The following is a 72,089-nucleotide window of genomic DNA, read 5'->3' as shown; positions in this document are numbered from 1 at the left end:
ATTTTATAAAAATTTTGACAGAGTTCCGTTTGAAACTGGAGAAAACAGTTCTTCAAATACCTAAAAAAAACACTTTCAAAAATATTTCACAACTCCCAACCTTCAATAACTCAATCATCTCAATTCAATGCACTTCAAAATAATTTCACAATACAATTCAAGATTTCTCATCTCAAAATATTTAATATCTCCATTCACAAAGCATAAAGCGGAAAATTCATATGTACAAATATTAAATTTACAGAAGAAAATCCAAAATAATATTATTACAATTTATTTACAACTGCTCAACTACATTGATACATACAACACTTTTATATTTACATCAAGATTATCTACAAGGGTATAAAATAATACCCGTACAAAATGGTCAAAGTAGTCCTCGATTTAACAGCAGCTCACTCTGCTGCTTTCTCCTTGCTCTTATCTGCGACAGCAAAATAAGCTATCGCTGAGTATAAAAATACTCAGTGGTGCACAATAAAAATTTAAAATACAATAAATAAATTATTCATTGCCAAACACAATTTAATTATTTCTCAGTCACATTTTGCAAATATCAAAGTCCATAATGACACCATTTTGTCAAATAATCCATTAAACACAGTTTAGTCAAACAATTTCATAATCACAGTGTTGCCAAAGTCATACACAACTTAAGTCATGATACAAAATTTCCGATCAATGTCGTGTTGTACACCACGACAAAGCAATCTACAACCCCATTAATCGAAATAAATGAGGGAGGTGGCTAGCTAGCTAATGAGTACTCATCCGATCTACAACCTCAACTAGCAAGCCAGAGAGGGAGGAAAATAAACGATCTCAACCCCATAATTGGAGGAGGAATAATGTGGGACTGTCATGCTAAGTGTGAACATAAAATCCATTCAAAACAATTTATGCAAACAATTTATGAGAAATCTGATCACTTTCCAAAGTCACATTTACGATTATAAAATGGCAACACAATACATAATTAATCAAAGAAGTCAAATTTTTGAGATTAAAATATTTAAACAATTATTATTATGCACAAACCTGACTAGAGTCGCCTTGAAGCCTTGACTCAGTCTCTTTGAGTTTCCAAGTCTTTTTCAGCTGAAACACACAGTTTCATAGTGTTTCAGTACCATAACTTAGCATAAATCCAAAAATAAATTTCACTTCATTTTCACCTAGCTTTAATATACTAATTTCGATGTTCTCGAAGTTTTTGTATTTCGGGTTACTATTCATTACACTATTCAAGTCAAATTGTTGACTTTTTAAGGCTTAATAGGTATGGGAACTCCAACTTCACCAACATACCACATTTTGGTCACCAAACTTGTTGGTTTTGGTCATTTTCTCAAAGCTTAAGTCATTTTGGCCAAATTGTCAAATTTTCGATTTTTGTGCTCCTAGTTGCACTGTTCCATTGGTCAATCTACTGTTGGAATTTGATAAAACTTCCTTCATAAAAAATGTTCCTTATTGTCTTAAGTGTATTCTCATTTTTGGATCACCTCAATCGGAGTTTTGTAGCTCAAGTTATGGCCAAAATATAATTACTGTTCATGTGCACTGTTCATACTGGTATTCTGGTTCTGGCAGATTTTTGATCCAACTTTGTTTAGTAATTTGATCAAGTTAAGTTCATAATTTGGTCTAACTTTCTTCATATGAAATGTTCTACTATGTCTTAGGTTTCCATCGGTTCAAGAATCGCCTAAATCCGAGTTTTCTAGAGAGAGTTATAGCCATTCAAACATTACTGCTCAAATGGTAATTCTGCAGTTTTGCAGGTTTGGTAACTCAACTTTGCTCAATAATTTGAATGGGTTAATGGCCTAATTTGGGTTTGTGTTCTTCATGAAAGTTTTAGGTCTATATCCTATCTAATTGCTGGAAAAATTTCAGGTCAATTTGACCTGTTTAGCTCGAGTTATGACCAAATGAACAATTACTGTTCATTTGGTCAATTTGTGCAGTGGTAGCCTGCTCTCATTTCACTTTAGTCAATTGGTTCACTAAGTTTTAGTCAGTTTTTGGCCATGGTTCCTTGATGAAAATTGTGTTATTTTATATCTATTTTCATCCCCAATTGGTGGCATATCAATTGGACTTGTAAAATTTTCATTTTGGTCCTTCAAAGTTGGTTTGGTCATGCTACTCAACCTGCGAATTTGTCTTCCATTCTAATAATTTCCACACATCTCTTTTGGTCATTATTGACCATTTTTCAGCTCACAATAGGTCAAAGTCATCATTTAAGCATTTCTCCAAAATTTGGTTCACAAACCCTAATATTCAAACCCTAACCTCACTACTTTGTTGCAATTAATCACATTTAAGAATTTCAACTTAACCATTCAACTAATTAAGGCTTCTAAACTCATTCTAATGTATCAAATTCATGCAAACCATACTCCTCTCAAGCTGCCCAAAAATTCAATTTGGTTCTTCCCCCATATTTGTTTCATTTAATCAAGTTCTAAGCTCACTTTCACAACTAATTATGCATTTAAAATGGAAAGTTACAAGTTAGCATACTAACCTCTCTCAAAGCTTCAAATCACTATCTCTAACTCTTCTTTCTCCTTGTAATCTTCTTCTCTAGTTGCAAGAACAAGCTCTAGTAAGGTATTTAGGGAATTTATGAGGATTGAGTGGAGAAAATTAAGCTTAAATGTAAGCTTAAATGGAGGAAATTCATGGAAGAAATTGGGAGAGGATGGGGCGGCACAAAGAAGAAGAAAATGAGGTTTTTAATTTTTTTTTTCTTTTCTTTTCTTTTATAAATTTGGTTTATGGAAGACCACAAAAAGCCTATTTAATTATTTTATTAATTATTCCTTTTATGACATCATGCATGATGTCATCACCTTTTTACTTTTCCATTTTTCTCTTTTTTTTTTTTCTATTTTTCTATTAGTTCTTTAATTTAATTCTCGATCCCGAAATTTTCTTTTCTCCGATTTTATTTGACAGTTAGGTCAGGAGTCAGCTCTCGGGGTCAATTGACCAAATTGCCCCTTGCCGGTTCATCCCGGTTTGCAAATAATTCCATATTTCTTCTGGCTCCCTGACCTAATTATTTGACTGGCTTAATAATTCTTTTTCGTGATTTTCTCTTTTCCACTGTGTTCATAAGGGTCCTAAGGATCGCAGTGTCACATTTTACGGTTCGAAATTTGAGTTTAAAACGACTTCGCAGTCGTTCCCGAGGAGGTCACCCATCGCTGTGACTTTCGGCTCGTTTAACTTCTTATGTTCTGTTTTTCTTATTTATACTTAACTAATTGGACATTACTAATTATTTGTATTTATGGTTTCTCTAGTTGTCTTAAGTGTGGTTCTAATCCCCTTAATTGTCCAGACCGACACCGGTCACCGGAACAGTAAAATTTACCAGGCTATGCAAACGGGGGTGTTACAATTCTCCTCCCCTTAAAATAAATTTCGTCTCGAAATTTTTACCTGGTATCAATCTCTGAACAGCTGTGGGTGTTGTCTCCTCATGTCTTCCTCTCGTTCCTAAGTAGCTTCTTGGCCTGAATGATGGTTCCACAGCACTTTTACCAATGGTATCTGCTTGTTCCGTAGCTGCTTCACCTCATAAGCCAGAATCTTTATGGGTTCTTCTTCATATGTGAGGTTTGGATTCACTTCTATTTCTTCTACTGGTAGTGCATGAGATGGGTCTGATCGATACCTCCTCAACATAGACACATGGAAGACATTATGTATCTTCTCCAACTCTGGAGGTAGTGCCAACCGATATGCCAAAGGACCCACTCTTTCCAATACCTCATATGGCCCAATGAAACGAGGACTTAGTTTTCCCTTTCTGCCGAATCTCATAATCCTCTTCCAAGGAGAAACCTTGAGGAAAACTTTTTCACCCACTGCATACTCAATATCCCTTCTTTTCAAATCAACATAGGACTTTTGTGATCGATGCGCTTTAAGTCGACCCTTGATCACCCCGATTTTCTCTTGATCATTGAACAATTTCGGGTCCAATCATTTTTCTTTCACCCACGTCATCCCAACACAACGGGGTTCTACATTTTCTGCCATACAAAGCTTCATATGGAGGCATCCCAATGCTTGATTGATAGCTGTTGTTATAAGCAAACTCAATCAAAGGCAAGTGTGTATCCCAACTATCCTCAAACTCAATCACACAAGCCCGTAGCATGTCCTCCAAGATCTGAATTACCCTCTCGGGTGGCCATGCATGCGTGGGTGGAATGCGATCTTGAAGTTCAATCTAGTTCCTAGGGCTCTCTGAAGACTACCCCAGAATCTAGAAGTGAACCTAGGATCTCTGTCTGATACGATGGATACTGGCACTCCATGCAGTCTCACAATCTCATCGATGTACAATCTGGCCAATCTGTCCAAACTGTAGTCCATTCGGACTGGCAGAAAATGAGCAGACTTAGTCAGTTTGTCGACAATGACCCATACTGCATCATGACTCTTCTGTGTTCTCGGAAGTCCCATTACAAAATCCATCGTTATCCTTTCCCATTTCCATTCTGGCACTAGTAGTGGATGTAACAACCCAGTGGGTACTTGATGCTCTGCCTTTACTTGCTGACAAGTTAGGCATTTTGATACAAACTCTGCCACATCTCTCTTCATACCCATCCACCAGTAATGCTCCTTTAGCCCTCTATACATTTTTGTACCACCAGGTTGCATGGCAAAAGGAGACTCATGTGCTTCCTTCAAAATGATCTGCCTCAAATCAACATCATTAGGAACACACATTCTGCCCTGGTGTAGCAGTAAACCATCATGTCTGATTGAGAACTCTGGTTTCTTGCCCTGTCTAACTTCTTCCAATAGTTTCTGATACTTTTCATCATTCTGAGCAGCCATTCTGATCTGATCAATTAACACTGGCTGTACATGCCATGCAACTGATGTCTGCCCCTCATCATTAATCTCTAAACTGGCATGTAATGATCTCAACTCATGTACCGAAGACAAAGGAGTAACTTGTAGACTTGCCATAGTCTTGCGACTTAAGGCGTCAGCCACAACATTAGCTTTCCCTGGCTGATAGTCTATCAGACAATCATAGTCTTTTATCAACTCTAACCATCTCCTATGTCTCAAATTCAACTCTTTCTGGGTGCCCAAATACTTCAAACTCTTATGATCGGTGTAGATGTAACATTTCTCCCCATACAAATAATGTCTCCAGATCTTAAGAGCAAACACAATGGCTGCAAGCTCCAAATCATGTGTCGGATAATTCCTCTCATGCGGTTTCAGCTGGCGTGATGCATAGGCAATGACATTTCGATCTTGCATCAACACACAACCTAACCCATTATGAGAAGCATCGCCAGAATCGTATATTCTTTACCCGGTGTAGGTAAAGTCAGGACTGGAGCCTCAGTCAAACATCTTTTCAATTCATCAAAACTTTGCTGGCATTTGTCCGTCCACTGAAATGTCACATCCTTTCTAAGTAGCTTGGTCAACAGAGATGCCAACATGGAGAATCCCTTCACAAATCGATGGTAGTATCCAGCTAATCCCAGAAAACTGCGAATCTCCGTGACATTTCTGGGTGGCTTCCAATTAAGGACAGCTTCAATCTTGCTAGGATCTACCTTAATACCCTCTGCTGATACTATGTGCCCCAAAAAGGATATCTCCTTCAGCCAAAATTCACATTTCGAAAATTTGGCGTATAGCTGTTTCTCCCTCAAAGTCTGCAATACAATCCGCAGATGTCTATCATGCTCTTCTGCATTCCTCGAATAGACCAATATATCATCAATAAATACCACAACAAACTGGTCGAGGCATGGTCTGAAGATAGTGTTCATCAGATCCATGAAAGCAGCCGGAGCATTAGTTAACCCGAATGGCATGACCAAGAACTCATAATGGCCATAGCGGGTCCTGAAAGCAGTTTTAGAAATACTCTGCCCTTATACTTTCAGCTGATAATAACCTGATCTCAGGTCAATTTTGGAGAACACAGCTGCACCCCTCAACTGATCAAACAAGTCATCAATGCGGGGCAATGGGTATCTGTTCTTTATTGTCACCTTATTCAACTGCCGATAGTCAATGCATAACCGGAGAGTGCCATCCTTCTTCTTAACAAACAATACTGGCGCTCCCCAAGGTGACACACTAGGGCGGATAAAGCCCTTATCAAGCAATTCTTGCAATTGCACTTTCAACTCCTTCAATTCTGCAGGTGCCATTCTGTATGGTGTTATGGAGATTGGGTCCACACCAGGCATAACATCAATTTCAAACTGCACCTCTCTTTCTGGAGGTAATCCTGGCAATTCATTAGGAAACACATCCGGAAAGTCACATGCAGTAGGAATGTCCCTCAGTGCTGGACTCCCCACTTGGGTGTCTATCACATGTGCCAAGTACGCCTCACACCCTTTTCTAATCATTTTTCTGGCCAGTGCAGCTGAAATGATGTTTGAAGGCAATAACTGCCTCTCCCCATGTATTACTACATCACCATACTGAGGGAGACCAAAAGTAATCATCTTGATCCTACGATCTCTGATCAATCATGGCGTGATGCCTAGCTAACCAATCCATGCCCAAGATAATGTCATAATCTCTGAAGGGCATTTCAATTAAGTCTGACAGGAAAATATATCCTTGGATCACCAAAGGACAATCTCTATATAGCCTATTTACCCTGACCTCCTGGCCTAATGGACTAGTTACTAACACATCATAGTCCATTGGTACACACTGAATAGCAGTAGAACACATCACACTAGCACTAACATACGAATGTGTGGAGCCAGGATCAAATAACACATGCACATCTTGGTCAAGGATGGAGAAATTACCAGCTACAACATCTAATGTTTTAGCTTCTTCCTTCTGAAGCATGGTATACACTCTGACTGGTGCGCCACTGGATACTAACTGGTTAACAGTGCTTTGACTTCCAGGAGTGTTACCAGGGCCTCTACCTCTGCCTCTACCTCTAGCAGCTGACTGTGACCCTCTAGGTGCAGAGACTTGGGCTGATCCCTCAGATGTAGCAGGAGGTCCAGACCGGCGCGGACTAGTGCAATCCTTAGCGAAATGTCCGCTCCCTCCACAGTTAAAACATGCACCAGTAGCCTTGAAACAAACCCCACCATGAGTTCTCCCACAAGTTTCACACTGTCGTACTGATAGAGATCCTCAAGAAGCTTGTTGAGTCGGCTGACCAGACCGAGGTGGTCTTTGGCCAGAAAATCTGCCTCTGCCTCTACGGGAGCTGAATCCCCCAAACTGTTTCCTCTTGCCAGAACCACTTTCAGATGCTTGTCCAGTAGTCTTTTCAGCCTTCTCTTTCTCTTGTGAACCCTTCTTCACTGCCCCTTCGGATTCTATCCTTTATAATTCCAAGGCTTGTGAGATCAATTCAGCAAAATTCTGATGTCTGAAACCCACAACTTGCATTCTCAAATTCTGCCTTAACCCGGACTCAAATCTCTTACATCTGTCTCTGGGGGTGGAGACTAAGCTTCCAGCATAGTGGCTTAGCCTTGAGAAGTCTCTTTCATACTCTGCTATGGTTCGGTTCCCTTGTTTCAAACTAAAAAATTCTTGCAACTTCATATCCACATATGCATCGGGAACCCATTTCTGTCGAAACTCCCTCAAGAAGTCTGTCCATGTAAGGACAGGTGGCTCAACCAGGCTGTGGGGGATGGTGTTCCACCATTCATATGCATCCCCTTGGAGAAGAGATACTGAATACTCGAACTTCAGCTCTTCCGTACACTGCAGCTTTCTAAAATCTCATTCCATTCTTTCCAACCACTGTTCTGCCTCCAGTGGATCCACAGTGCCTTTAAACTCGGTGGCCCCAAATTTCATCAATTTTTCATACTGCCAAGCTGAGGACTGTGGTTGTGTTACAGGTACTGGCATTTGAGCTTGGGGTGACACATTACCCGCCATTTGCTGGAAGAATGCAGCCATCTGCTGTACAAATTGAGCAGGGAACTGCGGTGTTGGAGCAGGAGCTGGAGTGGCTGACCCACTCACGTTCTGGAGTGCTGGGACTTCCCCTTGAACCTCAGCCTCAACAGATTGTTCTTCGGAATGATCTCCCCCTTCCATTCCGTTTTTCACAATTTTCTACTTCCTGAGATCAAACACAAGGAGGTTGATCTCCATCAGTGCATATTCATGATGTAAATATGTCATATGTATCAATTAAGGACACTTGAGCAGTTGTATTTGTCAATAAAATGTTCATACACATTGTCAAAATTTATTGAAAAACCATGCTCTGATACCACTAAAACATGTCACACCTTACCCCTCCGTAAAGCATAACATGATCCCGTAGAATACTTAATGAACTACAGAACTTCACCTACCGATAACTCATTAAGTACCCTACAAGGGATTTTAAAACGATTTTCTTACATTTTGGAAGTGGTGAGCATTTTAGTGAGAATTAAAAACCATTTATTCAAAGCTTAAAGACAAGTAAAAATTTTTGTCTATTTAAATTTTGCCGCAAATTTTATAAAAATTTTGACAGAGTTCCGTTTGAAAATGGAGAAAACAGTTCTTCAAATACCTAAAAAAAAAACTTTCAAAAATATTTCACAACTCCCAACCTTCAATAACTCAATCATCTCAATTCAATGCACTTCAAAATAATTTCACAATACAATTCAAGATTTCTCATCTCAAAATATTTAATATCTCCATTCACAAAGCATGAAGCAGAAAATTCATATGTACAAATATTAAATTTACAAAAGAAAATCCAAAATAATATTATTACAATTTATTTACAACTGCTCAACTACATTGATACATACAACACTTTTATATTTACATCAAGATTATCTACAAGGGTATAAAATAATACCCGTACAAAATGGTCAAAGTAGTCCTCGATTTAACAGCAGCTCACTCTGCTGCTTTCTCCTTGCTCTTATCTCATGATGAAAATAAGCTATCGCTAAGTATAAAAATACTCAGTGGTGCACAATAAAAATTTAAAATACAATAAATAAATTATTCATTGCCAAACACAATTTAATTATTTCTCAGTCACATTTTGCAAATATCAAAGTCCATAATGACACCATTTTGTCAAATAATCCATTAAACACAGTTTAGTCAAACAATTTCATAATCACAGTGTTGTCAAAGTCATACACAACTTAAGTCATGACACAAAATTTCTGATCAATGCCGTGTTGTACACCACGACAAAGCAATCTACAACCCCATTAATCGAAATCAATGAGGGAGGTGGCTAGCTAGCTAATGAGTACTCATCCGATCTACAACCTCAACTAGCAAGCCAGAGAGGGAGGAAAATAAACGATCTCAACCCCATAATTGGTGGAGGAATAATGTGGGACTGTCATGCTAAGTGTGAACATAAAATCCATTCAAAACAATTTATGCAAACAATTTATGAGAAATCTGATCACTTTCCAAAGTCACATTTACGATTATAAAATGGCAACACAATACATAATTAATCAAAGAAGTCAAATTTTTGAGATTAAAATATTTAAAAAATTATTATTATGCACAAACCTGACTGGAGTCGCCTTGAAGCCTTGACTTAGTCTCTTTGAGTTTCCAAGTCTTTTTCAGCTGAAACATACAGTTTCACAGTGTTTCAGTACCATAACTTAGCATAAATCCAAAAATAAATTTCACTTCATTTTCACCTAGCTTTAATATACTAATTTCGATGTTCTCGAAGTTTTTGTGTTTCAGGTTACTATTCATTACACTATTCAAATCAAATTGTTGACTTTTTAAGGCTTAATAGGTATGGGAACTCCAACTTCACCCACATACCACATTTTGGTCACCAAACTTGTTGGTTTTGGTCATTTTCTCAAAGCTTAAGTCATTTTGGCCAAATTGTCAAATTTTCGGTTTTGGTGCTCCTAGTTGCACTGTTCCATTGGTCGATCTACTGTTGGAATTTGACAAAACTTCCTTCATAGAAAATGTTCCTTATTGTCTTAAGTGTATTCTCATTTTTGGATCACCTCAATCGGAGTTTTGTAGCTCAAGTTATGGCCAAAATACAATTACTGTTCACGTGCACTGTTCATACTGGTATTCTGGTTCTGGCAGATTTTTGATCCAACTTTGTTCAGTAATTTGATCAAGTTAAGTTCATAATTTGGTCTAACTTTCTTCATATAAAATGTTCTACTATGTCTTAGGTTTCCATTGGTTCAAGAATCGCCTAAATCCGAGTTTTCTAGAGAGAGTTATAGCCATTCAAACATCACTGCTCAAATGGCAATTCAACAGTTTTGCAGGTTTGGTAACTCAAATTTGCTCAATAATTTGAATGGGTTAATGGCCTAATTTGGGTTTGTGTTCTTCATGAAAGTTTTAGGTCTATATCCTATCTAATTGCTGGAAAACTTTCAGGTCAATTTGACCTGTTTAGCTCTAGTTATGATCAAATGAACAATTACTGTTCATTTGGTCAATTTGTGTAGTGGCAGCCTTCTCTCATTTCACTTTAGTCAATTGGTTCACTAAGTTTTAGTCAGTTTTTGGCCATGGTTCCTTGATGAAAATTGTGCTATTTTATGTCTATTTTCATCTCCAATTGGTGGCATATCAATTGGACTTGTAAAATTTCCGTTTTGGTCCTTCAAAGTTGGTTTGGTCATGCTGCTCAACCTACGAATTTGTCTTCCATTCTAATAATTCCCACACATCTCCTTTGGTCATTATTGACCATTTTTCAGCTCACAATAGGTCAAAGTCATCATTTAAGCATTTCTCCAAAATTTGGTTCACAAACCCTAACATTCAAACCCTAACCTCACTACTTTGTTGCAATTAATCACATTTAAGAATTTCAACTTAACCATTCAACTAATTAAGGCTTCTAAACTCATTCTAATGCATCAAATTCATGCAAACCATACTCCTCTCAAGATGCCCGAAAATTCAGTTTGGTTCTTCCCCCATGTTTGTTTCATTTAATCAAGTTCTAAGCTCACTTTCACAACTAATTATGCATTTAAAATGGAAAGTTACAAGTTAGCATACTAACCTCTCTCAAAGCTTCAAATCACTATCTCTAACTCTTCTTTCTCCTTGTAATCTTCTTCTCTAGTTGCAAGAACAAGCTCTAGTAAGGTATTTAGGGAATTTATGAGGATTGAGTGGAGAAAATTAAGCTTAAATGTAAGCTTAAATGGAGGAAATTCATGGAGGAAATTGGGAGAGGATGGGGCGGCACAAAGAAGAAGAAAATGAGGTTTTTAATTTTTTTTTCTTTTCTTTTCTTTTATAAATTTTGGTTTATGGAAGACCACAAAAAGCCTATTTAATTATTTTATTAATTATTCCTTTTATGACATCATGCATGATGTCATCACCTTTTTACTTTTCTATTTTTCTCTTTTTTTTTTCTATTTTTCTATTAGTTCTTTAATTTAATTCTCGATCCCGAAATTTTCTTTTCTCCGATTTTATTTGACAGTTAGGTCAGGAGTCAGCTCTCGGGGTCAATTGACCAAATTGCCCCTTGCCGGTTCATCCCGGTTTGCAAAAAATTCCATATTTCTTCCGACTCCCTGACCTAATTATTTGACTGGCTTAATAATTCTTTTTCGTGATTTTCTCTTTTCCACTGTGTTCATAAGGGTCCTAAGGACTGCAGCGTCACATTTTACGGTTCGGAATTTGAGTTTAAAATGACTTCGCAGTCGTTCCCGAGGAGGTCACCCATCGCTGTGACTCTCGGCTCGTTTAACTTCTTATGTTCTGTTTTTCTTATTTATACTTAACTAATTGGACATTACTAATTATTTGTATTTATGGTTTCTCTAGTTGTCTTAAGTGTGGTTCTAATCCCCTTAATTGTCCAGACCGACACCGGTCACCGGAACAGTGAAATCTACCAGGCTATGCAAACGGGGGTGTTACAAATGGTGACCAACAAAATAGTGCCCCAGATGGGACTGTAGAGTGTGGTAGAGAGTAGTTGGCTCGGGTATTCTACAGAGGATACAAGTTCTATTATAGGAATCATATATAATCATGTGACACCCCTTACCCGACTACAGTGTAGCCGAGCAAGCAATGCCACTCAGTGTACCGGAGCACTCTATTTTATCTTAATTAATTTTTATCATAATTTTGAATATAACTTGTGAAATATAATTCATTTTAAGCCATTTATCGAAATTTTTATTTATTTGAGGTTCCAAAAATTTTAAAGAAAATCCGGCAGAATACCGGCTAAAAATGGAGAAAACCGTTCTTCGGAACCTGTGAAAAACACTTTCTATATTCATTTTCAATCATCTCAATTCCATTTATCAAAATCTCAACATTTTTCAACCATTCATTTCTCAATCATTCATCACATGTGATAATCATATATAAATTACAGATAAACATTCACTTTTCCATTTACAAACACAATTCTCATTATTTACATGAACATCAAATTACATTTCATAAGTTCATTTACACATGAGAAAATAAAATCAATTACAAAATACCAAAATGACACCTAGTGTCCTACCAATGCATCAGACGGTGAGGTGACATGTATACTATGCGTAATCGTGAACTGCCTTACCGAATCTGTGGTCTACTGGGCCCTCTGTCCAAATCTTCAGTACCTACGCGTTGCAAAAGCGACGCGCTAAGCATAAAGCTTAGTGGTGCCAATAATACAAGAAAATATAATATGCAAATAAAAATAATAATTTCCTTGCTATTGTGTTCATAAGAGATGAATAATTACTAACTTAGTGTTTAGTCGAGGGCTAATCATGTTTTGTGATATTAACTTCTTCATGATCTTGAGTTTCTTTGTATTCTATCATAATCATTCCTGATATTTAATTTTCATATTTTCTTTAACAATCAGTTCAATTACAGTTATACTTTTCCATGCCCAAGTAACCTATACTGGACGACTGGACTGGATAACGGGTCGTTGGCACTGGACACCGCGGTGCCTCGGGCCGTCATACCATGGGACGCAGAATGTCTACCACGTATGCAGTCAGTATGGCTAAAAAGCCATGATATCACATAATCGGCATAAAAGCCATGAATACGGGCATAAAAGCCATGGATACGGGCATAAAGCCATGAATACAGGCATAAAGCCTTTCCTTTCGTAGTACTGCTAAAACAATACCCTATTGGCATGCCAAACTATCCAAACCAATCACATTAGGCCTACTAGGGCATTTTGCATTTTTAAGTTTCACAATTTTTGAATTTCAAGTTTTCATGTCACTATTCATTTCATTAGTCAACTAAAATGTTGACTTTTGCATAAACAATAGGTACATTGGTTGTAATACTCCCAACATACCACATTTTGTATTCAAAACTTGTTAGTTTTGGTCACTTTCTCAAAGCTTAGGTCATTTTGGCAAAATTGCCAATTTTTGGTTTTGGTGTCACTATTCACCTCATTGGTCATGTGACACCCCTTACCCGACTACAGTATAGCCGAGCAAGTTATGCCACTCAGTGTGCCGAAGCACTCTATTTTATCTTAATTCATTTTTATTCTTCCTTTTGAATATAACTTGTGAAATATAATTTATTTAAGCCATTTATCGAAATTATAATTTATTTCAGGTTCCGAGAATTTTATAGAAAATCCGGCAGAGTACCGGCTAAAAATGGAGAAAACAGTTCTTCGGAACCTGTGAAAAACACTTCCAATATTCATATATTCGTATTCAATTACTCTCAAACTCCAATAATCATCATCTCAACATTTGTCAACCAATCATTTCTCAATTTCAATTCTCAATCATTCATCTCGTTTGATAGTCATATAACAGTCACAGATCAATATTCACTTTTCCATTTACAAACACAAATTTGTATTATTTACATGAAAATCAAAATACATTACATAAGTTTCATTACATATGAGAAAATCAAAATTTATTACAGAATGCCAAAATGACACCTAGTGTCCTACCAATGCAATCGAAGTTGAGGTGACACCGACACTATGCGTAATCGTGAACCGCCTTACGTAACTGTGGTCTACTGGGCCCTCTGTCCAAATCTTCAGTACCTACGCGTTGCAAAAGCGACGTGCTAAGCATAAAGCTTAGTGGTGCCAATAATACAAGAAAATATAATATGCAAATAAAAATAATAATTTCCTTGCTATTGTGTTCATAAGAAATGAATAATTACTAACTTATTGTTTAGTCGAGGGCTAATCATGTTTTATGATATTAACTTCTTCATGCATTTCGTTAATTATTTTCTTCATGATCTTGAGCTTCTTTGTATTTTTGGTAATCATTCTTGATACTTAATTTTCGTATTTCCTTTAATAATCAGTTCAATCACAGTTATACTTTTCCATGCCCAAGTAACCTATACTGGACGACTGGACTGGATAACGGGTCGTTGGCACTGGACACCGCGGTGCCTCGGGCCGTCATACCACGGGACGCAGAACGTCAACCACGTATGCAGTCAGTATGGTTAAAAAGCCATGATATCACATAATCGGGCATAAAAGCCATGAATACGGGCATAAAGCCATGAATACGGGCATAAAGCCGTGAATACAGGCATAAAGCCTTTCGCAGTACTGCTAAAACAATACCCTATTGGCATGCCAATCTATCCAAACCAATCACATTAGGCCTACTAGGGCATTTTGCACTTTTAAGTTTCACAATTTTTGAATTTCAAGTTTTCATGTCACTATTCATTTCATTAGTCAACTAAAATGTTGACTTTTGGATAGAAAATAGGTGTATTGATTTTAACACCCCAAACATACCACATTTTGTATTTAAAACTTGTTGGTATTGGTTGCCAATACCATTTCTAAGCTTAATGCTAATTGAACAAAATTTTCAGATTTGGTGCTTCATCTTTACTGTTCCATTTGTTATTTTTACAGTGGGAATTTGAGGAAATAGTAAACATGAAAGTTGTTCCTTATTCTGTCTAGTTGAATTTCCTTTTTTGAATCACTCCATTTGGAGTTTTGTAGCTCAAGTTATGGCCAAAATAAATTTACTGTTCACGTGCACTGTTCATGCTGCACTTTTGGGTTTTGGCAGATTTTGGTCCAACTTTGGTCAGTAATTTGATCAAGTTAAGTTCATAATTTGGCCTAACTTTCTTCTTATGAAATGTTCTACTATACCTTAGGTTTTCATCGGTTCAAGAATCGCCTAAATCCGAGTTTTCTAGAGAGAGTTATAGCCATCCAAACATTACTGCTCAAATGTAAATCTGCAGAGTTGCAGGTTTGATAACTCAACTTTGTTCAATAATTTGAATGGGTTAATGGCATAATGTGGGGTGATTTTATTCATGAAAGTTGTTTGTCTATATCCTATCTTGTTGCTGTAAAAATTTCAGGTCAATTGACCATATCTACAGTGAGTTATGGCCAAATGAACAGTTACTGTTCATTTGGTCAATTCTGCAGGGGCTGTTTGCAGGGTATCCGGATTGGGGCCAAGTTTTGGTCCTCTTGCTTTGGTCTTTTGGGCATGGTTTCTTCAGCAAAAATGTGCCATTATAAGCCTAGTTTCATGTCCAATTGGCCAAACATCAATTGGACCTACACAGCCAAAGTTATGGCTATGCAAGTGGACTGAATTTTCAGTCCCTCTGCTGCTGTCCTAGGGCAGCCTACAACTTCACTTTGCAATCCTATTTTTCAGTCCATAATATGGTCAACTTACCTAAAATGGTCACTAATTGACCATTAAAATGTGCTCTAACAATTTCATAAGCCAAATCAATTTTTCACTTCTCAAAACCCTAATGTCCAATTCAATTTGCCCATAAACCTCAATTAGCACACTAGTTCAACATCCATGCATATTCATACCTTAAACATCATTTCTATCCACTCTAAATTCATTAAAACAATCAAACCCATCCTTCCTTAGGGCTGCCAAAAATTCAAGGGATGCATACACTTAACTTTTATTCATTTAATTTACAATTTCTCACTTATTTCAAGCTTCTAACATGGAATCAAAGAAGTATATATATAAGTAGGCACTAACCTCACTTTAACCTCTTGTAGGGCAGATTTCTCCAAGTTAAATCTTCATTTTCTTGTACTCTCTTGGCTGCCAAACACTTCCTCTAGGTCCAAGGATTCATTTTAGTGTTGGGGTCTTGAGGAAATATGGTGAGGAAGCATGAGAAATGAAGCTTTTGTTTGAAAATCAATGGAGGGAGAAGAGGGAGAGATTCACGTTTTGGCTGAAGAAGAAGAAGGAAATAGCAGAATTTTGAGTCCATTTGTCTCTTTTAATTGTTTAAAAAAAGACTTATTGAATGGTGATTGGTGGAGGGTATGTAAATGACATCATGTGATGTCATTATCCCTAATTTCCTTCATTTTTCTTTTCTTTTCTTTTCTACCACATTTCAATTTAATTTTTAGCAATATTTCTTCATATTTTATGTCATATTAATTATTTACTTAACAGGACAAGTCGGCCAAAAATCACCTCTGAAGGCGAAATGACCAAAATGCCCTCTGTTTGGCTTAACGGGTCAAAATTGTCTGTACTGATTGAAAAATTTTTTTAAATATTTTCTTGGCATTCTAATGCCATAGGAACCTCGATGACCCTTCTCTGGAGTCCCAAAAATTATTTTATAATTTTTCCCCAGGGTCTAGGGCTCCTCGTTGCGAGAACCGCAACTTACCTCTGGTTACCCATCGCTTGGGCATCGGCTCTTTTGACTTAACTGTATTTCATTTCTAAAATTTTTACTAAATTTTTCTTATTAATATTTGAGTTAATTATGGTTCCTGACTTTAGTTTAAATATTTTTCCGGACGTTCTAGCTGTCCGGACCGACACCGGTCACCGGAACGACACCGGTCACCGGAACAGTAGAATGTACGGAGTTGCTACGGAGAGGGTGTTACAGGTCAACAAAAATGTTGACTTTTGGATAGAAAATAGGTGTATTGGTTTTAACACCTCAAACATACCACATTTTGTATTTAAAACTTGTTGGTATTGGTTGCCAATACCATTTCTAAGCTTAATGCTAATAGAACAAAATTTTCAGATTTGGTGCTTCATCTTTATTGTTCCATTTGATATTTCTACAGTGGGAATCTGAGGAAATAGTAAACATGAAAGTTGTTCCTTATTTTGTCTAGTTGAATTTCTTTTTTTGAATCACTCCATTTGGAGTTTTGTAGCTCAAGTTATGGCCAAAATAAGTTTACTGTTCACGTGTACTGTTCATGCTGAAATTTTGGGTTTTGACAGATTTTGGACCAACTTTGGTCAGTAATTTGACCAAGTTAAGTTCATAATTTGGTCTAACTTTCTTCATATGACATGTTCTACCATACCTTAGGTTTCCATCGGTTCAAGAATCGCCTAAATCTGAGTTTTCTAGAGGGAGTTATAGTCATCCAAACATTACTGTTCAAATGTAAATCTGCAGAGGTGCAGGTTTGATAACTTAACTTTGCCCAATCATTTGAATGGGTTAATGGGATTATTTGGGGTAGGTTTCTTCATGAAAGTTGTTTGTCTATATCTTATCTTGTTGCTGTAAAAATTTCAGGTCAATTAACCAAATCTACAGTGAGCTATGGCCAAATGAACAGTTACTGTTCATTTGGTCAATACTGCAGGGGCTGTTGCAGGGTGTCCGGATTGGGGCCAAGTTTTGGTCCTCTTGCTTTGGTCTTTTGGGCCTAGTTTCTTCAGCAAAAATGTGCCATTATAACCCTAGTTTCATGTCCAATTGGCCAAACACCAATTGGACCAACACAGCCCAAGTTATGGCAGTGCAAGTGGACTGAATTTTCAGTCCCTCTGCTGCTGTCCTAGGGCAGCCTGCAACTTCACTTTGCAATCCTATTTTTCAGTCCATTTTATGGTCAACTTACCTAAGATGGTCACTAATTGACCATTAAAATGTGCTCTAACAATTTCCTAAGCCAAGTCAATTTTCACTCCCCCAAAACCCTAGCTTCACATTAGGTTTTCTACAAAATGCCTTAGTTAGCATACCAACTTATTATTCTTATGTTTATAAACTTCCTACATGATTCTAGTGTACTTCAAGCTCATCAAAAACACTCCTTCCTATTCCTTCACTAGGGCAGCCAAAACTCATGTACACATACACATGAATTTTGTTCATTTAAATTACATTTTCTTACTAAATTCAAGTTCCATTTCATGAAATTAAAGAGTTTTAAGTATATAGTGCACTAACCTTGAATAGGGCAGTTTTTTTTTCCCAACTCAAACTTCTCTTTCTTTCCTCTTCTTGGCTGCCAAAAGCTTGTTTAAGGTGTAGGGTAAAATTTTAATGAAGTGGGGTTAGGGTTTTATGGTGAAACAAGGTAGGAAATTAAGCTTGCTTGATTGAACATCAATGGAGGGAGGAAGAAGAGAAACTCACGTTTTTGGATGAAGAGAAGGCAGCTGGTTTTTGGTCTTCCTTGGTCTTTATTTAGCTCTTTTATTTGTTAGTCAAATGGTTACTTAATGGTGATTGGTTGGCAATTTTAAATGACATCACAATGATGTCATAAATAAGCTTTTTCTTCACTTTCTTTTCTTTCCTCCACTACTCATCTTCAATTTAATTTCTAGTAATGTTTATCCATATTTTATGTCATATTAATTATTTACTCAACTGGACAAGTAGGCCAAAAATCACCTCTGAAGGCGAAATGACCAAAATGCCCTCCGTTTGGCTTAACGGGTCAAAATTGTCTGTACCGATTGAAAAATTTTTCTAAATATTTTCTTGGCATTCTAATGCCCTAGGAACCTCAGTGACCCTTCTCTGGAGTCCCAAAAATTATTTTATGAATTTTTCCCCAGGTCTAGGGCTCCTCGTTGCGAGAACCGCAACTTACCTCTGGTTACCCATCGCTTGGGCACCACTGCTTTAACTTGGTTGTATTTTATTTCTAAAATTTTTCCTAAATTTTTCTTATTAATATTTGAGTTAATTATGGTCCCGACTTTAGTTTAAATATTTTTCCGACGTTCTAGCTGTCCGACCGACACTGTCACCGAATAAGAGATCTGTATGAATTACTACCGGGAGGATGTTACTACTCTTCCCCTCTTATTTAAATTTCATCCTCGAAATTTACCCAATGTAAATAGCCAAGGAGTTAATACCTCTTTATTTCTTCACCTTTCCGTGTTATCCTACTTCACTTTCTCCTTAGTCTCAATTCTATCCTCAAACAGTTATGTACTCATCCTTTTTCATCTTAAATATAGTCTCTTTCTTATTTCCATTCGCTATCTCATTGTCTCTTCACTCTCTTATTCCATACCTCAACCTAAAATAAACCGGAAATACAGATCTGCAATAGTGTCACCTCGACTCTTATGAATGCAATGCATGATATGCAATCTATCTAGGTCCAGAAACGCCTAAACCGCGCTCTGATACCACTAAATGTGACACCCCTTACCCGACTACAGTGTAGCCGAGCAAGCAATGCCACTCAGTATGCCGGAGCACTCTATTTTATCTTAATTAATTTTTATCATAATTTTGAATATAACTTGTGAAATATAATTCATTTTAAGCCATTTATCGAAATTTTTATTTATTTGAGGTTCCGAAAATTTTAAAGAAAATCCGGCAGAATACCGGCTAAAAATGGAGAAAACCGTTCTTCGGAACCTGTGAAAAACACTTTCTATATTCATATTCAATCATCTCAATTCCATTTATCAAAATCTCAACATTTTTCAACCATTCATTTCTCAATCATTCATCACATGTGATAATCATATATAAATTACAGATAAACATTCACTTTTCCATTTACAAACACAATTCTCATTATTTACATGAACATCAAATTACATTTCATAAGTTCATTTACACATGAGAAAATAAAATCAATTACAAAATACCAAAATGACACCTAGTGTCCTACCAATGCACTGCAGACGGTGAGGTGACATGCACACTATGCAGAATCGTGAACCGCCTTACCAATCTGTGGTCTACTGGGCCCTCTGTCCAAATCTTCAGTACCTACGCGTTGCAAAAGCGACGCGCTAAGCATAAAGCTTAGTGGTGCCAATAATACAAGAAAATATAATATGCAAATAAAAATAATAATTTCCTTGCTATTGTGTTCATAAGAGATGAATAATTACTAACTTATTGTTTAGTCGAGGGCTAATCATGTTTTATGATATTAACTTCTTCTTGATCTTGAGTTTCTTTGTATTCTATCATAATCATTCCTGATATTTAATTTTCGTATTTTCTTTAACAATCAGTTCAATTACAGTTATACTTTTCCATGCCCAAGTAACCTATACCGGACGAATGGACTGGATAACGGGTCGTTGGCACTGGACACCGCGGTGCCTCGGGCCGTCATACCATGGGACGCAGAACGTCTACCACGTATGCAGTCAGTATGGCTAAAAAGCCATGATATCACATAATCGGCATAAAAGCCATGAATACGGGCATAAAAGCCATGGATACGGGCATAAAGCCATGAATACAGGCATAAAGCCTTTCCTTTCGCAGTACTGCTAAAACAATACCCTATTGGCATGCCAAACTATCCAAACCAATCACATTAGGCCTACTAGGGCATTTTGCATTTTTAAGTTTCACAATTTTTGAATTTCAAGTTTTCATATCACTATTCATTTCATTAGTCAACTAAAATGTTGACTTTTGCATAAACAATAGGTACATTGATTGTAATACTCCCAACATACCACATTTTGTATTCAAAACTTGTTAGTTTTGGTCACTTTCTCAAAGCTTAGGTCATTTTGGCAAAATTGCCAATTTTTGGTTTTGGTGTCACTATTCACCTCATTGGTCAACAAAAATGTTGACTTTTGGATAGAAAATAGGTGTATTGGTTTTAACACCCCAAACATACCACATTTTGTATTTAAAACTTGTTGGTATTGGTTGCCAATACCATTTCTAAGCTTAATGCTAATTGAACAAAATTTTCAGATTTGGTGCTTCATCTTTATTGTTCCATTTGATATTTCTACAGTGGGAATCTGAGGAAATGGTAAACATGAAAGTTGTTCCTTATTTTGTCTAGTTGAATTTCTTTTTTTGAATCACTCCATTTGGAGTTTTGTAGCTCAAGTTATGGCCAAAATAAGTTTACTGTTCACGTGTACTGTTCATGCTGAAATTTTGGGTTTTGACAGATTTTGGTCCAACTTTGGTCAGTAATTTGACCAAATTAAGTTCATAATTTGGTCTAACTTTCTTCATATGACATGTTCTACCATACCTTAGGTTTCCATCGGATCAAGAATCGCCTAAATCCGAGTTTTCTAGAGGGAGTTATAGTCATCCAAACATTACTGTTCAAATGTAAATCTGCAGAGGTGCAGGTTTGATAACTTAAATTTGCCCAATCATTTGAATGGGTTAGTGGGATTATTTGGGGTAGGTTTCTTCATGAAAGTTGTTTGTCTATATCTTATCTTGTTGCTGTAAAAATTTCAGGTCAATTAACCAAATCTACAGTGAGCTATGGCCAAATGCACAGTTACTGTTCATTTGGTCAATTCTGCAGGGGCTGTTGCAGGGTGTCCGGATTGGGGCCAAGTTTTGGTCCTCTTGCTTTCGTCTTTTGGGCATGGTTTCTTCAGCAAAAATGTGCCATTATAAGCCTATTTTCATTTCCAATTGGCCAAACACCAATTGGACCAACACAGCCCAAGTTATGGCAGTGCAAGTGGACTGAATTTTCACCCCTGCTGTGTCCCTAGGGCAGCCTGCAACTTCACTTTGCAATCCTATTTTTCAGTCCATTTTATGGTCAACTTACCTAAGATGGTCACTAATTGACCATTAAAATGTGCTCTAACAATTTCCTAAGCCAAGTCAATTTTCACTCCCCCAAAACCCTAGCTTCACATTAGGTTTTCTACAAAATGCCTTAGTTAGCATACCAACTTATTATTCTTATGTTTATAAACTTCCTACATGATTCTAGTGTACTTCAAGCTCATCAAAAACACTCCTTCCTATTCCTTCACTAGGGCAGCCAAAACTCATGTACACATACACATGAATTTTGTTCATTTAAATTACATTTTCTTACTAAATTCAAGTTCCATTTCATGAAATTAAAGAGTTTTAGGTATATAGTGCACTAACCTTGAATAGGGCAGTTTTTTTCCCCAACTCAAACTTCTCTTTCTTTCCTCTTCTTGGCTGCCAAAAGCTTGTTTAAGGTGTAGGGTAAAAGTTTAATGAAGTGGGGTTAGGGTTTTATGGTGAAAGAAGGTAGGAAATTAAGCTTGCTTGATTGAACATCAATGGAGGGAGGAAGAAGAGAAACTCACGTTTTTGGCTGAAGAGAAGGCAGCTGGTTTTTGGTCTTCCTTGGTCTTTATTTAGCTCTTTTATTTGTTAGTCAAATGGTTACTTAATGGTGATTGGTTGGCAATTTTAAATGACATCACAATGATGTCATAAATAAGCTTTTTCTTCACTTTCTTTTCTTTCCTCCACTACTCATCTTCAATTTAATTTCTAGTAATGTTTATCCATACTTTATGTCATATTAATTATTTACTCAACTGGACAAGTCGGCCAAAAATCACCTCTGAAGGCGAAATGACCAAAATGCCCTCCGTTTGGCTTAACGGGTCAAAATTGTTTGTACCGATTGAAAAATTTTTCTAAATATTTTCTTGGCATTCTAATGCCCTAGGAACCTTAGTGACCCTTCTCTGGAGTCCCAAAAATTATTTTATAAATTTTTCCCCAGATCTAGGGCTCCTCGTTGCGAGAACCGCAACTTACCTCTGGTTACCCATCGCTTGGGCACCGGCTCGTTTAACTTGGTTGTATTTTATTTCTAAAATTTTTCCTAAATTTTTCTTATTAATATTTGAGTTAATTATGGTCCCTGACTTTAGTTTAAATATTTTTCCGGACGTTCTAGCTGTCCGGACCGACACCGGTCACCGGAACAGTAGACTGTGCGGAATTACTACCGGGAGGATGTTACAACTCTTCCCCTCTTATTTAAATTTCATCCTCGAAATTTACCCAATGTAAATAGCCAAGGAGTTAATACCTCTTTATTTCTTCACCTTTCCGTGTTATCCTACTTCACTTTCTCCTTAGTCTCAATTCTATCCTCAAACAGTTATGTACTCATCCTTTTTCATCTTAAATATAGTCTCCTTCTTATTTCCATTCGCTATCTCATTGTCTCTTCACTCTCTTATTCCATACCTCAACCTAAAATAAACCGGAAATACAGATCTGCAATAGTGTCACCTCGACTCTTATGAATGCAATGCATGATATGCAATCTATCTAGGTCCAGAAACGCCTAAACCGCGCTCTGATACCACTAAATGTGACGCCCCTTACCCGACTACAGTGTAGCCGAGCAAGCAATGCCACTCAGTATGCCGGAGCACTCTATTTTATCTTAATTAATTTTTATCATAATTTTGAATATAACTTGTGAAATATAATTCATTTTAAGCCATTTATCGAAATTTTTATTTATTTGAGGTTCCAAAAATTTTAAAGAAAATCCGGCAGAATACCGACTAAAAATGGAGAAAACCGTTCTTCGGAACCTGTGAAAAACACTTTCTATATTCATATTCAATCATCTCAATTCCATTTATCAAAATCTCAACATTTTTCAACCATTCATTTCTCAATCATTCATCACATGTGATAATCATATATAAATTACAGATAAACATTCACTTTTCCATTTACAAACACAATTCTCATTATTTACATGAACATCAAATTACATTTCATAAGTTCATTTACACATGAGAAAATAAAATCAATTACAAAATACCAAAATGACACCTAGTGTCCTACCAATGCACTATGACGGTGAGGTGACACGGACACTATGCGTAATCGTGAACCGCCTTACCGAATGCGTGTCTCTTGGGCCCTCTGTCCAAATCTTGATTACCTACAGCGTTGCAAAAGCGACGCTAAGCATAAAGCTTAGTGGTGCCAATAATACAAGAAAATATAATATGCAAATAAAAATAATAATTTCCTTGCTATTGTGTTCATAAGAGATGAATAATTACTAACTTATTGTTTAGTCGAGGGCTAATCATGTTTTATGATATTAACTTCTTCATGATCTTGAGTTTCTTTGTATTCTATCATAATCATTCCTGATATTTAATTTTCGTATTTTCTTTAACAATCAGTTCAATTACAGTTATACTTTTCCATGCCCAAGTAACCTATACTGGACGACTGGACTGGATAACGGGTCGTTGGCACTGGACACCGCGGTGCCTCGGCCGTCATACCATGGGGCCTTGAGCGTCTACCACGTATGCAGTCAGTATGGCTAAAAAGCCATGATATCACATAATCGGCATAAAAGCCATGAATACGGGCATAAAAGCCATGGATACGGGCATAAAGCCATGAATACAGGCATAAAGCCTTTCCTTTCGCAGTACTGCTAAAACAATACCCTATTGGCATGCCAAACTATCCAAACCAATCACATTAGGCCTACTAGGGCATTTTGCATTTTTAAGTTTCACAATTTTTGAATTTCAAGTTTTCATATCACTATTCATTTCATTAGTCAACTAAAATGTTGACTTTTGCATAAACAATAGGTACATTGATTGTAATACTCCCAACATACCACATTTTGTATTCAAAACTTGTTAGTTTTGGTCACTTTCTCAAAGCTTAGGTCATTTTGGCAAAATTGCCAATTTTTGGTTTTGGTGTCACTATTCACCTCATTGGTCAACAAAAATGTTGACTTTTGGATAGAAAATAGGTGTATTGGTTTTAACACCCCAAACATACCACATTTTGTATTTAAAACTTGTTGGTATTGGTTGCCAATACCATTTCTAAGCTTAATGCTAATTGAACAAAATTTTCAGATTTGGTGCTTCATCTTTATTGTTCCATTTGATATTTCTACAGTGGGAATCTGAGGAAATGGTAAACATGAAAGTTGTTCCTTATTTTGTCTAGTTGAATTTCCTTTTTTGAATCACTCCATTTGGAGTTTTGTAGCTCAAGTTATGGCCAAAATAAGTTTCTTTGTTTACGTGTCTTGTTCATGCTGAAATTTTGGGTTTGTGATTTTGGTCCAACTTTGGTGATAATTTGACCAAATTAAGTTCATAATTTGGTCTAACTTTCTTCATATGACATGTTCTACCATACCTTAGGTTTCCATCGGATCAAGAATCGCCTAAATCCGAGTTTTCTAGAGGGAGTTATAGTCATCCAAACATTACTGTTCAAATGTAAATCTGCAGAGGTGCAGGTTTGATAACTTAACTTTGCCCAATCATTTGAATGGGTTAGTGGGATTATTTGGGGTAGGTTTCTTCATGAAAGTTGTTTGTCTATATCTTATCTTGTTGCTGTAAAAATTTCAGGTCAATTAACCAAATCTACAGTGAGCTATGGCCAAATGCACAGTTACTGTTCATTTGGTCAATTCTGCAGGGGCTGTTGCAGGGTGTCCGGATTGGGGCCAAGTTTTGGTCCTCTTGCTTTGGTCTTTTGGGCATGGTTTCTTCAGCAAAAATGTGCCATTATAAGCCTAGTTTCATGTCCAATTGGCCAAATACCAATTGGACCAACACAGCCCAAGTTATGGCAGTGCAAGTGGACTGAATTTTTAGCCCCTCTGCTGCTGTCCTAGGGCAGCCTGCAACTTCACTTTGCAATCCTATTTTTCAGTCCATTTTATGGTCAACTTACCTAAGATGGTCACTAATTGACCATTAAAATGTGCTCTAACAATTTCCTAAGCCAAGTCAATTTTCACTCCCCCAAAACCCTAGCTTCACATTAGGTTTTCTACAAAATGCCTTAGTTAGCATGCCAACTTATTATTCTTATGTTTATAAACTTCCTACATGATTCTAGTGTACTTCAAGCTCATCAAAAACACTCCTTCCTATTCCTTCACTAGGGCAGCCAAAACTCATGTACACATACACATGAATTTTGTTCATTTAAATTACATTTTCTTACTAAATTCAAGTTCCATTTCATGAAATTAAAGAGTTTTAGGTATATAGTGCACTAACCTTGAATAGGGCAGTTTTTTTTCCCAACTCAAACTTCTCTTTCTTTCCTCTTCTTGGCTGCCAAAAGCTTGTTTAAGGTGTAGGGTAAAATTTTAATGAAGTGGGGTTAGGGTTTTATGGTGAAACAAGGTAGGAAATTAAGCTTGCTTGATTGAACATCAATGGAGGGAGGAAGAAGAGAAACTCACGTTTTTGGCTGAAGAGAAGGCAGCTGGTTTTTGGTCTTCCTTGGTCTTTATTTAGCTCTTTTATTAGTTAGTCAAATGGTTACTTAATGGTGATTGGTTGGCAATTTTAAATGACATCACAATGATGTCATAAATAAGCTTTTTCTTCACTTTCTTTTCTTTCCTCCACTACTCATCTTCAATTTAATTTCTAGTAATGTTTATCCATATTTTATGTCATATTAATTATTTACTCAACTGGACAAGTCGGCCAAAAATCACCTCTGAAGGCGAAATGACCAAAATGCCCTCCGTTTGGCTTAACGGGTCAAAATTGTCTGTACCGATTGAAAAATTTTTCTAAATATTTTCTTGGCATTCTAATGCCCTAGGAACCTCAGTGACCCTTCTCTGGAGTCCCAAAAATTATTTTATGAATTTTTCCCCAAGTCTAGGGCTCCTCGTTAGAGAACCAACTTACCTCTCAGTTACCCATCGCTTGGGCACCGGCTCGTTTAACTTGGTTGTATTTTATTTCTAAAATTTTTCCTAAATTTTTCTTATTAATATTTGAGTTAATTATGGTCCCTGACTTTAGTTTAAATATTTTTCCGGACGTTCTAGCTGTCCGGACCGACACCGGTCACCAGAGCGATGGTATGCGGAATTACTACCGGGAGGATGTTACAACTCTTCCCCTCTTATTTAAATTTCATCCTCGAAATTTACCCAATGTAAATAGCCAAGGAGTTAATACCTCTTTATTTCTTCACCTTTCCGTGTTATCCTACTTCACTTTCTCCTTAGTCTCAATTCTATCCTCAAACAGTTATGTACTCATCCTTTTTCATCTTAAATATAGTCTCCTTCTTATTTCCATTCGCTATCTCATTGTCTCTTCACTCTCTTATTCCATACCTCAACCTAAAATAAACCGGAAATACAGATCTGCAATAGTGTCACCTCGACTCTTATGAATGCAATGCATGATATGCAATCTATCTAGGTCCAGAAACGCCTAAACCGTGCTCTGATACCACTAAATGTGACGCCCCTTACCCGACTACAGTGTAGCCGAGCAAGCAATGCCACTCAGTATGCCGGAGCACTCTATTTTATCTTAATTAATTTTTATCATAATTTTGAATATAACTTGTGAAATATAATTCATTTTAAGCCATTTATCAAAATTTTTATTTATTTGAGGTTCCAAAAATTTTAAAGAAAATCCGGCAGAATACCGGCTAAAAATGGAGAAAACCGTTCTTCGGAACCTGTGAAAAACACTTTCTATATTCATATTCAATCATCTCAATTCCATTTATCAAAATCTCAACATTTTTCAACCATTCATTTCTCAATCATTCATCACATGTGATAATCATATATAAATTACAGATAAACATTCACTTTTCCATTTACAAACACAATTCTCATTATTTACATGAACATCAAATTACATTTCATAAGTTCATTTACACATGAGAAAATAAAATCAATTACAAAATACCAAAATGACACCTAGTGTCCTACCAATGCACTGCAGACGGTGAGGTGACACAGACACTATGCAGAACTGTGAACTGCCTTACCGAATCTGTGGTCTACTGGGCCCTCTGTCCAAATCTTCAGTACCTACGCGTTGCAAAAGCGACGCGCTAAGCATAAAGCTTAGTGGTGCCAATAATACAAGAAAATATAATATGCAAATAAAAATAATAATTTCCTTGCTATTGTGTTCATAAGAGATGAATAATTACTAACTTATTGTTTAGTCGAGGGCTAATCATGTTTTATGATATTAACTTCTTCATGATCTTGAGTTTCTTTGTATTCTATCATAATCATTCCTGATATTTAATTTTCGTATTTTCTTTAACAATCAGTTCAATTACAGTTATACTTTTCCATGCCCAAGTAACCTATACTGGACGACTGGACTGGATAACGGGTCGTTGGCACTGGACACCGCGGTGCCTCGGGCCGTCATACCATGGGACGCAGAACGTCTACCACGTATGCAGTCAGTATGGCTAAAAAGCCATGATATCACATAATCGGCATAAAAGCCATGAATACGGGCATAAAAGCCATGGATACGGGCATAAAGCCATGAATACAGGCATAAAGCCTTTCCTTTCGCAGTACTGCTAAAACAATACCCTATTGGCATGCCAAACTATCCAAACCAATCACATTAGGCCTACTAGGGCATTTTGCATTTTTAAGTTTCATAATTTTTTAATTTCAAGTTTTCATATCACTATTCATTTCATTAGTCAACTAAAATGTTGACTTTTGCATAAACAATAGGTACATTGATTGTAATACTCCCAACATATCACATTTTGTATTCAAAACTTGTTAGTTTTGGTCACTTTCTCAAAGCTTAGGTCATTTTGGCAAAATTGCCAATTTTTGGTTTTGGTGTCACTATTCACCTCATTGGTCAACAAAAATATTGACTTTTGGATAGAAAATAGGTGTATTGGTTTTAACACCCCAAACATACCACATTTTGTATTTAAAACTTGTTGGCATTGGTTGCTAATACCATTTCTAAGCTTAATGCTAATTGAACAAAATTTTCAGATTTGGTGCTTCATCTTTATTGTTCCATTTGATATTTCTACAGTGGGAATCTGAGGAAATGGTAAACATGAAAGTTGTTCCTTATTTTGTCTAGTTGAATTTCCTTTTTTGAATCACTCCATTTGGAGTTTTGTAGCTCAAGTTATGGCCAAAATAAGTTTACTGTTCACGTGTACTGTTCATGCTGAAATTTTGGGTTTTGACAGATTTTGGTCCAACTTTGGTCAGTAATTTGACCAAATTAAGTTCATAATTTGGTCTAACTTTCTTCATATGACATGTTCTACCATACCTTAGGTTTCCATCGGATCAAGAATCGCCTAAATCCGAGTTTTCTAGAGGGAGTTATAGTCATCCAAACATTACTGTTCAAATGTAAATCTGCAGAGGTGCAGGTTTGATAACTTAACTTTGCCCAATCATTTGAATGGGTTAGTGGGATTATTTGGGGTAGGTTTCTTCATGAAAGTTGTTTGTCTATATCTTATCTTGTTGCTGTAAAAATTTCAGGTCAATTAACCAAATCTACAGTGAGCTATGGCCAAATGCACAGTTACTGTTCATTTGGTCAATTCTGCAGGGGCTGTTGCAGGGTGTCCGGATTGGGGCCAAGTTTTGGTCCTCTTGATTTGGTCTTTTGGGCATGGTTTCTTCAGCAAAAATGTGCCATTATAAGCCTAGTTTTATTTCCAATTGGCCAAACACCAATTGGACCAACACAGCCCAAGTTATGGCAGTGCAAGTGGACTGAATTTTCAGTCCCTCTGCTGCTGTCCTAGGGCAGCCTGCAACTTCACTTTGCAATCCTATTTTTTAGTCCATTTTATGGTCAACTTACCTAAGATGGTCACTAATTGACCATTAAAATGTGCTCTAACAATTTCCTAAGCCAAGTCAATTTTCACTCCCCCAAAACCCTAGCTTCACATTAGGTTTTCTACAAAATGCCTTAGTTAGCATACCAACTTATTATTCTTATGTTTATAAACTTCCTACATGATTCTAGTGTACTTCAAGCTCATCAAAAACACTCCTTCCTATTCCTTCACTAGGGCAGCCAAAACTCATGTACACATACACATGAATTTTGTTCATTTAAATTACATTTTCTTACTAAATTCAAGTTCCATTTCATGAAATTAAAGAGTTTTAGGTATATAGTGCACTAACCTTGAATAGGGCAGTTTTTTTTCCCAACTCAAACTTCTCTTTCTTTCCTCTTCTTGGCTGCCAAAAGCTTGTTTAAGGTGTAGGGTAAAATTTTAATGAAGTGGGGTTAGGGTTTTATGGTGAAACAAGGTAGGAAATTAAGCTTGCTTGATTGAACATCAATGGAGGGAGGAAGAAGAGAAACTCACGTTTTTTGCTGAAGAGAAGGTAGCTGGTTTTTGGTCTTCCTTGGTCTTTATTTAGCTCTTTTATTAGTTAGTCAAATGGTTACTTAATGGTGATTGGTTGGCAATTTTAAATGACATCACAATGATGTCATAAATAAGCTTTTTCATCACTTTCTTTTCTTTCCTCCACTACTCATCTTCAATTTAATTTCTAGTAATGTTTATCCATATTTTATGTCATATTAATTATTTACTCAACTGGACAAGTCGGTCAAAAATCACCTCTGAAGGCGAAATGACCAAAATGCCCTCCGTTTGGCTTAACGGGTCAAAATTGTCTGTACCGATTGAAAAATTTTTCTAAATATTTTCTTGGCATTCTAATGCCCTAGGAACCTCAGTGACCCTTCTCTGGAGTCCCAAAAATTATTTTATGAATTTTTCCCCAGGTCTAGGGCTCCTCGTTGCGAGAACCGCAACTTACCTCTGGTTACCCATCGCTTGGGCACCGGCTCGTTTAACTTGGTTGTATTTTATTTCTAAAATTTTTATTAAATTTTTCTTATTAATATTTGAGTTAATTATGGTCCCTGACTTTAGTTTAAATATTTTTCCGGACGTTCTAGCTGTCCGGACCGACACCGGTCATCGGAACAGTAGACTGTGCGAAATTACTACCGGGAGGATGTTACAAATCAGATCACGATGGATGTAAATCCTTTGAATTGGATGACGGGTTTGGGTGCCCGGAATCTTAAGTTTTAGCTAATTGAGTAAACATGGAAAGTAATAATAATAATAATAATAATAATAATAATAATAATAATAATAATAATAATAATAATAACAAATAAATAAAATTACTACAGAATCAGTTCTCGAGGTAGTAAGGGTATTATGTAAGCTAAAGGATAAGAATAGAAATCATACGCTAAAAGTATGACTGCAATTTCCTGAGTTCCTTTTTAACTTCATATTTTTCAAAACAATAATATAATCTAATTATAATAGTGTTAAGAGTAATAAATTAGCAAAGATAAATCATAGAAGGTCAATGGATAAAGAAAGTGCAGAATGAAGGTTTGGACAATTGATTGCAAATGCAATATAATCTAAATGCCAGTGGAAGTACTAGCTAGAGTGGTCAAAGGACCAAATTTGAGTAGCACAGATATGTGATAACGCGGTAGAGACTCTGAAAGATATAGTCAGCAAGTACAGCTATCATGTTAGGAAGAGGAATGGAACCAGGGATAGAATAGTCAAGTTCTATTTTGGGTAAAACAAAGGAAATAAATGAAAGGACAACCTGAAGGGCGCGTAACAAAAGGAACAAAGTTAAGATATAGGGTAGACTAAGTGTTATTCTTGGCAAGGAGAATGACAAGGATAGAAAACCCAAAATGGGACCACATTAGTGAGAACAGTGATGGAGGTATGGAATACAATAATAATGAGTAAATGCTAGAAGGTGTGCAATGGTATTGTGGACTACCTAATTAGGTAGAAAAAGAGAAGTTAGTAAGCAGTAGGTTGAACAAAAGTCAATCTAAGGGATCAAATAGGTATGATGAGAGGAAAAGAATGATAGATAATGACACAGAGGCTTTAGGTTAGACTTTTGAGATAGTGAAAAGGTAGTTAGAGGTTCATTATAAATGTTAGGCAAACATTTTTAGTGTGATCAACAGAATCACTTTGCAGTGAAGCAATAACGACAGAATAACAATAGGGGTAGAACGAAAAGTGACAAGTATGGGTAGTTATAAATCACTAGAAAGTTCAAGGATAAAATTAATGACCATAGATAAGGGTGGAATTAGTGTTGGAAGAATCTATTAGTAAGAGAAATCTTTCAGGATTCAATAAAAGTTAAGGGCACAATATCAATGATGATAAATATGAATCATTGGTCGAGTATAAGTAAAGTTAATAAATTATAAAGTATTATGTCAAGAAGGAAAATGGTACGTTAAAGGGTTCATGTAGATGATACCTTATAGGTAGAGCACAATTGTGCTAGGAGATGATGAAATTTGGAGAGAAAGACCAAGAAACTTAGGTGAAACGTTATACTATGACGATTGGGTGTAGTTGAATATAAGAGGATATTTTTCTTTCTTTTCAAGTTTAGATTGTGCTTCTGGCTCTAGAGGGTTATATAAGGAACAAAGACTGAATCAAGGAGACCTAGTTATTTGAGAGTTTAGTAGGCACCAATTCATACATAATTTCCTGATATGAGAATGACAGTAAGTACGTACCTAGTGTTAAGTATGAAAGGACAATCAGAATAGTGACAGGAGTCAAATGGAGTTAGCTACCAAGTCTTGCAACCTTTTTAAACTATGAGCTAGAGGAAGTACTATTTATGGATGAGTTTCAATAGATGAAATTGTTGCTGATGGGTAATTTGAGACTGAAGTTTGGAAAGCTATGGCAGTATATGTGATTATATTAAGGAGAATGAACATGTGAAGTATTTTGTTTAGAATTAAGGCATGGCACACATTTTCCATAGCCGTGTTAGTTCAGACGGAACTTATAGTTCTGGGGCTCATATCCATCCAGGATAAGCAATTTCCTACTAAGGCTGGTAGGGAATGATAATGTTCTGATAGTTAAGTTGGAACAAGGGGATACAAGAAAAATTTTCTATGGTTAATTACAAGTGTTACATAAGGTGAAGAATGTGCTGGTAGGAGTAAATCGTAAGGTTAGAATTCTCAAAGTAATAGAACTAGTAATCAAGATAAGACTAAGAAATAAAATGAAAGTTAAAGTTAATGATGGGATGGACATCCTTGAAGGAAAAAGGTGTAAGGGTGAAATAGGATTAAGATTAAGGAATAAGTGGAGCAGGTTGAAAAGATATCAACAATAGTAGAAATAGGAAAAGGAAGTGGATAAAATTCAAAGGATAGGAAGAAAGCTCGATAGAGCTAGTTATAATGATGAGGATAAGGAGGAATAGGTATGCTAGGAACACACTAAGAGATGTTTAAAACAAGTTATTATGAGATGATAGATTAAAGGAGTAGTAGAGCCTCAATCTGAGTGCTAATGTGTCAGAAGTAGGCCACATACTAAGAAGCTAAAGGAAGAAGTCTAGATATTTCCATTCCAGAGAAGGAGTGAGAATTGATAAAGTCGCATGGATTGAGTTGTTAGGGAATATAAACACTTTTGTTACCTAGAAGGAGAGACCCAGTTTACTTTCCAATGTTGATAAATGATACACTTGACCCTTGGAGGAGACTCTACCTGACTAGTTACATAAGATGGATAGGGGTTGGTCTAAGTACCTTAGTAATGACACAAAAGAGATTAAAAATTTAAAGTATCATGGGAGTGAGAAGATTTATAGGTATTGACCACTGAGGTCATAAGAAGAGTGAAGATCTCGAATAAGATGCCTGTGATAGGTGCTACAGGAAACATCTTATAGAACATAATAGGGTAAGGAACATAAGTTATGTTTTGGGAAAACAGAGATTATTGAAACAAAGGAATAAGGACTGAAGTCACCAAGAGACATGTTAGGGCGTAATAAAAGTGAGGTAAGCGTCAAAGTTAATTAAAGTTATCAGAGATCAAGTCGAGAGTAATAGAGTTATAATAAATACCTGAGATGTCAGAAGAATGGTCAGTGAATAGCCAAGAGATAAGAGCATATCTAGAAATAGATGATGACAAATAGGATACTATAGTAGAATCAGAGAGCGGTAGAATATCATATATAATATACGAAGAGTTTGAAGAATAAATGTTTTACCAATCTCTGCATAGCTGAAGGAGTAATGATTGCACTTGTTCTAATAATCTTCTTTTCCTTATCACTTGTTTATACAAAAATTCGAGGACGAATTTTTCTTAAGGGGGGAAGAATGTAACAACCAGGAAAAAAAAAATGATGATGAGATTTGACTTTGGCGCATGACAGTGGATTTCCACTGTCACTGCCAAAGTTTTTATAAAAAAAAAAAAGGGGTTAAAAAAAAAACGGGAGGAGGACCCCCCCCCCCAATTTCCTCTTCTCTCCTCTCCTTCCCTCTCTTCTTCTTCTTTCTTTTTCCGGTGACCGACCGGCGACCTCCCGAGTAGCTCCCCACCCGGCCGGCGACCCTCCGGCAATGGCCAGAACCACCAGAAACGGCGGCAAGAGAGGGAGAAGAGAGAGAAAACACGCGCACAGTGGGCAGCGGCTTTCCGACGCGATTCCGGCTTCATCCGACGTCCGATCGAGGCGATTCAGGTGGCGTTGGAAAGCTTGTTCCAAGAGCTTTCTTTGGATACCAATTTTGAAGCAAATGGAGGTCGGATGAGTGAGATATGGAGGAGAGAAGTTTTGGGTTTTTCAAGCTTTTTCGTCAGATCTGCGACGATCCGACCGTTGGATCGACGATCCGAGACCACCTATGGACTAAGGAAGAGGAGAGGAACATGGTGGTATGATCAGATCCGGAAAATGTCGCCGGCAACTGGCGGTCGGCCAACGTGCGCACCGTGCGCGGTGGTTCTCCGGTGGGCTATGGAGATGATTCAACTTCCAGAGGCTTCCTCATAAATTTTTGGAATTTTTGAGACACAGATAAACTTCGGGTAAGACAATTTTTATTATTTCTCTGTCTGTGGAGCATAAATACAGTGTTCCTTAAATAGGAAAAATTAGAGAAATTCTAAGAAAAATATATGATGAAAGTAAAATTATTTGGAGATATTCTATGGTGTTTGTTGAATTTTTGAGTGATTGTAGAATATTTTTGAAAAATATAGATGGATTTTAGTTAGATTTTTAGCATATGGGCATATAAGATTATTTGAAATTAAGATATTTAAATTTTATATGATTGGTTGAAGCTTGAGGGTGGAGGTTTAAATATGTGAATATTGAATTGGGTTGAATTAAGAATATATTAGCTGTTGGAAACTTATGGAATTGAGTAAAATTCTTGAATAAAATATTCATGGGTGACTAGAAAATTACAATTCATTTTGCAATAGCCTTATAATATTATTAAGGACCGCGGGGCAAAATTTTAGAATTTTTAGAGCATGTTTGAGTGGATTTTTGCAAAATGTCGATTATAGGGACTAAAACGTAATTTTTAAGATTTTGAGTATTATCTGATTTGAAGGGCCCAGGAGGGGCCATGTGATATTGATGAGATGTGATTGTGGAAATTGAGAATCTAGAAGTGTTATTTGGGCCTTTTTGCAGGTTGGGTAGGTTCCAGGTATAGGGGAAACTCTGCCGGATTTCCGGCATGAATTAGGCTGTCTATTGCCTCTTTAGAGTTTTATCTTAACTTAGTACTAATAAATTTATAATTTAATTATTAGGTGATCGAAGTCAGCTATTTTTCTGCATCTAGCAGCCACAATAGTCATCGGTGTACTGTGAGTAAAATATTAATTTTAATTGTAATTTCGATATTATTATATGTTCAAGCATGCCCATGCATCACTTATATGCATATATCTATGTAGATAAACTCTAGGCACAATTTATGTTGCATTCATAACTGTGAAAGTGCCATGTATGTTGTTGTGGTAATTTGGAGCAATGTACGTGTGTTGGCGTGCGTGTGATGTGGTGTGGACTATGGATAGGACGGGTAGACACGGCTTGAGATCTTCGCTGGGACTCGGTCCTTCAGGGTAGACACGGCTTGAGTTCTTTGCTGGGACCCCAATTTGGTTATTAAGTGGAAGTCCGAGCTGAGTTCTTCGCTGGCACAGGTTGGATTTAAGAGAGCTGTATAGGGGATCAACTCCCATATATTATGATTGCTATTACTGGGTGTGTGAGTGTTCCAAATTACCTTTTTGTTGTTATGATGTGAAATTATTGCTGATGTTGCATTTCACTCTACAAGGTGCATTAGCTTTAGATAGTTATAGAGATTATGGTTAAAATTGATTTTTTACTCTCTGAGTCGAACGCTCACTCCTGTTCAGCATATTTTTACAGGCTACAGGAGGAGACCTTTTTCAGAATAACTTGTCCCTTTCCTCTCAGGTTATGAAAAGATTACTTAATTGTATTATTATTCTCTAAATTTGTAATTTAGGACTCCGCATGTACTATTAGTAGTATTAATCTTGTCAGGGACTACGTGAATTTAAGTTTTTGTATTAATAAATGAAAAATTTTTATGAGTTTTAAATAGTTTGTAAATGATGTAACAGGGTTGAGCTGGGCTCCCCTAATTTCAGTTTCTGATAATTACTAGATTAAGTTGGCCCGAAATGAAATTATAACAGTTTGATTTAAATTATTTTATACGCACATTGGGCCTAAACTTATGGGCTTGGTTATGGATTTGAGAACAGTAAGGCTTATTACGGGCCTCAGGGGCTTTATGCCGGCCCAGGTCCTAGTACCGGTCCAGCCCATAGGTTAGGTCGTGACAATCGTGACCTTGCACGTAAGCGCTAGCTTCTCTCTTAAGAGCTTCATTCTCCTTTGCCTTCAGCTCGTCCTCCTTTGCCTTTATCTCCTTTGTGTATTTCACCAAGTCAGATGCCTAGCCTACTTGGGCATCCTCAAGCTACTTTTGTTGATGAGCTAAAAGATCCTCGGAAGACTTCACCTGTTGCTCGAGTTCTCCAACTCGAGCATTGGCAGCGGTCAATTGGCCTTTGCAAGCAACGAGCTCGTGGACTGCTTTAGGCATCTCCTGTATCAAAAAATTCACCTTTTCCTTCACCATGTGCTGAGTAGCCATGGCTTCTAGACTTAGGCTCATCGAATGGTTTAAGAGATCTTCTGTAAAGTAGATTGTTGTGCTAGTGACCCAGGCTAGGTCTATGTTACCTTTAACAGTTTGATTTTTCTCTAAAGACCACGCCAACACTTGGGCACCCCGAGAGATCGGATGTCCAGACAAGCCAGCTTGTCTAGACGAACCACCCTCAGAAGTAGAAGAGGTCGGCGGTTGATGCTAAGGTTGGTCAGGAGGGGGAGCCAATCTCTCAGTTGTGGGTTCTTTAGGGCTTGAGAGGTCGTCTCTTCTCCACAAGCTCTCTTTTGGGCCTCGAGCTCCTCAGTCCTAGCAACAGTAGTAGTCGCTTCCTTCTTCTTGAGAATCTGCTGGGCGAGCTCTCTCTTCCTCTTCTTTACCACCTTATCAACATCGGTACTCGCCATATCTGCACACAAAAAGCATTAGTGAGTTTATATTAATCAAGAGAGTTAAGGCAAGGGAGTTACCCTTTTCGGGCCTGAGATAAAAAAGTTAAAGCGGAACATTTTCTTAGGCAACCACATTCATCAGCCACCATTTCAGTTCGGTCGTAATGACATCGGAGCATAGGTACCGACAAGTGTTCGCTTGGCTCTTTAGCTCCTCAACCACTGCCATCTCATCCTGGTTAAGGATGATTTTCTCCCAGGGCCTCTCAGCCAAATGGTTCCAACTTCGTGGAATGCCTTCAAAGCCACAGGGGTCCCGGCTCTATAGAATAAAGAATCGATCTTTTCAGTTTTTTAAAGAGGAGGGGAGTTCAGCAAAGAGCCTGTAGTTTGACTTTGCTTAAAAGAACTAGTACTCGTCATTTTTCCATTTGGCGAAATGCTTTCATTGTGGGCTCTAGACCTTTAGCTCTGCATAAACCTCGAAAAGCAACTAGAGTTCAAGTGTAATTGAGCTACGTAGACACAGTGATAGCTTAATACATCCCTAAAGAATTGCTCCAAGGGACACTGCAGCCCAGCTTTTAGTTGTTCCTCGTATATAATGATCTGGTCTCTTACCTCAAAAAAGTGATCGGCTCAGAGATCCTTGTGGCATCTTATGAGCTCGAATGCGTCGGCTGAGAGGTTGAACTCTTGACTTATTTGTACCAATTCAAAATGCTTCAGAATTGACGTTACTTCATCCATCGAGAGAGATTCCTTCCTAGGGTTTAGAGCCTGTTCTTGGCTTGGTTCAGTGAGCTGGTTTGAGATCAGCCCAGCCGATATCTCAACCTCATTTCCCTTGCTTATTCCCGCCTCCTCTCCCTCGTCAGAGGTCTAAAAAACATTAACTGACGGTGGACTCTCCGCTCTCTAAATGTCATCGCCGCTCATTTTTTGATGAAACAAGAAAATAATGAACAAGAAAAGATCAAGGACTATACCTTTAATAAAAATCACGTCGCTGGAGAACGAAAGCTTGAGAGAAGACTTGCCGGAGAAGGTTTGAGAGAGAATGAATGCAAAGTGTGAAATGACAACCCCTCTTAGATATATATATATATATATATATATATAGGGGTGTTACAAGACATCGCCTTGAGCTTCACAGACATTAAATGTACGGGGCTATATATATATATATATATATATATATATAGCCCCGTACATTTAATGTCTGTGAAGCTCAAGGCGATGTCTTGTAACACCCCTATTTGTATAGCCTGGTATATTTCACTATTCCGGTGACTGGTGTCGGTCCAGATAATTTAGGGGATTAGAACCACACATAAGACAAATAGATAAGCCCTAAACATAAATAATTAGTAATTGTCAATTAGTTAAGTATAAATAAGAAAAACAGAACATAAGAGGTTAAATGAGCTGAGAGTCACAGTGATGGGTGACCTTCTCGGAAAGGATTGCGAAGTCGATTTAAACTCAAATTTCGAACCGTAAAATGTGACACTGTGGTCCTTAGGACTATTGCGAACACAGTGAAAAAAAGAAAATCACGAAAAAGAACTGTTCAGCCGGTCAAATAATTAGATCAGAGATCCAGAAGAAATATTGAATTATTTACAAACCGGGTCAAACCAGCGAGGGGCAATTTGGTTTATTGACCCCGAGAGCTGATTCTTGACTTAACTGTCAAATAAAATCGGAGAAAAGAAAATTTCCAAATCAGGAATTAAATTAAAGAACTAATGGAAAAATATATAGAAAAAAAAAGAAAAAGGAAAAGTGAAATTGGTGACATCATGCATGATGTAATAAAAACTAAATTAAAAAAAATAAATAAAATTGGATAATTATGGTCTTCCATAAGGGATTAATTTATAAAAGAAAAAATTTTTTTTGCAAAAGTCTTCATCTCTTCCACTTTGCCGTCTCTCTCTCCCTCTCCCTCACCAAACTCCATGGAAGCTCATTTTGAGCTTGATCAAACCCTAAATTCCACCATAGAAATTTAAACTTCCATCATTAAATATTGAATTCAAGCTTTGATAGAGAACTTGACAACAAAAGGAGGAAGAAAGGAAGAAGTCTTGAAGAGGTGAAAATTCAAAGTGAGGTTAGTAAGCTAAACTTTTAATTTCTAGTTAAATGCATGCTTAGTTACTTAAAGTAACTTAGAAATTAAAGAAATGAAATAAAAACAATTGTGAGGGACCAAACCTTAATTTCATCCAGCTAGGGTTTTGATGTGTGTATGCATGAATTTGATTGAATTCAAAGTATAGGTAAGTTGGTCTGAGTATGGAAGTGATGTTGGTATGCATTGTAGTAGTTGAATGTAACAATTGGGAATTAGGGTTTGGCAACTAGGGTTTGGAAGAAAAAAATTAGAGAGGTGGTCAAATGGTGTGTTTGACCTTGTTTGAGGTGAGAAATGGTCATTTGTGACCAATTGGTGTATGTTGGAAGTGTTAGAACCAAATGGAAATTCGGATTGAATGGGGGCAGTATGCAGGCAGCATGACCAAGGTCCCTTTCAGGGACCAAAACTGAAAATTTACAAGCCCAATTGGTGTTAAGCCAATTGGGAATGAAACTAGACACAAAATGACACATTTTTCATTTAGGAATCATGCCCAAAAAGTGACCATTGCATAGTGAACAAATTGGCCAAATCCGGGTGTGAGTGTTTTGCCCTGTACAAAAATGACCAAATAAACAGTGTTTGTTCATATGGCCATAACTTGGGCTAGGTAGGTCTAAATGACCTAAAATTTTACCAGTAGAAATCTGAGATATAGACCTAAAACTTTTATGAAGAACACAAATTCAAATTATGCCATTAACCAAGTCATTTACCCACCCAAAATTGGTGACCTAAAACTGCCAGAACCCAAAAATTTGCCCAGAAATCTGGGTAAGTCCAATCCGGCAGCCATTATTCAAATGGCTATAACTTGAGCTACAAAACTCCAATTGGAGTGATTCAAAAAGAAGAATAAATTTAAGACAATAAGGAACAATTTATATGAAGAAAACTTAGTCAAATTCTAACAGCAACATGACCAATGAAACAGTGCAACATAGGACACCAAAACTGAAAATTTGAAATTTTGCCTAAAAGACTTGAGTTTTGAGAAAACAACCAAAACTAATAAGTTAGGTAACTAAAATGTGGTATGTGGGTGAAATTGGAATTCCCATACCTATTAAGCCTTAGAAAGTCAACAAATTGACTTGAATAGTATCATGAATAGTAACCCCAAAATATAAATTTTAGAGAACGTCAAGTTTAGCATATTAAAGCTAGGTACAAGTGAATTTAAATTTATCTTTGGACTAATGATGAGTTATGATACTGAAACACTGCGAAACTGTGTGTTTCAGTGGAAAAGAACACTGGGAAAGAACCCGAGGGATCGAGTCAAGGGCAAGAGGCGACTCGTTTAAGGTTTGTGCACAATATCAATATACTTTAAAAATTCATTTACAAAGTGCATGAAATGTGTATTATGCTTTTGCTTTGAATTGTTGAAAGTTTATTTGTGTATGTTTGAAATGGAAATAAATGTTTAGTAAATTGTTAAGATAAGTTTTGAAACCACAGTGTCATGACCATATATTTGAATACCTCACTAGCATGACTAGTGGGGGGGAAATTAGTTTCGAATTTTGAGATATATGAATGAGATGTGAATTATGAGATGGTTATGAAAATAATTGATGAAATTTTTATTATAAAATATTATTGAAATTTTCAAACAGGTAAATAGTAAAATACGTCAACTGGTAATAAAATAGGGAAAACTCCACTGGTTTCTCCGTTGAAAAATAATTGATATTAAATTAAACGAATTCAAAATTATTAAAAAAATAAAGTAAGATAAGTTTGGGTGCTCCGGCACTGATTGTAGCACGCTTTGCTCGGCTACACTGTAGTCGGGTGAGGGGTGTTACATTTATTGGTATCAGAGCACGGTTTAGGTGTTCCTAGGCATAGATAGATAGAATAAGATTGTGTGCATAACATGCATTACATTCATATGAGTTGAGGTGACACTAATGCAGATATGTTTTCTTGGTTATTTTAGGTTAAGGTATGGACTTAGAATCACAGAGGGCAGTAGAAGAAGAAGAAGTAGTAAGCCGTATCCCGACTGAGAGTGATATTGGAAATCGAGGAGATCCTACTCCACCAGTGCAAGAGGTGCCTGTACAACCCCAACATGCCTTGTTTGAGCAGATGACTGAATTCTTTCGACAGATGACTGGGGTTATTCCACCACCGCCTCAGCGAAAATCACCTCTAGGAAAAATTAGGAAGTATGGAGCTGTCGATTTCAATGGTAGAAAGGAAGACGATTCTTCAGCGGCTGAGTATTGGTTAGAAAGGACTGAAAGAGTCCTGCAGCAGCTCCATTGCATACCAGAACAGAGTTTGGAGTGTGTAGTTTCATTGTTACAAGAAGCTACATATCGGTGGTGGGATGTTGTAACCAAGGTAGTGCCACCAGCCGACGTAACTTGGGAATTCTTTTTAATAGAGTTCAGAAAGAAATATATTAGCTATGTTCATGAAGAGGAACAAAAGAGGAGTGGTGATCAGCAAAAGAGGAAATTTGGACAGTCTAGTAATAAGAGGCCGAGAGAACAGTTAAGTCAGACATCTGATCAAAGTAGGGGATCTAGACCCAGGCCTATACACAAAAGAGATCAACAAGAAACACTAGTAGTGAGTGCGCTAGGACTAGTAAGAAAATGTGGTCATTGTAACAAGTGGCATAGAGGTGAATGTAGGGGATTGACCGGAGCCTGTTATAGATGTGGGGCCATAGACCATCGTCTGAAAGATTGTCTTAAGAGGAATTTACCACGGACCCAAATAGAGGTCGTGGAAGGACCAAGTACAACAGTAACACCACTTCCAAATGTCACCTAAGCCGAAGAGGAGCAAGAAGCCCCAAATGTGAATTTGAGGTAAAGTATCCTTCCTTTATGATATGCCTAAGTGTATAATGATAGATTCGAAAAGACTAAGTAGTACCATATATATATATATATATAAGAAGTAGACAGAGGGACCAATAGAAAGGTAAAGGAATTATCTCAGATACCTACACCCGGTAAATTTCGAGGACGAAATTTTTGTTAGAGGGGAAGAATTGTAACACCCTCACTGCAGCAATTCCGTACATTCTACTGTTCCAATGACCGGTGTCAGTTCGGACAGCTAGAATGTCTGGAAGAATATTTAAAATAAAGTGAGGAACCATAATTAACTCAAATATTAATAAGAAAAATTTAGGAAAAATTTTAGAAATAAAATACAACCAAGTTAAATGAGCCGGGGCCCTAGCGATGGGTAACCCAATGGGAAGTTGCGGTTCTCACAACTAGGAGCCCTAAACCCGGAGGAAAATTTATAAAATAATTTTTGGGACTCCAGAGAAGAGTTATTGAGGTTTCTATGGCATTAGAATGCCAAGAAAAGTTTTATAAAAATTTTTCAATCGGTACAGACAATTTTAGTCTGTTAAGCCAAATAGAGGGTATTTTGGTCATTTCGTCTTCAGAGATGATTTTTGGCCGACTTGTCCAGTTAAGTAAATAATTATTATGATCTAAAATATGAATAAATATTGATGAAAAATAAATTAAAAATGAGTAAAAGAAAGAAGCAAGAAAGATAAACCGACAACTCGGTAAAAGCAAAATTTGATCAATTAAATTTGAGAGTCCAATATTGACAAAAAATGATGATTATTAATTTAATGAAGCTAAATTAATTTAATTAATTGAAATTATGAAAATTAAAAATAATTATTGAAAAGTCAAATTATAATGATTGTGAACTTCAAAATAATTTCAAATTTGCCATCCTACTTATTTACCATATTGCCATTAAATATTTAATTATTATATAGGTTAATTATTGAACAAAATTCTGCATCTTTTTCCCTTCTTCTTCCCGTCCACTTGCCTTCTTCCCTTATTCTCTAAAATTCTCCATTAAAACCCAAAATCCAAAGCTTGAAACCCTAAGTCTCAACCAAATTTTTTCTTGGAAAAATTATAGCCCACTCTAAACTAAAGCCTAATTAGTAGAAAGAACTCAAGAAAACCAAAAGAAATTAAGAGTTTGGGGCAAGAGTAATTTCAGCCAAGGTGGACCAAGAAGGAGCTTCAAGTTTTTGATTAATTAGAAGGTTGAATTGAAGTTGAGTGAAGCTAAGGAACAAGGTTAGTGCTATCAATTCCTTTGGATTTTGAAGTTGCACCAAATTGATTTAGGTTTTGCTAAATTGGGAATTTGATGTTATGTTGATAAATTGATGTGTTGAGATTAATTATGGAGTATTTGAAGTGTATTGAATGTGATGGAAGTTGGAGTAGTGTGGAATGGGGGGCTATTAGAAGTGTTGTGTTCATGCAGGATTTTCTGAACTTTGAGTCCAGTACCTAAATGTGACCATAAGTAGAGTTAGGTTACACCAATTGGTGTGAGACCAATTGGACATTAAACTTAGGACATAATGACACATTTTTGGTGAAGAAACCATGCCTAGAAAACCAACTTAGGATAACCTAAAAATTGCCCCAATCCGGGTGACCAACATGCTATCCTTGGAAAATGACTAAATGAACAGTGTTTGTTTAAATAGTCATAACTCAGTGTAGAAAAGTTCAATTGATATGAAATTTTACCATCAGAAAGCTGAGACATAGCCCTACAACTTTTATGAAGAACACAAATCCAAATTCTGACCATAACCTAGTCAAATTGCCAACCAAACTTAGGTCACCAAATTTGACAGAACCAAATTGCCTAGAAATTCTGGGTACAGGTCACTCCGGCCAGTTATGGTAAAATGATCATAACTTGAGCTACAAAACTCCAAATGGAGTGATTTAAAAAGGAAATTAAAGAAGGCACATAAAAGAACAACTTTGATGAAGAAAATTTTGCCAAATTTCCACTGTAACAATGACCAATGGAACAGTAAACTTAGGATATAAAATTTGAAAATTTTCAATAACATGAAATAAGCTTTGAAATGGTATTGGCAACCAATACCAACAACTTTAGAATGCAAAATGTGGTATCTTGGTGAACTTAGGTTCAATAAATTTATTATGTATTAAAAAGTCAACAATATGAGTGAATAGTAATGTTAATAGTAATACAAAGACACAAAGTGTAATAACTAAATTGGTAGAGAAAATTAAGGTATGAAATTTGGAATCCATGAAACATTCATGGATTACTTGGAATGGAAATAGTAATTTACCTAAATGACTTAATGAACATTTAATTTATGTGAATATATAATTAAGATTTGTATTCCCATTACTAATAGGTTTAATAAAACATGAGTGATACCACTTGAATATGAAATGAAATTAACCTAGATGGATTGTTGAGACTTATACTCCCAACACCAATGGAGTTCATAATATATTAGCAATACAACTTGAAGTATGAAATGTACTTTACATGAATAGATTGTTGAATGAATAAATGTGATAAAAGTGTCATTTGGGATTTAGGTTCCCATCAAGAGAGAAAGGAACGATGTTTTGAATGTGAATGTTACATGAGATTAAATGAATGTGAATTGTAATTAGTATGAATATTACGATGAATGCATAAATTACCTAGAAATATGAATTTGGAAATTATGTTTCCATTATAAACAAAATTAGAATGCTATAAAATATATAAACGAAAAATATAATGAAATGATGAAACATATAAACTCTTAATGATACTATGTGCCCATGTATTACCTAGACACGTGTGTCAGATTGGATAGATTGACATGCCAATAGGGTATTGTTTTAGCAGTACTGTGAAAGGCTTTATGCCTGTATTCATGGCTCTTATGCCTATATTCATGGCTCTTATGCCCGTATTCATGGCTCTTATGCCCGATTATGTATTATCAAGGCTTTTTAGCCATACTGACTGCATACGTGGTTGACGTTCTGCGTCCCATGGTATGACGGGCCGAGGCACCGCGATGTCCAGTGCCAACAACCCGTTATCAAGTTTAGTCAGCTTGTCGTAGGTTACTTGGGCAGTGTAATTTATTGAAATAAATTAAGACTATTAGTAATTAAAAATATTAGAAATCAAATAAATGAGTTAATAAGACTTCAAAAGAATTAGTTAGAATTATGAAATGATCCAAACCACATAAAAATTGTTAAGTAAAATGATAAAAGAGTTTCAAAAATAGGTATAACTTAACTAAATATTTTAAATGTACCTTCTATTGCCATATGAATATAAACTGAGTATTTTTATTAATTCTGTATATTGTACATTATCACTGTGAATTTTGGAATTAAACGCTTCCAAAGCGGAACAAATTAGAACAAAAGATAATTAATATTAGACACATTGTATTAAATTAAATTGATTCTTAAATATTCAAATTATGCTTCGTTCTTTCTTTATTTGTATATTTTATTTTCTTATTCTATTATTGCACCACTAAGCAGCAATGCTTAGCGCGATGGATTTGTTTCCTCGCGCAGGTGCTTTGACTAAGATTTTTGGAGTCCAGATCTGCAGAAGTGTCTGAAGTATTCAAGGTTGTCACCTCCTCAGCAATGCATGTAGATAGAGCCCATATAGATCATATTTTGTATTTTGTATAAAATGCTAGATATTGTATTATAATGTAGATTATGAACAGGTAATTAATAGAAATGTGATGTAAATTAATAAATTAGCTTTTTCATATGTAATTAATATATATCACATAAATTACGAAATTATGTAAATTAATGAAATTTGAAAATTTTACTTATATGATTTGAGCATGAATGAGATTGTATGGAGTTGAAAATAGATTTGAAATATATAGATAATGCATGGAAATAAATATGAAATTGAGATATATGAATGAGATGTGAATTATGAGATGGTTATGAAAATAATTGATGAGATTTTTATTGTAAAATATTATTGAAATTTTCAAACAGGTAAATAGAAAAATACGTCAACTGGTAATAAAATAGGGGAAACTCCACTGATTTCTCTGTTGAAAAATAATTGACATTAAATTAAACGAATTCAAAATTATTAAAAAAAATAAAGTAAGATAAGTTTGGGTGCTCCGGCACCGATTTTAGCACGCCTTGCTCGGCTACACTGTAGTCGGGTGAGGGGTGTTACAAGCTGAACCACCAGTACTGACCTGGGATGACTTCATCAGAGAGTTCAGAAAGAAATACGTCCCAGATGTATATGTGGATCAGAAGTTACAAGAGTTTTTGAGTTTGAAGCAAGGCAATAGAACAGTGGCAGAGTATGAGAGGGAGTTCTCCCACTTAAGCCACAATGCTGGGAGTCTCATGTCTACCAGCAAGGAAAGGTGCAAGAGATTTGAGATGGGTTTGAAGCCCAGCATACGGATGCAAGTAGTGGGATTCAGATACAGTAATTTCTCAGAGCTCATCTCTCAGGCACTTGAGTTGGAAAGAATTGAATCAGAAGCGACCCCAGCAAAAGAAAAATCAAAGAAAGCTGAGAAATCAGAGAAAGATAAGGGGGAAAAGTCAGTAGAGCAAATCCTAGTGGTGCTTCTGGGAAGAGGAAGAAATTTGGTGGACCTAGCAGAGGTCGAGGTGGAAGGTTTGGAAGGGGCAGATTCTCTGGACAGAGACCCCCTAGGTCTGGTCAACAGTCGAGCAGGGGTTCACAACCTCCTTGCCCCTGTGAGACTTGTGGCAAGATTCATGGGGGAGAATGCTATTGGGCAATAGGAGCCTACTTTAACTGAGGAGGCAAGGGTCATATTGCAAAAGATTGCACTAGTGCTCCTAGATTTGGTCCAGCTCCTACTATTACAGAAGGATCTATTCAGAGTCCTGCTCCCAGAGGTTCACAACCAGTTGGTAGAGGAAGAGGCAGAGGTAGAGGCCATGCTTCGGGCAGTCAGGGTACTGTTGGTTAGTCAGCATAAGGAAGTGCGTCAGCCAGGGTTTATACGATGAGACAACGAGAAGAGGCTGAGACATCTGATATTGTGGCCAGTACATTCTCTATCTCTGATCAAGATGTATTTGTGCTGTTTGATCCGGGTTTAACCCACTCGTATGTTAGTGCTAGCATAGTTAGTTCACTTGCTAATTCGTGTGTCAAAATGGGTTTTGAAGTGCTAGTAACTAGTCTATTAGGACAAGAGGTTCGGGTCAACAGAATCTATAGAGACTGTCCTTTGGTGATCCAAGGACATGTTTTTCTATCAGATTTGATTGAAATGCCCTTCAGAGATTATGATATTATCTTGGGCATAGATAGGTTAGCCAGGCATCACGCCATGATTGACTGTAGACTGAAGACAGTCACCTTTGGTCTCCCTCTATACGGTGATGTGGTAATACATGGGGAGAGGCATTTACTGCCATCAAACATCATTTCGGCTGCACTAGCCAGAAAGATTATAAGAAAGGGGTGTGAAGCATACTTGGCACATGTGATAGACACCCAAGTAGGGAGTCCAGCACTGAGGGACATCCCTACAGTATGTGACTTTCCAAATGTGTTTCCTGATGAATTGCCAGGATTACCTGCAGAAAGAGAAGTGCAGTTTGAGATTGATGTTATGCCTGGTGTGGACCCAATCTCTATAACACCATATAGAATGGCACCAGCAGAATTGAAAGAGTTGAAAGTACAGTTGCAAGAGCTGCTTGACAAGGGCTTTATCCGCCCTAGTATGTCACCTTGGGGAGCGCCAGTGTTGTTTGTTAAGAAGAAGGATGGCACTCTCCGCTTATGTATTGACTATCGGCAGTTGAAAAAGGTGACAATAAAGAATAAATATCCATTGCTCTGTATTGATGACTTGTTTAACTAGTTGAGGGGTGTAGCTGTGTTCTCCAAAATTGACCTGAGATCAGGTTATTATCAGCTGAAAGTATAAGAGCAGAGTATTCCTAAAACTGCTTTTAGAATCCGCTATGGCCATTATGAGTTCTTGGTCATGCTATTCGAGTTAACTAATGCTCCGGCTGCTTTTATGGATCTTATGAACACTATCTTCAGACCATACCTCGACCAGTTTGTTGTGGTATTCATAGATGATATATTGGTTTATTCGAGGAGTGCAGAAGAGCATGATAGACATATGTGGATTGTACTGCAGACTTTAAGGGAGAAACAGCTATACATTAAATTATCGAAGTGTGAATTTTGGCTGAAAGAAATATCTTTCTTGGGGCATATAGTATTGGTAGAGGGCATCAAGGTAGATCCAAGTAAGATAGAAGTTGTCCTTAATTGGAGACCACCCAGAAATATCATGGAGATTCGTAATTTTCTGGGTTTAGCTGGATACTACCTTCAATTTGTGAAAGGATTCTCTATGTTGGCATCTCCATTGACCAAGTTGCTTAGGAAAGATGTGAAATTTCAATGGACGGACAAATGCCATCAGAGTTTTGATGAATTAAAGAAATGTTTAACTGAGGCTCCAGTCCTGACTTTACCTACTCCGGGTAAAGAATACACAGTTTATAGTGATGCTTCTCACAATGGGTTAGGCTGTGTATTGATGCAAGATCGAAATGTCATTGCCTATGCATCACGCCAGCTGAAACCGCATGAGAGGAATTATCCGACACATGGCTTGGAGCTTGCAGCTATAGTGTTCGCTCTTAAGATCTGAAGACATTATTTGTATGGGGAGAAGTGCTACATCTACACAGATCATAAGAGTCTGAAGTATTTGGGCACCCAAAAAGAGTTGAATTTGAGACAGAGGAGATGGTTAGAGTTGATAAAAGACTATGATTGTCAGATAGACTATCAGCCAGGGAAAGCTAATGTTGTAGCTGGCGCCTTAAGTCGCAAGACTATGGCAAGTCTACGGGTTACTCCTTTGTCTATGGTACATGAGTTGAGATCATTACATGCCAGCTTAAAGATTAATGATGAGGGGCAGACAACAGTTGCTTGGTATGTACAACCAGTGTTGATTGAATAGATCAGAATAGCTGCTCAGAATGATGAAAGGTATCAGAAGCTGTTGGAAGAAGTTAGGCAGGGAAAGAAACCTGAGTTCTCAGTTAGAGATGATGGTCTACTGCTACACCAGGGTAGAATGTGTGTTCCTAATGATGTTGATTTAAGGCAAATCATTTTAAAGGAAGCACATGAGTCTCCTTTTGCCATGCACCCTGGTGGCACAAAAATGTATAGAGGGCTAAAGGAATATTACTGGTGGATGGGTATGAAAAGAGATGTGGTAGAGTTTGTTTCCAAATGCCTAACTTATCAGCAAGTGAAGGTAGAGCATCAAGTACCCGCTGGATTGTTACATCCACTTTCAGTACTGAAATGGAAATGGGAGAGAATAACTATGGATTTTGTGATGGGACTTCCAAGGACATAGAAGAGTCATGATGCAGTTTGGGTCATTATTGACAGACTAACCAAGTCTGTTCATTTTCTGCCAGTTCAGATGGATTACAGTTTAGAAAGGTTGGCCAAGTTTACATTGATGAGATAGTAAGACTGCATGGAGTGCTAGCATCCATCGTATCTAACAGAGATCCTAGGTTCACTTCTAAATTCTGGGGTAGTCTTCACAGAGCCCTAGGAACTATATTGAACTTCAGCACAATGTTCCACCCACAAACAGATGGCCAGTCTGAGAGGGTAATTCAGATCTTGGAGGACATGCTACGGGCTTGTGTGATTGAGTTTGAGGGCATTTGGGACATACACTTGCCTTTGATTGAGTTTTCTTATAACAACAGCTACCAATCAAGCTTTGGGATGCCTCCATATGAAGCTTTGTATGGCAGAAAATGTAGAACTCCACTGTGTTGGGATGAGGTAGGTGAAAGAAAGATGATTGGGCCAGAAATAGTTTAGCAAACTAAAGAGAAAATTAGATTAATCAGAGATTGACTTAAGACTGGATCAGACCGTCAGAAGTCCTATATTGATTTAAAGATAAGGGATTTTGAGTATGCAGTGGGTGAGAAAGTATTTCTCAAGGTTTCCCCTTGGAAGAGGATTATGAGATTTGGCAGAAAGGAGAAACTGAGTCCTCATTTTATTGGGCCATATGAGGTGCTAGAAATAGTGGGTCCTTTGGCATATCGTTTGGCACTACATCCAGAGTTGGAGAAGATACATAATGTCTTCCATGTGTCTATGTTGAGGAGGTATTGATCAGACCCATCTCATGTACTACCTATCGAAGAAATTGAAGTAAATCCAAACTTCACATATGAGGAAGAACTCATAGAGATTCTGGCTTATGAGATGAAGCAGCTACGAAATAAGCAGATACGGTTAGTGAAAGTGCTGTGGAACCATCATTCGGGCCAAGAAGCTACTCGGGAATGAGAGGAGAACATGAGGAGACAGCACCCACAGCTGTTTAGAGATTGATTACCAGGTAAAATTTCGAGATGAAATTTATTTTAAGGGGGGGGGGGGGGGGAGAATTGTAATACCCCTATTTGTATAGCCTGGTATATTTCATTATTTCGGTGATCGGTGTCGTTCCGGATAATTTAGGGGATTAGAACTACACTTAAGACAACCAGATAAGCCCTAAACACAAATAATTAGTAATTGTCAATTAGTTAAGTATAAATAAGAAAAACAGAACATAAGAGGTTAAATGAGCCGAGAGTCACAGCGATGGGTGACCTTCTCGGGAAGGATAGCGAAGTCGATTTAAACTCAAATTTCGAACCGTAAAATGTGACACTGCGATTCTTAGGACTATTGCGAACACAATGGAAAAGAGAAAATCATGAAAAAGAACTGTTAATCCGGTCAAATAATTAGGTCAGGGATCTGAAAGAAATATTGAATTATTTGCAAACCGGGTTAAACCAGAGAGGGGCAATTTGGTCAATTGACCCCAAGAGCTGATTCCTGACTTAATTGTCAAATAAAATCAGAGAAAATAAATTTTCGGAATTGGGAATTAAATTAAAGAACTAATGGAAAAATAAATAAAGAAAAAAAGAAAAAGGAAAAGTGAAATTTGTGACATCAAGGATGACATTATGCATGATGTAATAAACACTAAATAAAAAAAAGTAAAAATAGATAATTGTGGTCTTCCATAAGGGATTAATTTATAAAAGAAAAAAAAATTTACAAAAGTCTTCATCTCTTCCACTTTGCTGTCTCTCTCTCCCTCTCCCTCACCAAACTCCATGGAAGCTCATTTTGAGCTTGATCAAACCCTAAATCCCACCATAGAAATTTAAACTTCCATTATTAAATCTTGAATTCAAGCTTTGATAGAGAACTTGACAACAAAAAGAGGAAGAAAGAAAAAAGTCTTGAAGAGGTGAAAATTCAAAGTGAGGTTAGTAAGCTAAACTTTTAATTTATAGTTAAATGCATGCTTAGTTACTTAAAGTAACTTAGAAATTAAAGAAATGAAATAAAAACAATTGTGAGGGACCAAACCTTAATTTCGGCCAGCTAGGGTTTTGATGTGTGTATGCATGAATTTGATTGAATTCAAAGTGTAGGTAAGTTGGTATGAGTATGGAAGTGATGTTGGTATGCATTGTAGTAGTTGAATGTAACAATTGGGAATTAGGGTTTGGCACCTAGGGTTTGGAAGACAAAAATTGGAGAAGTGGTTAAATGGTGTGTTTGACCTTGTTTGAGGTGAGAAATGGTCATTTGTGACCAATTGGTGTATGTTGGAAGTGTTAGAACCAAATGGAAATTCGGATTAAATGGGGGCAGTATGCAGCAGCATGACCAAGGTCCCTTTCAGGGACCAAAACTGAAAATTTACAAGCCAAATTGGTGTTAGGCTAATTGGGAATGAAACTAGACACAAAATGACACATTTTTCATTGAGGAATCATGCTCAAAAAGTGACCATAGCATAGTGAACAAATTGGCCAAATTCGGGTGTGAGTGTTCTGCCCTGTACAAAAATAACTAAATAAACAGTATTTGTTCATATGGCCATAACTTGGGCTAGGCAGGTCTAAATGACCTGAAATTTTACCAGTAGAAAGCTGAGATATAGACCTAAAACTTTCATGAAGAACACAAATCCAAATTATGCCCTTAACCAAGTCATTTAGCCACCCAAAATTTGGTGACCTAAAACTGCCAGAACCCAAAAATTTGCCCAGAAATCTGGGTAAGTCCAATCCGGCAGCCATGATTCAAATGGCTATAACTTGAGCTATAAAACTCCAATTGGAGTGATTCAAAAAGGAGAATAAATTTAAGACAATAAGGAACAATTTCTATGAAGAAAAATTAGCCAAATTCTAACAGCAACATGACCAATGAAACAGTGCAACATAGGACACCAAAACTGAAAATTTGAAATTTTGCCTAAAAGACTTGAGTTTTGAGAAAACAACCAAAACCAACAAGTTAGGTAACTAAAATGTGGTATGTGGGTGAAATTGGAATTCCCATACCTATTAAGCCTTAGAAAGTCAATAAATTGACTTGAATAGTATTGTGAATAGTAACCTCAAAATATAAATTTTAGAGATAAATTGCCCGGTAACCGTAGAGCCCTTGCAATAGCTTGGCGACTCCATTGGGGAATACTAAAAAGATTCCTAGTCCTGAGGTCCAAAGATGGATTTAATCATGTGCTCTTTTAAGATAATGTCAACGCTTGTGGAGTTTAACTTATGAAATATTTAGGGTCCTTGTGTTTGATTAAATTTAAAATATTGTAAATTATTGTAAATTATTACTATGATTCTTTTACCTTTACTTATTACTAACTATTCTGTGATTTTTGTTTGAGTGTTTTCTTTCATGGTAATACATTGTTGTTTTGGTTTTCCCTAAAAGGGAAGAGGTGGGTATGTTCCTTTACCCACTTGATATTTACACAAATGTCCTCACACACTTAAGCCCTATACCGGGGCTTTCATACCCTTAGGAGGTAGGAGAAAGTTGTGTAGCGGTACCCATGGATTTCCCCATTAGTATCTATAAGGACTTTCACTCAGATTGGAACTTATTTCATTTATTGTGATACCCATGGATTTTTTTATAGTATCATGATAATGAAATGAAGCTCTACTATTTACAGTGGGGATAATTTGGGAATCTTTAAACCTTAGCGAATTAGCCCTCAAACTAAACTATCACAATGATCAATAGCCATAGCAAACCACCCTTAGGGGTAGGGCCATATTATTAGATAGCACTCACCTGATGTCAGGATTATCTTATTTTTAGGACAAAATGGACGTGCTTTCTCTTCCTTTACTTTATTTGTCATTTAAGCACTTTCATGTTTTTTTACGAAGAAAGAGTAATTTTGAATCGTACTGTTTAATTAGTCTAAACATCTTTCTATTTTGATAGGTGTATAGATATGTTTTACCTTGATAGTATGACTTGAGATTACTTAAATCGTGCATGTTTAAGCAGTTACATTTTTATGTTAAAATATAATTTTTCTTTTTAGCTATCATAAGATATTTGTTAGCGAAGGGTAAGTAAGAATAATCCCAATGGCATCTTCAAGTCAGTCAGCTAATGAGATCACAAGACGAGAACATAATGTTCAATAATGGCATAGTTTAATCCAAAATTCAGAATTTTTACAAGCTAAAGAAGGGGGCATTGACCCATTATCTCAATCATTACCTCTATTAGATCATGCTAAGATTGAAGTGAGATCAGCTAGTCCTGACAGTTTGCTTAATTGCTAGAAGTTACTCCCTCCACATATCCAAATATTGTTTGAAAAGAAGTATGGGAAAATTGCTTCTTTGTTATGAGTTAAGGTACAAGGTTCTGCCCTGAAAGCATTATTGTCCACATGGAATCCCACTTATAGGGTCTTCAATTTCAATGAGATTGATACAACCCCAACAGTAGAAGAGTATCAGTGGCTATCAGAGATACCTTATGCGGTTCAGAATAGTATATACCTTTCATCTCAATTGCAGACAAACTTAGAAACGATTTGTCAGTATAGTAGACATATCAATGGAGGAAGAAAAAGCTAAGGAAACTACTAAGGCAATTCTCACGAATGGTCTTGGACTTATATTAAGAAGATCTTTGACTAGCATATTCAAAATGGAAAGTGGGGGGTTGCTATGCAAGCACTTATTCTGAGTATTTATGGGTTAGTCTTGTTACCTAAGCCCCTAGAAGTGGTAAGTCAAAATGTGGTGTAGTTATTTTTGGCAGTCAAAAAACAAAACATAAGCCCAATCCCTGCCATCATTGCTAAGACCTTTTTAACTCTGACTTATTATCGAGAAAAGGGCTTAAAGTCCTATAATCAACTATTGTATCTCTAGATCTTGAGCCATGTTTTCCCATAGGAAACCAAAGGTTTGACTTGGTACCCTGATCAACCAGTTATAGAAAAAATGTTGAAGATAGTAATAGAAGAGAAGAATAAACAGCAGTGGCAAGAGGTTATTCTAAGTTATAATAGTCAAAATTATTGTTGGAGGAAGCTTTGGAACCCTAGTCAACCTTTCATATTCAGTCCAGGAGATTATCAGTTCGTGCTTTTAGTAGGAGTTACTGGATGTATAAGCTACTCACTAGCTTTAGTAATGAGGTAATTTGATTCTACCCAGTTCATTCCATGCATCAGAGAATTTCTCCAAGTTCATTTCTATTATGAAGCTGGTAAAGGGGAGGAATTGAAGGCCTTACGCAAGTCTTGGGAAAGAGTAACCTTAATGGACCAGTCACCTAAAGGACCTAGCATGACGAAAGGCTACCATATGTGGAGGGAAAAGAGAGATAAAGGGTATGAGGTTCCTAAGCTGATGGGTCCTAAAAATAAATTGCTATAAAGGGATCCTGTTGAGGACTATTCTGAAGAAGCTTATGCCAGGTTGGAAATGCACTTCCAAGCATAATGTTTGAAAATCAACAATTAAAGAAACAAATTAAGCAGTTAGAAGCAGAGAAAGATCAATTAGCCCAAAATATTCAATAAACTGTGAAAAACGAAGGAAAAAGGTTCAGAGAAGAAATGGGGGCAACTAAAGTAGAATATGAGGAGAACAAATCTCAATGGGAAAGAGAGAAGTCCATGCTTCGAGGAAAGATTAGGGAGACTGGGATGTAGAATAACAAGTTACAAGAAGAGCTTAATCATCAGAAGATGCTGGTGGCTAAATACGAATGGGAATTGAACATGAAATAGATTGAATATGATGAACAAGCTTAGTTGATCAATGACATTTTAAAGGAGAGCGCCAAGGAGAAAGCAGAAAAAGAATACCATGCTAATCTCTATCATAAACTGAAAGAAAATGTGGACATATTAGAGATGATGGCAGCCTAAGATAAATAGGATTTATTACCAGAATCAGTGTATGCCCTGTTAACTTTCAATCTACTAAGACAAGAAGAAAGGTTGTATGAATATCTGAAGAAATGCCACAGCATCCTATAGAGCCTTCCTGAACCAAGAGGTTAGCTAAATTTTATAATATATTTGATTATGTAAATGAACAATTATAGCCTCTAATGTAATGAAAGAACTTTTAGAGATATATTTTGTGATGGCAATAATGAATGAATAGCATAACCCCCATAGGATCTATCCTTGTTAGGGTTAGGCGAAAAGTCATATGCGTTGCATGAACAAGTATCATAGATACGTATATGACTCCATCATTCATTATTAGATTATTTGATGATGCCATTGTGTAGACAATTCAAATTACCTTTTGCAAACAATGATAATTAATTGTCACCGTATCCTTTTAATAAATGAGCAAAAGTAATTAGAATAAAAGAAACCAAGTAAAATAAACTAATGCATACACTCATTGCAGGAAAAGTCATCAATATTGCTAAACACAAAGCGAATTTGGTAAGACAACTAAGCACTCAGTCAAAAGTTTATTTAACTCGGGCTCGAATGAGGAGAATAATAGAAAAGTAAGAGCAATTCCAAAACTTTCAAGGTCAAGTTTCTGAGTTAAAAGAATAAGTGTCTGAAATGATTAAGATGATAAGAGAAATGGCTTGCAATAAAGAAGTAGTGGGTCCCTCTCATGACCTAAATATTTCAGCAGGAGCCATAACTGGGGATTTAAGTGCCCGAAAATAAGCCTCGGCCTCATTTACTTTTCAACCCCCTAATACTGATTCAGTAGCTACTGCCTAAGCCAATCAACATGTTTCAATGCACCAAATGAATGAGCCATCTTTTTCTTTTATGACCCAACCAATTAACTCACTTTGTAGCCAAGTTATGCTTTACGCTAAATATTACCCACCAGCTCCCAATCCTATAATCACTCTTATCCCTTTAGCACTGCAAGCTACTAGTCCATAGTATTTAGTAGTAGAAGGGATGGTGCATGGATCTATTAAAACAAATAAAGGTAAAGAAAAAGCAGAAAATGAGAAGTTTTGAGATTAGTACCAGATGCAGTGGTGCCCCCCAAATTTAAGATTCTCGAATTCGAAAAGTACAATGGCACTTCTGACCCCCGCATACATTTAGCTACTTACATAGCCAAAATGTCCACACTAACTAAAGATGATAAGCTGTTAATCCACTTTTTCCATGAAAGCCTTTCAGGGATAGCTTTGCACTGGTATGTTTAGTAGGATAGGAGTAAACTATACTCTTGGAAAGATTTAGCAAATGCTTTCTTAAAGTAATGCAAATTCAATTACGATGTAGCCTTGACTAGAAGGGATCTCTAGAATCTTGTACAAAAGGAAGGGGAGAGTTTCAAGGAATACACTCAGCGGTGGAGGGAAAAAGCAGTAAAAGTTTTTTCACCAGTGACTGACAATGAGCTTTGCTCTTTATTTATTAAAACTCTAAAAGCCCCTTATTTCAACCTGATGATTGGAAACACTTCTAATACTTTTGCTAATATCATACAAACTAGGGAAAGGATCGAAGCTAATCTGAGGCTAGAAAGGCTACAGGAAGCTGTGGGGGAAAGTCCAGTGAAAAGAACTATCAATTCTGGAAAGAAGAAATAAGGAGAGGTTCATGTTGTAGTCAAACAAGCTTACCAAACTCGCCATTCACAAAGTACTTTTCATCCCTGATTCCCTACCCAGAATCTGATGGTAGCTAATATCCTTCTATAATTCTCACACTATTTTTAGCTTTGACCATAGCAATAATACATACACCCCTAGACCACCAATCCAAACAAGTCCCTTCATCTGACCACCAATTGCCTAAGCCAACCCTAGACCACCCAGGAATCTCAATCCTCTCTTGCCAATGCGTTTAAGTGAAATTTATCACTATTTACTGAGCATCAATCAAATTTTTCCTATACCACTACACCCATTACAACCACCATATCCTAGGTGGTATAATGCCAATGCTCGATGCGAATATCATAGAGGTGCAATCGGTCATTCGATTGATAACTGTGGGTGTTAAAAGAGAGAGTACAATCACTTATTAGGAATGGATGGCTAAAGATAGAAGGGGGATCACACAGCTCCTAGCATATCAACAAATCTATTACTGAATCATGATACTGAAAGGGGAGGCAATATAAATATGGTCAGATATATGGATAAGGATCTGGTCTATGAAGTTGAGCAGTTAAATCCATATTTTGAAAGAATCTTTGAATTTATAGTAAACCAAGGGTATCTAAGCCCTAAGGTGTTAAAGCCTAAAGGTGGCCAGCCAAGTTTAGATTGCACTTACCATGGAGGCACAGAAAATCACGAGATGATGAACTATGAAGAGTTTTAGAATGAAGTCTCAAAGCTGTTGATGTTCAAGATATTGAGATGCCAAAAGAAAATGAGAGTAAAGGAAGAAACAAAAGTGAATGCAACTGGACACAATGGGGATAGTCCAAGTCCTACTTCTAGGCCAAGAATAGTGTTTTCCATCCCTACCACACCAATCCTATTGGTGCCTCTAAGAGTTGTCATAAGAGCACCTTCATAACTCTCGGTGACCAACACCCACATAGTACCCTGAAACTACAATTTCTAGGTATTTACCCAAGGTGTTATGAGCAACTCCTCTATTCCTGCCTTAATCACACTTATACCCAACCAATCACCATGCCAAGACTGTGCTCCCCTTTTCCCTCCAACTTCAAAATCACCTTCACTGGACCATTATGTCCTACAAGCAGCACAACTTTCCAACAAGTACCTGAGCTTAAACCTGACCCAATCCCCAACCCACCTTTATTAGATGGGGAAATAGAGTATATTACTAGAAGCAGCAGGTGCTATGGCCCAGAGGAAATTGAAAAGAAGAAAGGGAAAGCAAAGATAGGTGAGTTGGTAGAAAATGCTGAAGAGGGTGTGAAGGAAGTTGAGAATGGAGAATCCAGTGAGAAAAGGGATGAAGAGGAATTACTATTACGGATGATGAAATAGAGTGAATATGATGTAATGGAGCAGTTGAAGAAGACGCCAGCCAGAATCTCGTTATTGTCACTAATCTTAAGTTCATAAGTGCATCGCCAAGTATTAGAGAAGGTTTTGAACCAGGCCCATGTGACTCCCAACATCACACCTAGCCAATTTGAGAGGATTATTGGGCAGATTCAGGCTTTAAATTTTATATCTTTTTCAAATGATGAGATTGACCAAGCTGGCTTAAAGCACACAAAAGCTTTACATGTGACATTGAAATGTAAAAAATGCATGGTAGCCAAGATCCTAATTGATAATGGGTCTATGCTTAATGTGTTTACAAGCGCCACCTTGGCTAGGCTCTCAATAGAGTTATCTTTAATGCTTTTAAGCAGCATGATAGTTAGAGCTTTCAATGGGACAAAGAGAGATATATTGGGAGATATTGAGTTACCGCTCCAGATTGGAGCATGTACTTTTGACGTCACTTTCCAAGTGATGAATATCGAGCCAGCCTACACCATGCTATTAAGGAAACCTTGGATTCACGCAGCCAATGTAGTCCCTTCTTTCTTGTACCAAAGGATCAAATACATTATGAATGGCAAGATTGTAACACCCTCCCGGTAACCACTCCGTACATTCTACTGTTCCGGTGACCGGTGTCGGTCCGGACAGCTAGAACGTCCGAAAAAATATTAAAATTAAAGTCGGGAACCATAATTAACTCAAATATTAATAAGAAACACTTAGTAAAAATTTTAGAAATAAAATACAACCAAGCAAAAAGCAATGGTGCCCAAGCGATGGGTAGCAGGAGGAAGTTGCGGTTCGCAACGAGGAGCCCTAGACCGGGAAAAAATTATAAAATAATTTTGGGACTCCAGAAGGGTAATTGAGGTTCCCATGGCATTAGAATGCCAAGAAAATACCTAGAAAAATTTTTCAATCCAGTGCAGACGATTTTGACCCGTTAAGCCAAACGGAGGGCATTTTGGTCATTTCGCCTTCCGAGGTGATTTTTGGCCGACTTGTCCAGTTGAGTAAATAATTAATATGACATAAAATATGAAGAAATATTGCTAGAAATTAAATTGAAAATGAGTAGTGGAGGAAAGAAAAGAAATTGAGGAAAAATGGCTATTTATGACATCAAAGTGATGTCATTTAAAATGTTCAACCAATCACAATTAATCTACCATTTGACTAACTAATAAAGAGATAAAATGAAGACTAAATAACCACAAAATCCAGCAGCCACCATCCTCCCCAATTGCAGCCGAAATCAACCTTGCCCTAAACCCCCATTGCCAACTTCCATCAAGCTTATTTTCTCTCTTCTTTTCACCACTAAACCCTAACTTCACTTCATTAAAACCTTACCCCACATCTTAAACAAGCTCTTGGCAGCCAACAAGAGAAAGGAAATTGAGGTTTAGAGGCTTGGAAAAATCTGCCATTCAAGGTTAGTGCACTTATACCCATTAAACTCTTTATTTCCATGATTTTGGACTTGAACTTAGTAAGATTTGTAGTCTAAATGAACAAAAAACCTATGGGTATGAACACTTGAATTTCAGCAGCCCTAATAGAGGAAGGGTTTTGAATGTTTTTAATGGACTTAGCATGAGTTGAAGATTGTATTTAAGTTATATATTTACATAGATGTTTAACTAGGGTGCTAATGGAGGTTTATGGGTAAATTGCCTTGGACACTAGGGTTTTGAAGCATGAAAAATTGATTTGGCTTACCAACCTATTAAAGAACACTCTAATGGTCAATAAGTGACCATTTGAGGTATGTTGGCCACAAATTGAACTTAAAAATGCTATGGCAAAGTGAGGTTGCAGGCTGCCCTATGACAGCAGCATAGGGACTGAAAATTCAGTCCCTTTGCACTACCATAACTTGGGCTGTGTTAGTCCAATTGAAGTTTGGCCAATTGGACATGAAACTAGGCTTATAATGGCACATTTTTTCTGAAGAAACCATGCCCAAAAGACCAAAGCAAGAGGACCAAAACTTGGCCCCAATCCGGAACCCTGAAACTGCCTCTGCAGAATTGACCAAATGAACAGTAACTGTTCATTTGGCCATAACTCACTGTAGATTTGGTCAATTGGCCTGAAATTTTTACAGAAACAAGTTAAGACATAGACAAACAACTTTCATGAAGGAACCTACCCCAAATTATGGCCAGAACCCAGCCAACCAAGTGACTCTAGTTACTGTTCATGCACTGTAGATATGGTAAATCTGCAGATTTGGCAATCCGGCCAGCTTGGGTTTTTGGGCCATATCTGGAGTTACAAAACTCCAAATGGAGTGATTCAAAAAAGGAAATTCAACTAGAAAAAATAAGGAACAACTTTCATGTTTTACATTTCTTCAAATTCCAACAGTAACAGTGTTTAATGGAACAGTGAAGTTGACTCACCAAAACTAAAAATTCTGCTTGTTTTGAGTTTCACTTTGGAATGGTATTAACACTTAATGCCAACAAGTTTTAAACACCAAATGTGGTATGTTGGGAGTGCCAAAGTCAATGTACACATTTTTATTCCAAAAGTCAACATTTTTGTTGACCAATGATGAATAGTGACACCAAAAAAGTTGAAATTCACAAATTGAAGAATTTAAAAGTTTCAAATGCCCTAGTATACCTAACAAGATTGGTTTGGATAGTTTGGCATGCCAATAGGGTTCGATTAGCGATCGCACATGGCAATATGCCATTCGAGATTTCATGGCTTTTAGCCATTCTGACTTTGTATTGTGGCTTGGCCTTGTGCTCGATATTATTTGACTTGTTAGCGCTCATTGCCTGCCGAGATGCATATGTGACCGATGGTGTGACGGCCCGAGGTACTAGGTACTCAGTGCCAGTTTACCCGTTATCCAGTCCAGTCATCTAGTGTAGGTTACTTGGGGCAACCAAATGAATAAAAGTGAACAACGTTAATGAAACAATGAATATATCAATACCAAACAAAGAAAGCATACACATTCTATACACATTTATTTTCTTGCTATTTTCTTTTATTATATTATTGCACCACTAAGCATTATTGCTTAGCGCGTTGCTTTTGCCACGCGTAGGTACTGGAGATCCCGATCATGAGCCCAGTAGACCACAGACTGGGTGAGTCCATTCGGTAGTTCTGCTCAGTGTCCGTGTCACCTCGTCACCTGCAGTGCATTGGTAGGACACTAGATGTCATTTTGTCATTTTTTAATTAACTTTTTATTTTCTCATATGTATTTGGGATTTATGTAATGTATTTTGAGGTTCATGTAAATAATAAAGATTTATGGTCATGTATGGTATTAAATTGAGCATTTAATGGTTGTTTATATATGAGAACCCTGAGAAAGGGATGTTTTGAGAAATGAAAAAGGTTGTTGAGACCTGAAATTGACAAATTATTGAGATATTGATATTGAGTTTTATTGATGATATTGGAGTTGAGAATGAATGAAATAGTATATTGGAAGTGTTTTTAACAGGTTCCGAAGAACTGTTTTCTCCATTTTTAGCCGGTACTCCGCCGGATTTTCCTTAAAATCTTCGGAACCTCAAATGAATAATACTTTTGATAAATAGTTAAAATAAATCATATTTCATAAATTAACTTCAAAAGCATGACACAAATTAAGGTATATTAGAGTGTGCCAGTACACCGTGTGGCATTACTTACTCGGGTATACTGTACACGGGTAAGGGGTGTCACAGTAAGTCTTTGTTGATGAGCTATGAAATTTATGGTTAAATTTAGGGTTTATAAAGGCTTGAGAGGAGCTTTCATGGTGGAATAAAAGAAAAAAAAAAGAGAGAGAGAGAGAGATGAGAGAGATGTGTGATGGCAAAAGAAGGTTGAAGATGACCAAAATTGCTTTTTAATTTTCTTTTATCTCTATTTATTTTTATCTCAAAAATAATTAATTAAATAGTAAATATTTCTTAAGTCATGCTTACCTCATTTGATGATGCCATAATCTATTTATTATAATTTCTTTTCTTTCTCTTTTGTTTTTCCATAACTTTTTTAATTTAATTCTATATTTCACAATTTTAATTTCTTATATTTTATTGGATAGTTAGGCCATGAGTCACCTCTAGGGGTGAATTGACCAATTTGCCTCTCGCCAGTCTGATCCGATTTACCAATAATTCAGTATTTCTTCCGGAATCCTGATCTAATTATTTGACCTACTTATCAACTCTTTTCTGTGATTTTCTCTTTTCCACTAGCTTCGTAATAATTCTTAGGACTGCGGTGTCACAATGTCCCGTTCAAAATTAGGGTTAGAACTGACCTCGCAATCACTTCTCAGTAAGGTCACCCATAGTTGTGACCCCCGGCTCATTTAACTTTTTATGTTCTATTTTTCTTATTTGTATTTCACCTTCTAGTAATTACTATTAATTTTTATTCAGGGCTTTTCTAGGTGATATAAGCATATGTCTAGACATCCTGACTGTCCGGACAGACATCGGTCACCGGAACAGTAGAATGCATAGACTGCTTAATATAGGGGTGTTACAGTCAACTTCACTACACCCCAGAGCAGAACCTAGAGGGTGTTGTGTCCCTGCTTCAGGATGATGCATATCAGTGGTGGGAGACAGTATCTAGGGAGGTGCAGCCAGATCAGATCACATGGGAGTTCTTTCTTACGGAGTTTAGAAAGAAGTATGTCAGCAATGTGTACCTGGAAGAGAGAAGAAGAGAATTTATCAGCCTGAGGTAGAGACAACTATCAGTATCAGAGTATGAGCAAGAATTTATGAGACTGAGTAGATATGGAAGGGAGACAGTACCTACTGAAGCTGAAAGGTGTAGAAGATTTGAAGAAGAGTTAAATGATAATATTAAGCTCATGTTAATAGCTTTGGGGATTACCAACTTCGCAAAATTGGTTAAAGCTGCATTAAAAGTAGAAAGGGTCAGAATTAATGAGTAGAGCAGAAGGAATAGACAGCAGAAGAGAGGTATGGGTTAGACCAGTTCATCCTCTGCACCTGGTAAAAAGTTTAGAGGTCCTCCTGCTCAGAGTACTAGTCAGCCACAAGGTCAGGGCCAGTCCCAAAGGCCCAGATCTCAGTTCACACCGAGGAGAGGCCAATCCACAGTATCAGTGGGCAGCTCTCTAGGGATGGTGTATAGGGGACCAGCCCCAGCAGTTTCTTCAACCTGTCCACACTGCCATAAGTGGCACAAGGGTGAATGTTGGCGAGTGAATGGGGGTTGCTTCCAGTGTGGGTCTACTAAGCACCAGATCAGAGATTGCCTAAGAAGGACTATTACAGCTACTCCAACACTAGCAGATAGGCCTGCCCTTGCAGCTCAAAGGGGTAAAAGGCCAGGTAAATCTGAGATAGCTGGTACATCATAGAGGCTAGCTTTAGAGTCAGCTGAGAGGCCAAAGGCTAAGGCACCAGTAATGGCATATGCCATGAGGGCTCAGGAGGAGCAGAATACCCCAGATGTCATCAGGGGTATGTTCTCTCTCTATGACATACCTGTGCATGCATTGGTGGATCTAGGACCCGCACATTCATACATCTGCATTGAGTTACCCATGGAAAGGGGAATTCAAGTAGAGGAAAGTGACCAAGACATTTTAGTCACTAACCCACTAGGCCACAGTGTGGTGGTAAATAGAGTGTGCAAAGATTGCCCATTGAGGATTCAGGGGTATGAGTTCTCCATAGACCTGATTGAATTGCCTTTCCACGAGTTTGACGTGATTTTGGGAATGGACTAGTTGTCACGTCATTAGGCAATAGTGGATTGTAGATTGAAGAGGATTACATTGAAAACTCCTGAGAATGATGAGGTAACAGTTGTGGGGGAAAGGACATATTTTCTGTCTAATGTCATCTCAGCCACTGCTACAAGGAGACTGATCAGGAAAGGTTGTGAAGCCTACCTAGCGCATGTGGTTGATAGCAGAAAGGCTAGATCTAGTCTCCATGACATTCCCATTGTGAATGACTTCCCTGATGTGTTCCTTGAAGAATTGCCTGGTTTGTCACCAGAAAGGGAAGTAGAATTTGCTATTGAGGTACTGCCGAGTACAGCACCAATCTCGATTGCTCCTTATAGGTTGGCACCCACTGAATTGAAGGAGTTGAAAATTCAGTTTCAGGAGTTACTAGATAAGGGGTTCATATGCCCCAGTGTGTCACCGTGGGGAGCTCCGGTGCTATTTGTGAAAAAGAAGGATGGGACATTGAGGTTATGCATTGACTACCGGTAGCTAAACAAAGTAACTGTGAAGAACGAGTATCCATTACCAAGAATTAATGATCTGTTTGATCAATTGAAGGGAGCATGCATATTTTCCAAAATTGATCTCAGATCAGGGTATCATCAGCTGAGGGTAAAGGATGCAAATGTGCCTAAGACGTTATTCAGGACCTAGCATGGGCACTATGAATTTCTGGTGATGCCGTTTGGTTTGACAAATACACCAGCAGCTTTTATGGACCTTATGAATTGTATCTTTCATCCATACTTAGATCGATTTATAGTGGTCTTTATTGATGACATCCAGGTGTATTCTGAGAATAGAGAAGAACATGATGAGCACTTGTGGATTGTTTTACAGACATTAAGAGAGAAGAAGCTATATGCTAAGCTGTCCAAGTGTGACTTTTGGTTTCATGAAATTTCTTTTCTTGGACACATAGTATCAGCTGATGGGATTAGAGTGAATCCTAAGAATATTGAAGTAGTGATGGAGTGAAAGCCTCCTAGAAATGCAACTGAAGTCAGAAGTTTTTTGGGGCTAGCTGGATATTATAGAAGATTTGTGAAGGAGTTTTCTCTGATAGCTGTTCCACTGACCAAGTTGCTGCACAAGAATGTAAAATTTAACTGGAATGACAAGTGTTAAGCCAGTTTTGAAAGGTTGAAGGCTATATTGACAGAGGCACCAATGTTAATACAACCAGTGTCGGGAAAAAACATTGTGGTCTACAGTGATGCTTCCCATAATGGGTTAGGGTGTGTGTTGATGCAAGAGGGGAAAATGGTCGCCTATGCTTCCAAGCAGCTAAGGCCACATGAGAATAACTACACTACCCATGATCTGGAGTTAGTAGCAATCATCTTCACACTGAAGATATGGAGGCACTACTTGTATGGTGAAAAGTGTTACATCTACACAGACCATAAAAGTCTGAAATATTTGCCAACCCAGAAGGAGCTCAACCTTAGACAGAGATGATGGATTAAGTTCCTGAAGGACTATGATTGTGTGATAGACTACTATCCTGGGAAGGCAAATGTAGTTGCTGTCACACCCTACCCCTCTATAAGGCATAACATGATCCCGTAGTATACCTAATGAATTACCAACTCCGTCTACTGATAACCCATTAAATACACTACAAGGGATTTTAAAAACTTTTCTTACTTCTTTTATAGTGGTGAGCACTATTTACAGGTGTTAAAGACTTTGGCGAACTGAGTGAAACAACTAACTCATTTGGTTTATTTGGAATTTCTGTAAAAAATTTGGCAGAGTGTCATCTGCATTTTGGATAAAACAGTTCTTCAGAAAACCTGTAAAAAACACTTCAATAATTTTCCAATTCTCAACTCCAACATTTTTATCAACACAACACAATTTTTACAAGCCAAATAACTCATAATTATTTTACAACTTCAATGTACAACTTAAATTTACAACTGCTCAAAACCAAAAACAAAATGTACATACAGTGTCATACATTACAGTACAAAATGCAAAATATTGGTATACTCATTATACCAGGTAATCCCTCGCTGGATGTATATGTAGCCTAGTCTGCTGCCCTGTCTATCTCTCTACCTGCGACAGCAATAAAAAGCTATCGCTGAGACAATGTCTCAGTGGTGCACAACATTAACCAAATACAATTTTAAATCACAATTCATAAATCATATCAATAGTGGATACTTAAAACCATAGTTAAATTCAAGACAATGAATGTCATAAGGAATTTAAACTCCAATTCACAAATTATCAAAATTCATAATAACACAATTTAGTCAAATAGCTTAAGAATACCGTATTGCCAATTCATACACAATTTGATCAAATTACTGAATAACACAGTTTTTCCAATCAATGACACAATTTGATCAAATAACTGAATAATATCATTTTGCAAATCAATAACACAATTCGATCAAATAACTGAACAATACAATGTTGCCAATCAATAACACAATTTAGGTCATGACACAAATTTTTCCATATATGTCGTGTTGTACACCACGACAAGACACACTCACCCCAATAATCGAAATCAATGAGGGAGGAAGCTAGCTGAATAATGAGTACTCATCCACACTCACCTCAGACTGGGAAGTCAAAGAGGGAGGAACATAATCATACTCACCCCAGACTGATAAGTCAAAGAGGGAGGAATAATCACACTCACCCCATTAATGGAGGAGGAACATAGTAACAGTGTCATGCCAATTGTGAATCAAAACAATTCCAAACATTTTATTCAAATGATCCAAAGAATCCAATAAATTTCCAAATTATAATTTCATTCACAAAATGGCAACACAATTCGTAATTCACTTCAATTTCCACAAAAACTATTTACAGTGCTTTTCAATCAATAAGTATCCAACAATATCATTCAAACAATTTTTCATAGTTTCAAACCATTCACAATTTTTTTCAATCAATTAGTGTCCATCAAACACATTTCCACGATTTAAAACAATAACATACAAATAGTCAATATTTATTTCAATTGAAAAATTCAAGAGAAATAGTTGTTGTGCACAAACACAATTTAAAACAATAATGTACAATAGTCATAATTCATTTCAATTGAAAATTTCAAAAGAAATAGCCGTTGTGCACAAACCTCTGATGACTGCCTCCCTGGTCTGGACTCAGTGTTTCTTTCCCTTTTGTTGAGTCCTTGTTAACTGAGAAACACAATTCGAAGTGTTTCAGTACTAAATTAAATTGTTTCTATCGATGGTGTTTGGTAAATAATGCACTGAACTCAATTATTCACTTAATCACCTAATATACCGACCCTCGTTGCGTTAAGGTAATTTAGGTTTTAGTGTCGTTAATATGTCACATTCGATAGGGTTTTAGGTTTGGTATGTTTTACCAAAGTCATTTCCTTGCTTAGTGCACTTTAATGCAAATTCTTTGGATTAGGGATCTTGGTTTGACCTAGCCGGACGGCCTAGTTCCTCGGTTTTGGGTTTGGTCAAAACTACAAACTTGTAGATCTAGGTCTTATTGCACGCGGGGCAAAATTTCAGGTCAATCCGAGTTAAGTAGACCAAGTTATGGTCATTATACTATTGCTGGTCAAATGGTACCAATTAGGTCAATTTTTGGTCAATTTGGTCAACTCTGGTTCGGCCAGTTTTTGGACCCGAACTTGTGCAAGTTGTTTGACTTGCTTATGGTCATTTCTGGGCTTTGGTGTCTTCATAAGACTTGTAGGTATGGATCTTAACTATTCTTGGTCAAAATTTCAGGTCAATTGGACCTGGTTTGAGTGAGTTATGGCCTAAACACTCACTGCTGCCCAATTAGTCATTTTTCAGGTCCTAATTGCACCTAATCCGAATTGGTCATTTTTTTAGGTCACCTTGCAAGTAGAATTTTGGTATGTTTTCTCAATGAAAGTTGGCACATTTTGTGCCTAGTTTCACCTCCAATTGGTCTCATACCAATTGAGGTTACACATTTAAACTTATTGGTCTGTTTGCACACTGCCCGCTATATGTCTTTCAAACCCCAATTCAAACACACATTTAACTTGCTCTACTTTAAATCCCCATACCTAATTCTGATTTTATGCCATTCCATATTCATTTATCACTTCTTACTATGGTCAATTTGGACAGAATACAAACATTCTCAATACATCAAATACAACCCTAAACCACAAAGTCCAAATTTAGCAATATATATACATAAATACACCTAATCATTACATATAATCTCCACTACTAATTTACATATATATTCATCAATTCTTCTATGTCAACATTCTGCCAACACTTCCATCAATACATACAATTATTCAAGGGTTCCCAAGCTGCTGAAATCTTCTTCAACACCACATTGCCCTACAATCCATCAATTCTCATCCAAGTGCCAAAATCACCATATATATGTGAAACAATTCATTAGGATATTAATTTACCATGATCAACATTATTTCTCATCAATTATATGCATAATAAATCATCAAATGTGTGACCCCATGGCTGTCCAAAAATGGCTATCTCAATAACTATTTAAACTTCAAAATTTCCTTCACAAAACTAACACCCATAACATAAACATAAAGTTTAACAAGGAAATTCTCAAAAATGTAAACTTACCTTTGTTTGTAACTTGCTAAACCTTCACCAAACTTCTCAAATTTGGTATCAATATCTTCCTTGTGATGTGTAGACCATTTTTTATGAAGGAACTTAAAGGATTGGAGTTGAAAATGGGGAGGTTAAGTGAGCTCATGCAAAACGTCAATGGTGGATTCTTTCATCTTCATTCACGGCATGGTTGAGCTAAGTGAGGAAGATGAGGTTTGAGTGGGAGAAATCTGCCCACTTATGAGTATATTTAATCCATTTAATGTTCTTAGTGGTCCACTAAAAAAAATTATATCATATAATAAGCCAAATGTGCATTTATTCCACATTAACCCATGATTTTAGCTATTTGTATTAGGTACCACTAAACTAATTTTTCATTTCATTTTCTAAGTGTAATATTATTAATTTTTAATGGACATTTAGGTCAAAAGACAATTCGGGGTGTCAAATGACCATAATGCCCCTGTTCGGGTTATGTTCCTGATTTTTCAGACACTGGTTTTGTCTGTTTTTCGATTTCTCACTTTTCTTTGTACTATTTATTTAATTTTTCTTTGATATTTCTAATGATATTTATTCTTCAACAAGGGTCTATTTAAGTCCTAAAAATATTTTCTAGGGTTCCCCGCAGTCCAGGGCCAGTCAACGGTCCACGCCGTGACTTCCCGGTGCGGTCACCCATCGCTAGGTTTCTCGGTTCGCTTAACTTGATCACATTTCTTTGCTATTATTTTTTCTTTATTTTTCTTGTATTTTCTTTTCTTGTATTTCATTATTTTATGTCTCCTCACTTACATTGAAGTGTGGTTCTAGGCATCCTAGCTATCCGGACAACATTGGTCATCGGAACAGCAGAACGCACTACCGAACTTAGGGGTGTTACAGTTGCTGATGCTTTGAGCAGAAAATCCATTACAGCATTGAGATCATTGTATGCCCATTTATCCTTAGCTCATGATGGAGCTATTTTGGTTGAGTTGTAAGTGAAGCAAAACCTGCTACAACAGATACAATATGGGCAGAAAGTAGATGAGAAACTAATGGCTATCATGGATAAAATCACAGAGGGGAAGGAGATAGAATATGAGGTGAAAGAAGATGGGTGTCTGTACTATAAAAGAAGAGTATGTGTACCAGATAATGGGGAATTGAAGACAAACATTCCTAAAGAGGCACACACTAATGTTTATGCTATGCAACCAGGAAGTACTAAAATGTACCATGATCTGAAGCCTCACTAGTGGTGGCCTAGTATGAAGAAGCATATAGCTGACTATGTAACTAGATGCTTGACATGTCAGCATGTCAAGGTAGAACATCAAGTTCCATCAGGTTTGTTACAGCCTATAAGCATACCTAAATGGAAATGGGATCGGGTTACCATGGACTTTGTAAGTGGTCTAACTCTCACCCAGAAGAAACATGATGCAGTATGGGTGATAGTAGATAGATTGGCTAAATCAGCATATTTTCTGCCAGTTAGAACTGACTACTCACTGGAGAAGCCAGCACAGTTGTATATCAGTGAGATAGTTAGACTGCATGGAATCCCACTTTCCATCATATCTGAATGAGATTTGAGGTTCACATTCCAGATTTTGGAAGAAGTTATAAGAAGCCTTGGGCACACAACTCCATTTTAGCATGGCTTTTCATCCTCAAATGGATGGACAGTCAGAATAAGTAGTTCAGGTCCTTGAGGACATACTGAGGAGTTGTGTTATTGAGTTTGAGGGAAGTTGGGATAGATACCTCCCACTGGCAGAATTTGCATACAATAATAGCTACCAATCTAGCATTCAGATGGCTCCGTATGAGGCACTGTATGGGAGGAGGTGTAAAACACCATTATGTTGGACTGAACTAGGCAAAGATAAACTTGTGGGACCAGACCTGGTGAAACAGACTGAGGAGAAAGTGAAGTTAATCAAAGCCAATTTAAAGGTTGCCTCAGATAGACAGAAGTCTTATGTTGACTTGAAAAGAAAAGACATAGAATATGAAGTTGGCGACAAGGTGTTTCTCAAAGTCTCACCATGGAAGAAGGTATTGAGGTTTGGGAGAAAGGTTAAGTTAAGCTCTAGGTTCATTGGCCCATATGAAGTTATTGAACATGTGGGTCCAGTGGCCTACAGGCTAGCTTTACCGTTAGAGCTGGACAAGATCCACAATGTGTTTCATGTGTCCATGCTGAGAAGGTACAAATAAGACCCTTCACATGTCATCTCCATGAAAGAAATTGAAATCCAATCAGATTTGACATATGAAGAGGAACCCATAAGGATCCTAGCTCGGGAAGTGAAGGAATTGAGGAACAAGCAGATCCCACTAATGAAAGTGCTTTGGAGGCACCACAACACTGAAGAGGCAACCTGGAAAAGTGAAGAGACGACGAGGCAAGAGTTCCCTCAACTGTTTGCATCAAGTAAATTTTGAGAACGAAATTTTTGTTAGAGGGGAAGAGCTATAACGCCCTCACTTTAGGTAGTCTATACATTCTACCGTTCTAGTGACTAATATTTGTTCGGACAGCCAGAATATCTGAAACTATATTTAAACTAGAGTGATGAGTCATAAATAAACCAAATAATGATAAGAAAAATTAAGAAAAAATTTAAGTGATAAAATACAACAAGGTTAAATGAGCCGGTGCTCCGGCGATGGGTGTTATTATAGGAAATGACTGTGAAGACAGTTAGCGACCCTAGACCCATGGGAAAACCCTGTGAAATAATTTTTGAGACTCTAGTGAAGAGTTATTGAGCCTTAGATAGCAATAAAATGTCAAGAAAATGCTAAGAAATTTTTCTAATTGATATGGATAATTTTAGCCCATTAAGTAAAATGAAGGACATTTTGGTCATTTCACCTTTAGAGATGATTTTTGACCAACTTGTCCAATCAAGTAAGTGAGGTATATGATATAAAATGTGAATAAATATTGATGAAAAATTTTAATTAAAAATTGATAGGAAATGAAAATAAAATGAAACAAAAATACAATTATGATATCATTTTGATGTCATTAAAAATTTATCCACCAATCAAATT

Source organism: Hevea brasiliensis, chromosome 5, assembly GCF_030052815.1.
Source record: "Hevea brasiliensis isolate MT/VB/25A 57/8 chromosome 5, ASM3005281v1, whole genome shotgun sequence".
NCBI lineage: Eukaryota > Viridiplantae > Streptophyta > Magnoliopsida > Malpighiales > Euphorbiaceae > Hevea > Hevea brasiliensis.
The sequence above is the reverse complement of the archived record's forward strand: the minus strand, read 5'-3'. Positions refer to the sequence as shown.